Here is a 60948-nt window from a genome sequence, read left to right on the forward strand (position 1 = left end):
GAGTTTTGAGCCCTTGAGCGAACTTTGAGACGGTTTCACAGCTAGATCGTAAATTGCTTCGAAAATAGCCTTAGGATTGCCCATTTGTGATGAAATTTGATATTTGGGACCCTTGGATGATGGGTAAACTTCTTGTCATCTTGGAATTTTGGTTTGCGACAACTTTTTCAGGACATTCTTCTAGGGCATAACCGCCATTGTAGCGAAATGCTGCCGAATTTTCGACTTGAACCCGGAACTAGGCCTTGACTCGGACTCGACTTGACCCAGTTTGTCACATGAGTGATCGGGTTGGCGAGAACATGGCATTGCCCAGAAATGGGGAATTCCCGGGCCTTGGAGGCTCGAAAATTTCTTAACAGAGGCTTGTCGTCACGTGACGCGGCCTGAATTCACTTTAATGTTGCAGGTGATGATGCTTCTACTTCTGGGAGGACCCCCATAGATATAGACGTTGCTGCTGTTGAGGAGGCTTTGGAGCAGGCCTTCACCGCTGCGGTGATGGCTGCTGCAGACGAGGTTCCCGAGGAGAAGACCGCTGATGAGGAGGAGATTCCGAGATGGGCCCACCTCGGACGAGGGGGTCGTCAGCTGAGGGGAGCTCCCGCGTGGGCTGAGACCTGGGAGAGAAGACACCTTGTGTGGGCTGCAGAGGGTCATTTGTCCTACAGGACGGTGAAGAGCTTGGTAAATAGGAATTCGCTAACTCATTACCTACCCCTTTCTACTTTTGTTCAAATTTCCTTTCAAATTTACTCAAAACTAAAGATAGCTTTATTTCGAATCATAATAGGAGGCTGGGAACATCCGGTCGTTTTCGGGGTACACGACGGCGATGGAGCACTATGAGCGGCTATCGGCGGAGGAGAGAGCCATGATCGAGCGTGGAGCGTTCGGTCCTCTGGTTCAGGTCTGGAGGGATATCGTGAAGAGGAAGTTGCGGGCCAACCTTAGCCTGGTTCGCGCTTTCTTGGATCGATTTTGGGATACGACTTCCACGTTTCACCTGCCTTTTGGTGAGGTGGGAGTCACCTTGGAGGACTACGGCATGATTTTCGGGTCCGCCGTGCGGGATCGAGGAGATGGTGTGGCCGGAGGCGGCATGAGGGCGGATTCGGCCGAGGCGAGGAGGTTGATCGGTGGAACGTCGCCGAAGGCTGTTGCGGTGCCGGGTTTGGTACCCAGTACCTATGTTCGAGATTACTTTGCGGGGAAGACCCCGGCATCGGTGGTGATTGATGGGAGGGAGACTGCTCCTCCTCCTTGTACAGCTGAGCAGAGGGCTCGTCTTTGGCTTTGGTGGTTCTTGTCTTCGATTTACCTTGGAGACAAGGGTGAGAGGCTGTCGACGAAGCTTCTCCCCTTTCTTTCCGACTTGAGTTCCCTAGAGCATTGGGATTGGGTCACTGCTGGTTTTGCGGTCCTCATCCGTTTTATGAGGGCCATGGTTCGTCCGGAGTTGATGGAGAAGGGGACTTCTCCTGGTGCCGTCGGACCTGGGCTACTGTTGGAGGTATGAACCTTCCTTTAGACCAAAGTAAATTCTTTTCTTTGTTGAGTCACGAAAGAATTGTCATTGATTATTATGCTTTGCAGGCGTGGGTGTACTCTTACTTTCCGGGCCTCGCGCCCAAGAGGACGGAGCCACTGGAGAGGGCCTACCCCGTGGTGAGGGACTGGGTCATGTCTTGGGACGAAGAGCAAGCGTTCTTCTCACAATGTCTACCGGCGAGATGTGAACGCTCTTCACCGAGAGCAGCGTGAGTATCCTATTTGTATGCACTTATTCTTCTCATACTTTGTTTTAAATTGATCATAGGAATGATCTTTGCCTTCATATCATCGCGGTGGGTGCCGGACCTTGGGCGGAGTACGCTGGAGCGCCTCCTTTTGTCGCCGAGGTCCTTCGACCTAGGAGCTCGAGTCGGCTCTTTGTTGTGGACGTCGATGGGTCCTGTGTGGTATCTGGGCGAGCGGTTAGCTCGTCAGTGCTTTCGGGGCGCGTTGACGGTTCCCGTCGATCCTCCTAGGACGATGTTTAGGGAGCCTTCTGAGGTTGAGAGGGAGGCGGACTTGGCTGGTGCTAGTGGCGACGACCTTCTTCTCCCTGACGAGGATTACTCAGCGTTCCTTTACGGGAGGTTGGCGTATTGGCCGGTAGTGGTGAGTGTCTTTTGTTTCTTGTTGGATTTTGATTTTCGAGAATTGCGACGAAGGATCATCGATTAACGAGAGCCATTTGTCTTCGTAGGAGGTTGAGGCGGCGGGCATCGAGCCCCCAGAGTACCCCGAGACCCTCGAGTACACTGACGCTACTGGGAGGACGACGATCTCCGAGCTGCGTGACTTTGACGTGGCTGTGACGGATGCTGCCCTAGATGACTGGCAGCATCTGATTCGGAGGGTGAGTTCCTATTTTGCGCAGTTTTCGTGTAAGAACACATTTGATTGAACTTGTTCAGTTTACTGAAAATTCTTTTGAAATGCAGGTCGCGCCATCTCGGTTTGTGGCACTATGGAGGGTGGCCAACCGGCTACGAGCTACAGCCATCGAGGCACTCGTCGGCGGTCGAGGTCGTCAGGTATTTGGTTTTTTTCTTGATCTTTGGTTTTTTTTCAATTTGTTTGAGTCGATTGACATGAGCCAATTTCTTGTTGTCCACAGGCCGATCGTGAGCTGGAGCGAGAGTTGACCCAGTCTCGGGAGGAGACGGCTCGTTTGTCGAGGGAGCTCGAGTTTCGGGATGTCGAGATCGCCGCTCTTATGGCGAGGGTTGCCGAGTTGGAGGGTGCCCAGCAGTAGTCCGCGTGGTTTTGATTTTGAACATTTTTGGATTTGTTTGGGGCGCAAGCCCCCAGTTTAGATTTGGACTTGTTTGGGCGAAGCCCCGATTGCACATTTGAACTTGGTTTGGGGCGAAGCCCCCAGTTTGCTTGTATATTTGCTTTTTGTTGTATATACGACGGCCTGAGTGCCTTTTGTTGCTGGGTTGCGTTATTTGTACCTGCAGGTTAGCTTTTGAACAGGTTTGGTAGACAACGGTTTACACCGTCATGCTGCCGAAATTTACATAGACAAATCACATAAAACATACATTTTTATATACACGTAAGGCCTTTAATTAGTGCAAAATGAGACTCGAAAGGATGTGAAAATGCAAAAATTTTGTCGGAAATGACCGGACGGTAGGGAGGGTTACCCCCGAAAAAAAAGAAAAAGAGAAATCTATAAGTTAGAAAATGGAAAAAATAGAAATTAAGAAAATGAAACGACTAGGTAAATGTTGAAATGAAAAAGAATTAAAATGAAAACTAAATATAAAAGTGTGAGAAAAAATGGCGGAAAATGTCGATGTTGCTTCGAAATGCGCGCTTGTGGATTAGGGAAACCTGAAGCATGGTAAATTACTCGGATTTACCAAAATAAAATCCCGTAGGAATAGGAAATTATTCGCATATAGAATTAGGAAAGATCCAAACGCGGAAATCACAGAAATAAGGCTGGGGAAGAGGCGCAAAGACGAGTGCGTCCCTTTGAAGAGGCGCGCAGAGTGCCGCGCCCTGTTCCCAAGCGGTGTCGGTTCTGACGGATTTTTGGAAACAGCAATTAGTATAAATAGAAGCGCCGACGAAGCTTTAAATCATATAATTCTTCCGTCTCTTCTTCGTCGATTCACACATAAAAACTCCCAATAAATTTTCAAGAGAAAATTATCATCATGAATACCTTAGAGATTCGCTTGAAGGAATGGACTAATGAGTTTTCGAACATTGAGAAACATGACATGGGTGCTTATAACCTTGGATCTTTGTTGAGTTTGAAACTCATTAAGGTTGTAAAACCGTTCTTGGACGCTTGCCTTGATTATTGGGACCCAAATTACCATGTTTTTGCGTTCCCAGGAGGTGATATTTGTCCTTTTCCGGAGGAAATTGCTGCTATTGGGGGGTGGGACCCCGAACATTTACCTGCCATCCCTTCTACTGCTCAAGGGTATAAGAGCAAGTTTAGAGATTTGCTTGGACTTACTAGACTTGAGGTGGATCGCCTTGTTACTCCGAAGGGCGTGAGGATGCTAGATTTTATAGACCGATTCATCAACAGGGCCGACCCTACTGTCTCTTATGTTGCTAGGAGGAGAGCATTTGGCTTCTGTTTGCTTCATGTTTATGTCTTTCAGGGACATGTTGATGAAGATTTGAGAGGTGATCCTCGTCTATTGGGTCTTATTGAGCAAATGGAGTCGCGCAGAGCCCACTTGTCTATGTTTGGGGGAGATCATCTTGGGTTTGGACAATAGGAAATCCAACCGCGATCTTCCATTTTTGGGGAGTCCCGTTATCCTACAGGTAAAAGACACCCTTCTTTTTTTCTTTTCTTTTTTTTTCTTTCTTTTTTTTTATTTTTTCGTTTTTTATTTTTTTTTTCTTTTTTTTGTTTGTTTTTTGTTTGTGGGTGTCTAATACCTGTTTTTTGGTAGGTTTGGCTTATGGAACGGCTCCGATTGCTCGAGCCCCCAGTTCATGTACTTTCCTATCATGCCCGTATGATTTCGATGAGGACACGGCTGTACATGGTGGACTTCACCCGGGTCTGCGATTATTGGAAGAACAAGCTGAAGACTGATGATGGCCCGCTGATCAGGTGGGTCGTTCCGTGGTGGCACCTCAAGTCTGTCACTGGAGTGTCTTCTTTGGATCCTACTAGGTCCGCGCGCATTCCTGGATTGGAGTTTATGGTGTGCATCTTTCCTGAGAGATTGATGAGGCAAGTCGGGTTGAAGCAGATGATCCCTAGGCTTGACACCGTTCCGCAGACTGCTATGGCGCTTACTACAGAGAGCCGAAGGGAGTGGGCTATGAAGTGGGCCCAAAGGAACATGTGGTTCTTGAACTTCTCTTCTAATGCCTTGTGGGTGTCGGACTCTTATCTGATGTGGAGGAAGGCCGCAACTTCGGAAGAGCGCGAAAGACTGAGGAAGCGTGAGCCCGTTGACTACAAGGTGCGCGAGGGAGAAAAAGAGAAGGAGAAGCATCTGACTGAAGGAGAAGAAGAAGCCGGGTTCCAAGTCATTCATCCTTCGAAGAAATCGAAGACTACTCCTGTCGCAGAGATGGTGGTTGGCAAGAATGGAAAAGTCAGGCCTCGAGAAAGACCGTTTGTGATTAGGTCTGAAGTGGTGCAAGAGCGCCCGGCTCGAGGTCGTGATAAGAAATATGACAAGAACGACAAGGGCAAGGGAAAGATGGAGGAATAGCCCAAGTCTTATTTATTATTTGATTATTATTATTATTGTTGTAATAAGAAAGGAGGGATTTTTAGAATCCTAGCCTAGTCTATTTTTATTATTTGCCGTATTATTATTATTAGAAATTGAATGAAATAAAAAGGTTAAGTGGTTATGAAACCGTAGTGATTTTCTTTAATTATTCTTGTCGAATTTCAAATGCAATGCAAATGTCCTTCTATTCACATTTTAAATATGATGGTGGGTTGAATCCCGTGAAGGATTGCCTACGTATTCACTTAAAAAGCGAAATCAAACCCTTGCACGTAGTTCGAGTAAATGTAAAAGAATAATTGTTCGAAGCAAGAGCTTGTAATGAACATAGAAAATAGGCATGAGCCTTTGCTTACTCTGGAGGTGCGAATTTAGTTTGTTTGATGATATGAGGATGACAAGTTTGCCAAGATGCACAAGCATAGTGACATTCAAATGGGCGGGGGCCGTTTATTTAGTGCCACAAGAGCGACACGTGAGGTTACGCGAGGCGCGCGTTTTTGTTCTGTTCTAGGCATAGTATCGTTTCAGTTGGTCGAGATTTGTGGGGTTTGAGAACTCATTCCCGTCTAGGTCCGTGATTCTAACCGCACCCTCGGGAGTATTGATTTGACTAGATATGGTCGGCCCGATTAGGTTTGAATTTTCCCCTCGGGTCGACAGGTAAAAGAGCTCTGACCGATTTAAGAACTAAATCTCCTTCTTTGATGTTTCTTGGCCTAACCCTTTTGTTGAAAGCTCGTTTGATACGTGCTTGATATGTTTGGACATTATGTAAGGCACGAAGCCTACGTTCATCCAGGAGGATGAGTTCTTCGTATCTATCCCTCTTCCAATCGGCCTCCGGAATTTGGCTTTCGAGTAGGATGCGCAGGGATGGTATTTCTAGCTCGACTGGTTGTACGGCTTCCATGCCGTAAGTCAAATAGAAAGGAGTAGCCCCAGTGGGCGTCCTGACGGATGTTCGATACCCCCACAAAGCGAAGGGTATTTTGCTTGGCCAATCTCTATAATTGTCAGTCATTTTCTTGAGGATTGTGACGACATTCTTGTTAGCCGCTTCTACCGCGCCGTTAGTTTGTGGTCTATAGGGCGAAGAGTGGTGATGCTTGATTTTGTATTTGGCTAGCAATTGTTCGGTTTCGGCTTGGAAGTGGGACCCATTATCACTAATGATCTCATGCGGGCAACCATATCGACAGATGATGTTATTTTGTATGAATTTGGCTACATTTTTGGCCGTAAGAGCGGTGTAGGAAGCCGCTTCTACCCACTTGGTGAAGTAGTCAATTGCTACTAGGATGAAACAGTGACCTCTGTTCCGGTGGGGTTATTTTCCCAATTATGTCAATTCCCCATGCGGAGAATGGCCAAGGAGATGTCATCGTATAGAGCAACGAAGGAGGGACATGTTGTACATTCCCGAAGATTTGGCAATTGTGGCAATGTCTCACATATTTGATGCAATCGGATTCCATTGTGGTCCAATAGTACCCTAGACGTGTGATTTTCTTTGCCATCATAGGTCCACTCATATGAGGACCGCATTCTCCGTCGTGGACTTCTTCCATCACCTTTCGTGCCTGTGAATGATCAAGGCAACGTAGGATTACACCAAGAGGTGTTCTTTTGTATAATTCTCCTTGCATGAGAACGTATTGTGAAGACAATAGGCGTATAGCTCGTTGTCCCCTCTTGTCCATATCTGGTGGATAGGTACCATTAAGCTTGAAGTTCAGGATTGCTTGGAACCAGGGTTCCTGTGCGATTTCTTCTTCATCGGTAATTTGATGGACATAAGCCGGCTCCGACCGTCGTTCGATACACAAAGGCATTTCCATCATGTAGTCTGGCATGTTTATCAAAGATGCAAGTTTCGCAAGAGCGTCTGCAAATTGATTTTCTTCTTGAGGTAGGTGTAAGTAGGTTACGTGATCAAAGAATTGAGCGACTTGGTCTATCCTAGCCTGATAGGGTGCTAGGCTTTCGCTTCGGATTTTCCAGGATCCCGTAACTTGGTTGATGATTAGTGACGAATCTCCATGCACTCGGAGGTTTTTGATGCCTAAGCTTACTGCCGCTTGTAGTCCAATTAGACAAGCCTCATACTCTGCGGCGTTGTTTGTCACCTCGAAGTCGAGTTTGACAAAGAATCGGTGTATGCTCACCTTCGGGAGAAATGAGCAACACTCCTATCCCAAATCCTCTTAGGTTTGATGCTCCATCAAAGTATAGGTCCCAGGAGTCTACATCTGTTTGAAGTATATCCTCGTCGGGAAATGACCAAGTATCTATGGTTTGTGCGTCGTTGATGGGATTTTCTGCGAAGAATTCGGCGACGGCGCGACCTTTTATTACTTTCAGTGGCACGTATTTGAGGTCAAATTCCGAGAGCATCATGGTCCATCTTGCCAGGCGTCCGTTGAGGACAGGTTTCTCGAAGAGGTATTTGACTGGATCCATTTTGGAGAATATCTTGACGGAGTAGCTAAGCATGTAGTGACGTAGCTTCTTTGTTGCCCACACAAGAGCGAGGCATGTCTTTTCGAGTTGTGAGTATTTGCACTCGTATTCCAAGAACTTCTTACTTAGATAGTAAATAGCTCTTTCTTCACTTCCTGCGGTTTGAGCTAGCATGGCACCCATGGCGGTTTCGGTTACCGTAAGATACAAACCAAGAGGTTGATCTTGTTGTGGTGGCATGAGCACTGGTGGTTTAGCCAATATCTCCTTGATTCGGTCGAACGCCTTTTGACAATCATCATCCCACATGGTGTGGTCTGTTTTCTTGAGTTTCTTGAAGATAGGCTCGCAAATCATCGTAAGTTTCGATATGAATCGACTTATATATTGAACTTTTCCCAGGAATCCTCTGACTTCCTTTTTCTGTTTGAGGTTGTGGCATTTCAATCAGAGCTTTGATTTTGGAAGGATCTATTTCTATACCTCGTTGGCTAACGACGTATCCTAGGAGTTTGCCAGACGTTACCCCAAATGTGCATTTCTGAGGATTGAGTCTCATGTTGTACTTCCGTAGCCTTGCGAAGAACTTGCGAAGGTTCGCAATATGTCCCTCTCTCTCATTGGACTTGACGATCATATCATCTACATATACCTCAACTTCTTTGTGCATCATGTCGTGTAAGAGCGTAGTTGTGGTGCGTTGGTATGTAGCTCCGGCGTTGATCAATCCGAACGGCATTACTGTATAGCAATAGGTTCCCCATTGGGTGACGAACGCGGTCTTATGCATATCTTCCATGGCCATCTTGATTTGGTTATAACCCGCATACCCATCCATGAAGGATAGTAATGCGTGGTCTGCAGTATTGTCCACCAATATGTCGATGTGAGGTAGAGGGAAGTCATCTTTTGGACTCGCTTTGTTCAAATCCCTAAAGTCAACACAAACTCGGATTCTCCCATCCTTTTTGGGTACGGGTACTATGTTAGCTACCCAGTCGGAATACTCGGAAACTTTGATGAACCCGGCTTTGAATTGCTTATCCACTTCTTCTTTAATCTTTAGAGCCCACTCTGTTCTCATTCGTCGGAGCTTCTGTTTCACAGGCTTGAAACCTGGCTTAATCGGAATTCTATGTTCGGCAATATCCCTGTCGATCCCTGGCATGTCTTTGTAGGACCAAGCGAAGACGTCTTTGAATTCATTTAGGAGGTCTATGAGGTCGGCCCGTTCGGTAGAGCTCAAGGTAGTCCCTATCCTAAGTTCTTTGGGTTCTAGTTCAGTTCCTACATTGATGGGTTCGGTGTCCTCAATTACTGGTCCCCCTTCCCTTTCCTGTAATATTTCTTTGGCTACGTAGGGAGGTATTTCGGTCAAGTCTGGGTCTTGGTCATCCTCAGTATCATCATAAACAGAATTGCACTCAAGATAACGCAAAGAGTAAGCAGAACCTGATTTATTCATATTAAGATTTGAGTAAAGTTGAAACAAAGAAGCCAACCGATCCATGGTCGGTGGCGGTAAAGGAACGAGGATTGGGGCATTTCCCGAACTACTGTGACTACTCGATGCTAGGCTAGGAGAAACGAAGGGAGTGGGGATGACAACAGGAGTAGACTCTCTAATGACTTCTCTAGACTCCGACTCTGACTCCGACTCCGACTCGAACTCGTCGTCTTCTGGTTCTCCTTTGAACATCTCTCCTTCTCCAGTAGTGAGCTTGAAGAGTCTTCCTTGATTGTTGGTCCATTTGATGGATTTCCTCCATCCTTTCTGATCTTTTGTGTCGATTTATGTGATCAACGCGGTGGGGTTGAAGCGATCGTCCTGGAGTATCATAGTAATGATCTCATCCTGCGCGGCCCTAATGAATCGGTCCTCTCCAAATAATAGGCTAACGGCTTGTTCGTCAAAGCAAGGTGCTTGACGGGTTTTGACGGTAGGAACCGTTTCGGGAGGAATGAAGTAGCAATCGTGAAAGATCTCGATTCCGGCTAACTTCCTCTCAAGGTAATGCCAAGGTTCGGGAAACCCGTGAAAGAGTTCTGAACTTCCTTCTTGAACGAAGTATCCATTTAAGGTGGGGAGATATGGCCTCATTTGGACTCCTACATACTTGCGATTTTGGACTTGAGCGAGCATTTCGAGAACTTCTTGTTTGTGGATTTGTACCCTAGTCCAAGTGGTATTCTCGATGAGTTGCCTTTCTTGTATGGCGCGAAGGTGTTCTTCCGAATCGGGTTCAAAGGCATTCCAGGGAAGTATCCCTGATTTTTGAGTATGTGGTTGACCACCAAGTTAGAGTAGGGATTATAGTATAAGGGTGCCAACTCACTTTCTATGACATTTACACTTTGGAAGCCCCCAAGTTCGTATATGGGATCCGTAAGGACTTGATTGTTTGATTGCTTCTCAATTATTGCCTTGATAGGCGACGAAGTGATCGTCACAACTTTGCCATTGAGTGGGATCTTGATCTTTTGGTGAAGAGTGGATGTTACCGCTTTGGAAGCGTGAATCCAAGGCCTTCCCGAATATGTTGAATGAAGCTTCGATGTCCACTATTTGGAAGTTGACTTTTCGCTCGATTGGTCCCGTGGCTATGGTTAGGCTAGCAAGTCCAACCACCTTTCGTCGCGTACCGTCGTATGCACGTACACCTTGATTGGTGGGAGTCCAATCCGACTCTTTCATGCCCAATTTGTATGCCGTTTTGAGGGGTATGACGTTGACCGCAGAGCCATCATCTACCAAAGTCATTGGCACATTCTTCTTTAAACAAATGACAGTGATGTATAGAGCAAGGTTGTGACTAGCGCCAAAAGGTGGCAAGTCTTCATCTGAGAAAGTAATAGGATTACTTAACCTCGGTGATTCTTGGAAGACCAAGTTGACTACATCTTCGGGAGTAGAGTTATGCGCTACATTCAGTTTGGCCAAAGCTTGCAGTAAAGCTTGGCGATGCGGGAATGAGCTTGCCACTAGTTGCCAGACTGAAAGATCAGCCTTGGTTTTCTGTAATTGCTTGAGCAAATGATCGGTGGGGTCGTCTTCGTTGTCATTTGGTGTGATGACATTGGTTGGACCGTTTTGAGTAGTGCTTTGGTACGGACGACCCGAGCGAGTTAGGTGATCCACATCTTGGTCTTCGCCATTTTGGACTATTTCTTTGACTAAGGAGTTTTCGATGAGATACTCGTCCTCGTCGTCATCGGCCCAAACCCCATTGATTGCAGCTAGTTCCTTCATCCTCATGATGTCACTTTCTAGTTGTATAATTTGATCGACTAGCTTGTCCACCATGGTGACTACTTCTTGCATAGTGGCATTTTGAGCGAAGGTCAATGGTATGCGTTCTTTAGGCGTTGCCTTGGGATCGCGTAAGGTCGTTACCATGTTTTCTAGTTCCCACACTTGTCTATCTACACTCCTTGCCCATGCGATGAAGTCGGAAATGGTAGGGGAGATGGTAGAGTAGAGTCTTTCTTTCTCAATTGCATGAATTTCATTTTCGGTGGGAGAAATGAGATGTGAGCAATCTAAGGTAGATTCGTCACTTGTAATCACTAGAACTCCAAGAGGATTCTGAGTGTTGTTGGGTTTACCTCCTGGTGGGATTGGAAGTCGACCGTCTTCAATCATATCCTGAAGCACGTGTTTCAACTTGTAGCATTTTTTCGTATCGTTCCCCTTGCCCCTATGGTATTCACGGTAGGAATTTTCATCCCGAATTTGGACTTCCTTTCAGGTTCGGGAGTAGGCCCAATGGGTTGGAGTTTACCTTGCTTCATTAGTCTTTTTAGAGCGTTGGAGTATGTATCCCCAAGGTTTGTGAATTTCCTTGGTGGGCTAGTTTTCTTGGATGGCTCGAGAAGGTTAACTTCGTCGGTCTTGCTAGTAGAGCCGTATGAACGACTTGTGGACCCTTGGTACCCTCGACCTACCGTTTTGGACAAGAGTCCTTTACGGATGTCGTCTTCAATTCGTGTCCCTAGTACAGTTAAGTCTTTGAAGGTCTTGATGTTTTGATATCTCAAATGGTTGGCATATATGGGCTTGAGATTGTCCACAAACTTTTCTACAAGAGTGGCCTCATCCGGGCGTTCAACTAGTTGGGTACTAGTTTTCCTCCACCTACTTAGGAAGTCGGTGAATCCTTCCTTGTCATTTTGGGTAAGAACCTCTAGAGTGCGCATGTTGACTTGTATCTCGGCATTATCAGCGTATTGTTTCGAGAATTCGATGGCGGCGTCCTCCCAAGTAGCGACCTTTTTGTGATCTAAAGTGTAGAACCATTGCTTTGGGATGGTGTCAAGAGATGAGGGAAAGATCCTTAAGAACATCTCGGGTTTGATGCCTTTGATAGACATGTAGTCCTTGAAGGCGCGGATGTGGTTCAAAGGATTCTCATGTCCTTTAAACTTAGGGATATCCGTCATGCTAAAGTTAGTGGGCAATTTGGAATTGACGGCTTCATACTTACGATTGTTCTCCTTGTAAATGTCATCCCCCTTAAGGTACATCAATTGCTCCTCTAGGTATTGGAGTCTTTTCTCTTTGCAGTCGTCCCTTGGAGAGGATTCTCATCTTTAGACTCGTCATCAGAAAATTGTAGTACTTCTTTAACGGGAGGCAACTTTCCCTCTACATCAAAGATGCGGCCTTCGATAAGTTCGAGGCGGTCATAGGTTTGTTCTTGAGTGATTTGCATTTGGGCTATCGCGGCTAGGATTCAATCACTATTTTCTTGAATTTGCTGGAGGTTTGTTTCATCACTTGACCCAGGCATCTTGGAAACTGGATAAGAGATCGACGACGAATCAAAACACGATCGACCATTCTATCACACTTGCTAAAAGAGGAAAAGTTTTGACTCGTGAAGTGGGTGTGTGCCACTTGTGTTGAGTGAGTTTTGAAGAAAGACAAGGTCTTTGAAAATGTGTGTCCTAGCCAACTGTAGTGTAGTTGTAGGAGTGGACTCGAGGTGAGGTTTGAAATGGGCTTATGGCCCGAATTTTGACACGACAAACGGACAGAGTTTTGACCGGATTTTGTGCTAATTAAAGGCCCCTTTTTCGAAATTCTTGATTGAAATTGGGTTTTGATTTTTGAAAATTCGTCATGATTTGTTTTGAAATGGTGATCACGTGAGGTATACACATTTATACAAGCATTATAACGGGATGCTGAGTGCATTTAGAAGGGTTTTGGTTTAAAGGGTGGGTTGCCATACCGAACCATCAAATTCGAAGTCTGTGGAGAGGCTCGTGCCAAACAAGAGTAAGGCCGATTCCTAGTCCATTTCCTCAAGTAGTGAAGGCCCTTGATACAAACAAGAGTAAGCATCATGGTATGGATGACGTCAATCGCTATCCATCCTTAGGCCCAAATAAGAATTAGGACCGTTTAGACGGGACGATTGGTCGAATGGGTTGGGTTGGGCCTAGGAAGGCCGAATTAAACGGTCTAGGAAGACCGAGTTATGAAAACCGACAATTGTCTTGTACAAACTTATTCCCTAACCTTGTTCAAGTTTCACCCTAGCTACACGTAAGTGTATTTCCCAATGAGTCGCCAAACGTGGAGCGGGCGCCCACGGGGCGCTTGGTGAAGGGGCTCGAAAACAAGCGTTTGCATTTTGTAAGGAGTCGCCACCAATTTTTATGGGAAATTGGAACCGTTCGAATACCTCGTGTCATGTCAAGACACAAAGTGGTGACATGAACACTAAGCAATCGTTACCCTTAGCATTCTATGTCTAGAATGACTCTCGTGGATGCCAATGAACACGGGTGCTCACGGAGATCTGGAGTAAGGGGTGAGGGTACGTATTAGGAAGCTCTTTTGATCGAACACCTAATCCCGCCCGCCTCGATAGCGGCCTCTACTAATGACTAGGGAAGTTATTCGTACTCGATATATCGTCGGCTATATGCATGCAATGCAACATCCATTGATTAATCCTAGCATGTGAAGATTTAACTAAGTCGGTTGACACGTAATTAGCATACAATTGGGTCGAAGTTGGATTTAATGCTCATTTACATGTGAAAAATGAAAGAAATACAATAATTATGAGTTACAACAATGAAAATTACATTAATTACAGTGGAATAGGTGATTCATGTCGAAAATACCTTTAAAACGGATTATTTGAGAAAAAGAAATAAAAGAATAAAAACACGACGGATCGAAGGTGATAATACGAATATTAGTGAATTAATACGTAAACTAATTAAACTACGTCAAGGCGTAAAAGGAGTTCGGGGACAGAACTCATCTCGAACAGCGCAGAGACATCGCGCCCTTTGGAAGAGGCGCGGCGATTCTTTGCGTCTGTTCCAAGGGTGAGTTCTGGCTGTGAAGCCGGAACTGCAAACCGTTAATGTTAATTGGTGAATTTATGGATCGATTAAATTATCTACTCGGATGAAAGTAATTAATGGATTATTTACATGCGATTAAAGTCATAAAACAGTAAAACATGGATGAGACGGAAACAAACGGACTAATTATGTGAAGGGCCGATGTTAATGAATAATTAATAAAACTAACTAAACGAACTAATTGCTAACATGATGCATACGACGAATTAATGAATAAACAGATTAGAATGTATCAACAATAAATCCCAGAAACTCAATATAATGAAATTGAATCTCTAAAACTCGAATTGAACATTAATGACGAAAAACCCGCAAATATTGGATTATAAGGGATTTTAAGTCGGATTTGTGACAATTAAAACATGTGAATTATGGATGAATAATATACATATGAATTATTAAACTATCATGATGAACGAAATAACGAACAAAACAAAAGAAATATTTTCGATACGAATTACGGAGAGGACGGAGGAAGAAGAAAAGAAGGAAGCTGCGGCGGCCCTCACGAAGAGGCGCAGTTGTTGCTGCGTCTTTCTCGACGTCCATCTCCGGAAATCCGCAAAAAAAGGTTTTAAAAGACGGTTTTAGAAATCGGTTTTAATGAGATACTTTCGACGTGAATCTTACAATGATGATTACAATAAAATAAATAATAATAAATAAAAGAGAGATATACACCCTCAGACTTACATGTTGACGGAACGAGAAGGACTAAGAAGATCGATTAGTGAATGCTCGACGCGAATGCAAGGAAAGAATGCCCTCGTGAGAGGAAAACGATTTAACAAGTTGATTAATTAGATTGATTGAGTGTAGTGGTCAAATTGGTCGGTCATGCAACGGAGAGGCTGGTACCCGGAAAGATCCGAGCTTACGTGGTCGAAGGTTCAAGCACGTAGGCGCCAATTAGTAAGAACAAAGTCTAGAATGCAAAGGGAGAAGAGAAGGGTGGACACTCGCGTGAGAAATATGAGGAACGAAAGCTCCTATTTATACTAATCACACGGAGGAATTAGGGTTTCGGAGACTCTTTGGAAGTGAATCTCGGAAAGATATAAAAAAGATACGTAAATCATGCAAAGAAGGGCCTGGGAAGAGGCGCAGCAGTCATCTGCGTCTCTTGGAAGAGGCGCAAAGACTGCGTCTATTCCCAGGAGGTTTCCTCCTGTTTAAGAAAGATTTCCGTGTTTAAGTTATGGTAGGACGGAATTGATTAGATTATCTTTAATATCTTATGTAAATATTACGGGATATTATTTGCCAAAAGATAAAATTTGAGAAATATGGAATAGAATTATCCGGAACATTCCAGAACATTCTGACTCGGGATTTAACAGCTATCAGAAAATGGAGACGGTTTTTGACCCGGACTCCGAATGCACTCTAATTACTGCCAAAACGACCGTATCAGGACGTAGATGACAACTAAGAGGTTGACATTAATATTTGAGCAATCACTTGACGATAATCTTACGAATTGTCACAAATCGTTCCGCAGATCAAACATGCGGCCCAATCATCACCGGGTGGTTTGCGAGAGGTGTAGAAACGAGGTGTCTACACGTAGCTGTGACGGATGCTGGCTTAGATGACTGGCAGCATCTGATTCGGAGGGTAAGCCTCCAACTTGTATGACTTTTGTGTAAGAACACGTTTGATTGAGTTCGCTCAATTTGCTGAGAATTTCTTTTGATAATGCAGGTCGCGCCGTCCCGGTTCGTGGCACTATGGAGGGTGGCCAACCGGCTGCGAGCTACTGCCATCGAGGCACTCGTCGGTGGTCGAGGTCGTCAGGTATGAACCTTATTTGACCTTTGATTTTGATTTTTTTTTTTTATTTCCAATTTTGCTTGAATCGATTGACATGAGCCAATGCGTTGCTGTTTACAGGGTGACCGCGAGCTGGAGCGAGAGTTGACCCAGTCTCGGGAGGAGACGGCTCGCTTGTTGAGGGAGCTCGAGGTTCGGGACGCCGAGATCGTCGTTCTGGTGGCGAGAGTTGCCGAGTTGGAGGGCGCCCAGCAGTAGTCTCGTGTAGTTTTGTAGACTTGTACATTTTGGACATTTGATTTTGAAACATTTTTTGACTCTGTTTGGGGCGCAAGCCCCCAGTTTGCTTGGACTTTTGGACTTTGTTCGAGGCGCAAGCCCCAGTTTGCTTGTACATTTGTATATACGATGGCCCGAGTGCCTTTTTTCTTTGGGTTGTGTTGCTTGTACCTGCAGGTTAGTTCTTGAACAGGTTTGGTAGACAACGGTTTATGCCGTCATGCTGCCGAACTTTACATGGAAATTGCGCAAAACATACATTTTATATACATATGGCCTTAATTAGCGCAAAATGAGACTCAAAAGAGCACGAGGAAAAGCAAAAATTTGCCGGAAATGACCGGACGGTAGGTAACCAACACCCTAAAAAAAAAAGAAAAAAGAAATCTGTAAGTTAGAGATGTGGAAATGAAATTAAAAAGAATAGAAATAATGGTAAAAAAAAAGGAGTAAATGAATTATAATGGAAATTATGTCCTACGATGAGGAATTGGAAAAAATGAGAATGAAATGTATTTCCTAAAATGAAAATGTGCACATGTGGTGAAATGGCGAATTGTCGATGTCGTCTCGAAATGCGTGCCCGCGAAAATAGGAAACTTGAAACATGGTAAACTGCTCGTATTTACCAAAATAAAATCCCGTAGGAATAGGAAATTATTCGTTATAGAATTAGGAAAGATCCAAACGCGGAAATCACAGAGGTGAGACTGAGGAAGAGGCGCAGCATGAGCTGCGTCCCTCTGAAGAGGCGCAGCGAGTGTTGCGCCTGTTCCCAAGCAGGTCCGTTCTGGCGGATTTTTTTGGAAACAGCAATTAGTATAAATAGAAGCGTCGACGGGGCGTTAATTCACACAATTCTTCCGTCTCCTCCTCGTCTATTCACATAAAACTCTCAAAATAAATCTTCAAGAGAAAATTGTCATTATGAATACTTTGGAGATCCGCTTGAAGGAATGGACCAATGAGTTTTCGAATATGGAGAAGCACGACATGGGTGCTTATAACCTTGGGTCTTTGTTGAGTTTGAAACTCATTAAGGTAGTAAAACCGTTCTTGGATGTTTGCCTTGAATATTGGGACCCGAATTATCATGTTTTCGCGTTCCCGGGAGGTGATATTTGCCCGTTTCCTGAAGAAATTGCTGCTATTGGTGGGTGGGACCCCGAACATTTACCTGCCATTCCTTCCACTTCACAAGGGTATAAGAGCAAATTCAGAGACTTGCTTGGACTGACTAGACTTGAGGTGGATCGCTTAGTTACCCCGAAAGGCGTGAGAATGTTGGACTTTGTAGACCGATTCATTAACAGGGCCGACCCTACTGTTTCCCATGTTGCCAGGAGGAGGGCATTTGGCTTTTGTTTGCTGCACGTGTATGTCTTCCAAGGACACGTTGATGAAGATTTGAGAGGTGATCCCCGTCTTTTGGGTCTTATTGAGCAAATGGAGCTGCGCAGGAGCCCAGCTTGCTTATGCTTAGGAGAGATCATTTTGGGTTTGGATAATAGGAAATCCAACCGCGATCTGCCGTTCTTGGGGAGTCCCGTCATTTTGCATGTAAAAGACATCATCTTTTTTTTTTTCGTTTTTTTTTCTTTTTTTTTTCTTTTTTTTTCTTTTTTTTTTTTTTTTCGTTTTTCGATGTCTAATACCTGCTCTTGGTAGGTTTGGCTTATGGAACGGCTCCGATTGATCGAGCCCCCAGTTCATGCACTTTCCTATCATTCCCGTTCGATTGCGATGAGGACGCGGTTGTACATGGTGGACTTCACCCGGGTCTGTGACTATTGGAAGAACAAGCTGAAGAATGATGATGGCCCGTTGATTAGGTGGGTCGTACCGTGGTGGCACCTCAAGTCACATCCTTTGGAGTATCTTCTTTGGATCCCACTAGGTCCGTGCGCATTCCGGGATTGGAGTTTATGGTAGGCATCTTTCCGGAAAGATTGATGAGGCAAGTTGGGTTGAAGCAGACGATCCCTAGGCTTGATACCGTCCCGCAGACTGCTATGGCGCTTACTACAGAGAGCCGAAGAGAGTGGGCTATTAAATGGGCCCAAAGAAACATGTGGTTCCTGAGCTTCTCCGCCAATGCTTTGTGGGTGTCGGATTCTTATCTGAGGTGGAGAAAGGCTACAACTCCGGAAGAGCGAGAGGCGAGGAAACGTGAGCCTTTTGATTACAAGGTGCGCGAGGGAGAGAAAGAGAAGGAGAAGCATCGACGAGAGGGAGAAGAAGAAGCCGGGTTTTTGGTCATTCATCCTTCAAAGAAATCAAAGACTACTCCTGTCGCAGAGGTGGTGGTTGGCAAGAACGGAAGAGTCAGGCCTCGAGAAAGACCGTTGGTGATTAGGTCTGAAGTGGTGCAAGAACGCCCAGCTCGAGGTCGTGACGGGAAATATGACAAGAATGACAAGGGCAAGGGGAAGATGGAGGAATAGCCCGAGTCTTTATTTATTATTTGATTATTATTATTATTGTTGTTGTAATAAAAAGGAGGGATTTTTAGAATCCTAGCCTATTCTATTTTTATTATGTAACGTACTACTATTATTAGAAAGTGAATGAAATAAAAAAGGTTAAATGGTTATGAAACCGTTGAGATTTTCCCCTTATTATTCTTGTCGAATTTCAAATGCAATGCAAATGTCCTTCTATTTACATTTTTAGATATAATGGGTTGAATCCCGTGAAGGATTGCCTACGTATTCACTTTAAAAAGCGAAATCAAACCCTTGCGCGTAGTTCGAGTAAATGTAAAAGAATAATTGTTCGAAGCAAGAGCTTGTAATGAACATAGAAAATAAGCATGAGCTTTTGCTTACTCTGGAGGTGCGAATTTAGTTTATTTGATGATATGAGGATGACAAACTTGTCAAAATGCAAGAGCACAGTGACATTTAGCTTATTTCAGCTTGGCCAGGGGCCGTTTATTTAGTGCCACAAGAGCGACACATGGGTTTACGCGAGGCGCGTTTTTGTCCTATCCTAGGCATAGTACCGTTTCAATTGGTCGAGGTTTGTGGGGTTTGAAAATTCATTCCCATCTAGGTCTGTGATTCTAACCGCACCCCCTGGGAGTATGGACTTGACTAGAAATGGTCCGGCCCAATTACGTTTGAATTTTCCCCTTGGGTCGACAGGTAAAAGAGCTCTAACCGATTTGAGTACTAAGTCTCCTTCTTTGATGTTTCTTGGCCTAACCCTTTTGTTGAAAGCTCGTTTGATACGGGCTTGATATGTTTGGACATTATGTAAGGCGCGTAGCCTACGTTCATCCAGGAGGATGAGTTCGTCATACCTATCCCTCTTCCAATCGGCCTCCGGGATTTGACTTTCTAGTAGAATACGCAAGGATGGTATCTCTAGCTCCACTGGTTGTACAGCTTCCATGCCGTAGGTCAAATAGAAAGGAGTAACCCCAGTGGGCGTTCTAACAGATGTACGGTACCCCCATAAGGCGAAAGGTATCTTGCTTGGCCAATCTCTGTAGTTGTCGATCATTTTCTTGAGAATCGTGACAACATTCTTATTTGCCGCCTCTACCGCGCCGTTAGTCTGTGGTCTGTAGGGCGAAGAGTGGTGATGCTTAATCTTGTATTTGGCTAGCAATTGCTCGGTCTCAGCTTGGAAATGTGATCCGTTATCGCTAATGATCTCATGTGGGCAACCATACCGACAGATGATGTTGTTTTGTATGAACTTTGCCACATTTTTAGCTGTAAGACCAGTGTATGAAGCCGCTTCTACCCATTTGGTGAAATAGTCAATCGCCACTAGAATGAAACAGTGACCTCCTGTTCCGGCTGGGGTTATTTTCCCGATTATGTCGATTCCCCATGCAGAGAATGGCCAAGGAGATGTCATCGTGTAGAGCAACGAAGGAGGGACATGTTGTACATTCCCGAAGATTTGACAATTGTGGCAGTGTCTCACGTATTTGATGCAATCAGATTCCATTGTGGTCCAATAATATCCCAAACGTGTGATTTTCTTTGCCATCATGGGCCCACTCATGTGAGGACCGCATTCTCCGTCGTGGACTTCTTCCAACACCTTTCGCGCCTGTGAATGATCAAGGCATCGCAGGACTACACCAAGAGGTGTTCTTTTGTATAATTCTCCTTGCATCAGAATGTATTGGGAAGCTAATAGGCGTATAGCGCGTTGTCCCCTCTTGTCCATATCTGGTGGATAGGTACCATTAAGCTTGAAATTCAGGATTGCTTGGAACCAGGGTTCCTGTGCGATTTCCTCTTCGTCGGTGATTTGATGGACGTAAGCCGGCTCTGACCGTCGTTCGATGCACAAAGGCATTTCTATCATGTGATCTGGCATATTTATCAGAGTTGCAAGTTTCGCAAGAGCGTCTGCAAATTGATTTTCCTCCCGAGGTAGGTGTAGGTAGGTTACGTGATCAAAGAATTGAGCGACATGGTCTATCCTAGCCTGATAGGGTGCGAGGCTTTCACTTCGGATTTTCCAAGATCCTGTGACTTGGTTGATGATCAGTGATGAATCCCCATGTACTCGGAGGTTTTTGATGCCTAAGCTTACTGCCGCTTGTAGTCCAATGAGACAAGCTTCATACTCTGCAGCGTTGTTTGTCACCTCGAAGTCGAGTTTGACAAAGATTGGTGTATGCTCACCTTCAGGAGAAATGAGCAACACTCCTATTCCGAATCCTCTTAAGTTGGATGCTCCATCAAAGTATAGGTCCCAGGAGTCTACATCTGTTTGAAGTATATCCTCGTCGGGAAATGACCAAGTATCTATGGTTTGTGCGTCGTTGATAGGATTTTCTGCGAAGAATTCGGCGACGGCGCGACCTTTAATAACTTTCAGTGGCACATATTTAAGGTCGAATTCTGAGAGCATCAGGGTCCATCTTGCCAGACGTCCGTTGAGGACAGGTTTCTCGAAGAGGTATTTGACTGGATCCATTTTGGAGTATATCTTGACGGAGTAGCTAAGCATGTAGTGACGTAGCTTCTTCGTTGCCCACACAAGAGCGAGGCATGTCTTTTCGAGTTGTGAGCATTTGCATTCATATTCCAAGAACTTCTTACTTAGATAGTAAATAGCTCTTTCTTCGCTTCCTACAGTTTGAGCCAACATGGCACCCATGGCGGTTTCCGTTACTGTGAGATATAACCCAAGAGGTTGATCTCGTTGCGGTGGCATGAGCACTGGTGGTTTAGCCAATATCTCCTTGATTCGGTCAAACGCCTTTTGACAATCATCATCCCACATGGTGTGGTTTGTTTTCTTGAGTTTTTTGAAGATAGGCTCACAAATCATCGTAAGTTTCGATATGAATAGACTTATGTACTGTACTTTTCCCAGGAATCCTCTGACTTCTTTTTCTGTTTGAGGTTGTGGCATTTCGATCAGAGCTTTGATTTTTGAAGGATCTATTTCTATACCGCGTTGGCTAACGACATATCCCAGGAGTTTCCCGGATGTTACCCCAAATGTGCATTTCGTGGGTTGAGTCTCTCATGTTGTACTTTCGTAGTCTCGCGAAGAACTTGCGAAGGTTCGCAATATGTCCCTCTCTTTCCTTGGATTTGACGATCATGTCGTCTACGTATACCTCAACTTCTTTGTGCATCATGTCATGTAGGAGTGTAGTTGCAGTGCGTTGGTATGTAGCTCCAGCGTTGATCAATCCGAATGGCATTACCGTATAGCAATATGTTCCCCATTGGGTGACGAATGCGGTCTTGTGCATATCTTCCATGGCCATCTTGATTTGGTTATAACCCGCATATCCATCCATGAAGGATAGTAATGCGTGGTCTGCAGTATTGTCTACCAATATGTCAATGTGAGGTAGAGGAAAGTCATCTTTTGGACTCGCTTTGTTCAAATCCCTAAAATCAACACAAACACGGATTCTCCCATCCTTTTTGGGCACGGGTACTATGTTAGCTACCCAGTCAGAATACTCGGAAACTTTGATGAACCCGGCTTTGAATTGCTTGTCCACTTCTTCCTTAATCTTTAGAGCCCATTCTGTTCTCATTCGTCGAAGCTTCATTTCACGGAGTTTGAAGCCTGGCTTAATCGGAATCCTATGTTCGGCAATATCCCTGTCGATCCCTGGCATGTCTTTGTAGGACCAAGCGAAAACGTCTTTGAATTCATTTAGGAGGTCTATGAAATCGGCCCTTTCGGTTGAGCTCAAGGTAGTCCTTATCCTAAGTTCTTTGGGTTCTAGTTCGGTTCCTACATTGATGGGTTCGGTGTCCTCTATTACAGGTCCCCCTTCCCCTTCCTGTAGTATTTCTTTGGCTACGTAGGGAGGTATTTCGGTCAAGTCTGGGTCTTGGTCATCCTCAGTATCATCGTAAACAGAATTGCACTCAAGATAACACAAAGAGTAAGCAGAACCTGATTTATTCATATTAAGATTTGAGTAAAGTTGAAACAAAGAAGCCAACTGATCCATGGTCCGTGGCGGCAAAGGGACGATAATTGGGGCATTTCCCGAACTATCGTGACTACTCGAGGCTAAGTTAGGAGAAATGAAGGGAGTGGGGATGACAACAGGAGTAGACTCTCTAATGACTTCTCTAGACTCCGACTCGACTCGACTCCAACTCCGACTCGAACTCGTCGTCTCTCGGTTCTCCTTTGAACATCTCTCCTTCTTGAGTAGTGAGCTTGAAGAGTCTTCCTTGGTTGTTGGTCCATTTGATAGATTTTCTCCATCCTTTCTGCTGCTTTGTGTCGATTTCTGTGATCAACGCGGTGGGGTTGAAGCGATCGTCCTGAAGTATCATAGTAATGATCTCATCCTGCGCGGCCCTAATGAATCGATCCTCTCCAAACAATAGGCTAACAGCTTGTTCGTCGAAGCAAGGTGCTTGACGGGTTTTGACGGTAGGAACCGTTTCTGGAGGAATGAAGTAGCAATCGTGAAAGATCTCGATTCCGGCTAGCTTCCTCTCAAGATAATGCCAAGGTTCGGGAAATCCATGAAAGAGTTCTGAACTTCCTTCTTGAACAAAGTATCCGTTTAAAGTAGGGAGATATGGCCTCATTTGGACTCCTACGCGCTTGCGATTTTGGACTTGGGCAAGCATTTCGAGAACTTCTTCTTTTGTGGGTTTGTACCCTAAACCAAGTGGTATTCTTGTTGAGTTGCTTTCCTTGTATGGTGCGAAGGTATTCTTCCGAATTGGGTTCAAAGGCATTCCAGGGAAGTACCCCTGAGATTTGAGTATGTGGTTGACCACCAAGTTAGAGTAGGGATTATAGTATAAGGGTGCCAACTCACTTTCTATAACGCTTACACTTTGGAAGCCCCCAAGTTCATATACGGGATCCGCAAGGACTTGATTGTTCGATTTCTTCTCGATTATTGCCTTGATGGGTGACGAAGTGATCGTTACTACTTTGCCATTTAGTGGGATCTTGATCTTTTGATGAAGGGTGGATGTTACCGCTTTGGAAGCATGAATCCAAGGCCTTCCCAGAAGTATGTTGAATGAAGCTTCGATGTCCACTATCTGGAAGTTAACCTTCCGTTCGATTGGTCCTGTGGCTATGGTTAGGTTAGCGAGTCCTACCACTTTTCGTCGTGTACCATCATATGCACGAACACCTTGATTTGTAGGAGTCCAATCCGACTCTTTCATGCCTAGTTTGTATGCCGTTTTGAGGGGTATGACGTTGACCGCGGAGCCATCGTCTACCAAGGTCATTGGCACATTTTTCTTTAGACAGATGACAGTGATGTATAGAGCAAGGTTGTGACTAGCGCCAAAAGGTGGCAAGTCTTCATCCGAGAAAGTAATAGGATTACTTAGCTTAGGTGATTCTTGGAAGACCAAGTTGACTACATCTTCAGGAGTAGAGTTATGTGCTACATTCAATTTGGCTAAAGCTTGCAGTAAAGCTTGGCGATGTGGAAATGAGCTTGCCACTAGTTGCCAGACTGAAAGATCAGCCTTGGTCTTCTGTAATTGCTTGAGCAAATGATCAGTGGGGTCATCTTCGTTGTCATTTGGTGTAATGACGTTGGTTGGACCGTTTTGAGTAGTGCTTTGATATGGGCGACCCGAACGAGTTAGGTGATCCACATCTTGGTCTTCACCATTTTGGACTATTTCCTTGACTAGGGAGTTTTCAATGAGATACTCGTCCTCATCATCATTGGCCCAAACCCCATTAACTGCAGCTAGTTCATTCATTCTCATGATATCACTTTCTAGTCGTATGATTTGATCGACTAGTTTATCAACCACGGTGACTACTTCTTGCATAGTGGCGTTTTGAGAGAAGATCAATGGTACACATTCTTTAGGTATTGCGTTGGGATTGCGCAAGGTCGTTACCATGTTTTCTAGTTCCCACACTTGTCTATCTACATTCCTTGCCCATGTGATGAAGTCGGAAATGGTAGGGGAGATAGTAGAGTAGAGCCTTTCTTTCTCAATTGCATGAATTTCATTTTCGGTGGGAGAAATGAGGTGTGAGCAATCTAAGGTAGATTCGTCACTTGTAATCACTAGAACTCCAAGAGGATTCTGAGTGTTGTTGGGCTTACCTCCTGGTGGAATTGGAAGTCGACCATCTTCAATCATATCTTGAAGAACGTGTTTCAACTTGTAGCATTTTTCTGTGTCGTGCCCTTTGCCCCTATGGTATTCACAGTATGAATTTTCATCCCAAAACTTGGACTTCTTTTCGGGTTCGGGAGTAGGTCCAATGGGTTGGAGTTTACCTTGCTTCATTAACCTTTTTAGAGCGTTGGAGTACGTATCCCCAAGGTTTGTGAATTTCCTTGGTGGAGTAGTTTTCTTAGATGGTTCGAGAAGGTTAACTTCGTCGGTCTTGCTAGTAGAGCCGTATGAACGACTTGTGGACCCTTGATATCCTCGACCTACCGTTTTGGACAAGAGTCCTTTACGGATGTCATCTTCAATTCGTGTCCCTAATACGAATAAGTCCTTGAAAGTCTTGATGTTTTGATATCTCAAATGGTTGGCATATATGGGCTTGAGATTATCCACAAACTTTTCCACAAGAGTAGCCTCATCCGGGCGTTCAACTAGTTGAGTACTAGTCTTCTTCCACCTACTTAGGAAGTCGGTGAATCCTTCTTTGTCATTTTGGGTAAGAACCTCTAGAGTACGCATGTTGACTTGGATCTCGGCATTATCCGCATATTGTTTAGAGAACTCGATTGCGGCGTCTTCCCAAGTAGCGACCTTCTTGTGATCTAAAGTGTAGAACCATTGCTTCGGGATGGTGTCAAGAGATGAAGGAAAGATCCTTAAGAACATCTCGGGTTTGATGCCTTTGATAGACATGTAATCCTTGAAGGCACGGATGTGGTTCAAAGGGTTCTCATGCCCTTTGAACTTAGGGATATCCGTCATGCTAAAGTTAGTTGGCAATTTGGAATTGACGGCTTCATACTTGCGATTGTTTTCCCTATAAATGTCATCCCCTTTAAGGTACATCAATTGCTCCTCTAGGTATTGGAGTCTTTTCTCACTGCGATCGTCCCTATGATAGGATTCTCATCCCTAGACTCGTCATCGGAGTAACGTAGTACTTCACTTTTAAGGGGAGGCAACCTTCCCTCTACATCAAAGATACGGCCTTCGATGAGTTCAAGGCGGTCACAGGTTTGGTTTTGGGTAACTTGCATTTGGGCTAGCTCGGCTAGGATTCGATCATTACTATCTTGAATTTGTTGGAGATTCGTTTCATCACTTGATCCGGGCATCTTGGAAACTGGATAAGAGATCGACGAATCAAAACACGCTCGACCATTCTATCACACTTGCTAAAAGAGGAAAAGTTTTGACTCGTGAAGTGGGTGTGTGCCACTTGTGTTGAGTGAGTTTTGAAGAAAGACAAGGTCTTTGAAAATGTGTGTCCTAGTCAACTGTAGTGTAGTTGTAGGAGTGGACTCGAAGTGAGGTTTTGAAATGGGCTTGTGGCCCGAATTTTGACACGACAAACGGACAGAGTTTTGACCGGATTTTGCGCTAATTGAAGGCCTTTTTTTCGAAATTTTTGTTTTGAAATTGGGTTTTGATTTTTGAAAATTCGTCATGATTTGTTTAGAAATGGTGATCACGTAAGGTTTACGCATTTATACAAGCATTATAACGGGATGCTGAGTGCATTTAGAAGGGTTTTGGTTTAAAGGGTGGGTTGCCATACCGAACCATCAAACCCGAAGTCTGTGGAGAGGCTCGTGCCAAACAAGAGTAAGGCCGATTCCTAGTCCATTTCCTCAAGTAGTGAAGGCCCTTGATACAAACAAGAGTAAGCATCATGGTATGGATGACGTCAATCGCTATCCATCCTTAGGCCCAAATAAGAATTAGGACCGTTTAGACGGGACGATTGGTCGAATGGGTTGGGTTGGGCCTAGGAAGGCCGAATAAAACGGTCTAGGAAGACCGAGTTATGAAAACCGACAATTGTCTTGTACAAACTATTCCCTAACCTTGTTCAAGTTTCACCCTAGCTACACGTAAGTGTATTATCCCCAGCGGAGTCGCCAAACTGTGGACAGCGGGCCGCCCACGGGGGCGCTTGGTGAAGGTCGAAAACAAGCATTTGCATTTTTGTATGGAGTCGCCACCAATTTTTATGGGAAATTGGAACCGTTCGAATACCTCGTGTCATGTCAAGACACAAAGTAGTGACATGAACACTAAGCAATCGTTACCCTTAGCATTCTATGTCTAGAATGACTATCGTGGATGCCAATGAACACGGGTGCTCACGGAGATCTGGAGTAAGGGGTGAGGGTACGTATTAGGATGCTCTTTTGATCGAACACCTAATCCCGCCCGCCTCGATAGCGGCCTCTACTAATGATTAGGGAAGTTGTCTATACTCGATATATCGTCGGCTATATGCGTGCAATGCAACATCCAAGTTTTAATCCTAGCATGTGAGAATTAATACTAAGTCGATAGACAATTAATTAGCATACAATTGGGTCGAAGTAGGATTTAATGCCCATTTACATGTGAAAACATACAAATGATAAAAGAAATACAATAACCATAAATTACAATAATGAAAATTACATTAATTACAACGGAATAGGCGATTTATGTCGAAAATACCTTTAAAACGGATAATTTGAGAAAAAGGAATAAAAGAATGAAAGAAATAATCAAATAAACTAACGAACAGGAATTAGCGTGATATTACGAATAATAGTTAATGATACGTAAGCTAAACAAACTAGGTCAAGGCAGAAACGGAGTTCAGGGACAGAACTCGGCCAGGAACGGGCGCAGCAGAGCTGCGTCCTTTGGAATAGGCGCAGCAGACGCTGCGTCTGTTCCTTGACTCAGTTCTGGCTGTGAAGCCGTATTTGCAAGCCATTAATGTTGATTGGTGATTTAAAGGATCAATTGATGATTTTTACTCGGATGAAAGTGATTAACATGTTATTTAACATATGAATGGGTCGTGAAAATAGTAGAACATGAATGAGACGGATGCAAACGGATTAATTACATGATGAAATAATAATAGAAGTGAAAAATATTAATGAGTCCTCTATTGAAATCAATTAACTAAGTTAGATATGATGATATATGACGAATATGCAATGAACATATGAAAACTATATCAAGGACGAATTCCAGAAACCGAATATGGATAAATTGAATCTCTACAACCCGGAATTGAATTTAATGACGAAAACCCGCAAATATGGATTACTCGGGATTTAAGTCGGATTTATGACGAATTAAAACATGCTAATGATGATGAATAATACATGTGAATTATTAACGTGATATTGTGACAAAGAATTAACAAGAAACAAACGAAACAAGTAAAAACACGAACGAATTACAGAGAACAAAGGAAGAAGAAAGGAAGCAGGATCTGCGGCAGCCTCACGAAGAGGCGCAGCAGGTACTGCGCTCCTTCGACGAGGCGCAGCAGTTGCTGCGTCCTTTCTCAACGTCTGTCTACTGGAAATCCGTAAAAAGAGATTTTTAACAAAGGGTTTTAGAAATCGGTTTTAATTAGATGTTTTCGACATAAACCTTACAATTGATACAATAATTAAAATACAATAAATAAAAGAGAGATTTACACCCTCAGACTTACATGTTGACGAAACGAGAAGAACTAAGATATCGATTAGTGATGCTCGACGCGAATGCAAAGAAAGTGCCCTCGTAAGAGGAAAACGATTAAGACAAATTGATTAATTAAGTTGATTGATGTGTAGTTGATCAAATTGGTCGGTCATGCAAACGGGGAGGCTGGTACTCAGAAGGATCCGAGCTTACGTGGTCGAAAGTTCAAGCACGTAGACGCCAAAAAGTAAGAACAAAGTATAGAATGCAAAGGGAGAAGAGAAGGGCGGACACTCGCGTGAGAAATATGAGGAGCGAAGGCTCCTATTTATACTAATCACGTGAAGGAATTAGGGTTTCGGAGACTCTTTGGAAGTGAATCTCGGAAAGATATGAAAAAGATACGTAAAACATGCAGAGAAGGGCCTGGGAAGAGGCGCAGCAGCCACTGCGTCTCTTGGAAGAGGCGCAGCGCCTGCTGCGTCTATTCCCAGGAGGTTTCCTCCTGCTGAAGAAAGATTCCCGCGTTTGAGTTATGGTAGGACGGAAATAATTCGATTATCTTATGAATATTACGGGATATTATTTGAGAAAAGATAAAATTTGTGAAATATGGAATAGAAATATCCGGAACATTCCAGAATATTCTGACTCGGGATTTAACGGTTATCAGAAAATATAGACGGTTTTTTACCCGGACTCCGAATGTACTCTAATTACTGCCAAAACGACCGTATCGGTGCGTAGATGACATCTAAGAGGTAGACATTTAATATTTGAGCAATCACTTGACGATAATCTTACGAACTGTCACAAATCGTTCCGCGTATCAAACATGCGGCCCAATCATCACCGGGTGGTTTGCGGGAGGTGCATAAATGAGGTATCTACAGGTGCCTAATTGATACAGGCGCCTACAAGAACAGCATGTTCAGGGAATGCTTCCTCAATCTCGGTCTGAAGATTGAGGACCTGAGCCCCTGCACTAACCCACTATACAACTTCTCTGGGGCCGGCTTGGTACCCCTGGGGTCAATCAAATTGCCGGTGATGTTTGGCCAAGCAGATGCGGCCAAAAATGTTTGGTCTGAGTTCGTGGTTATTGATGGTTCGTCCGCCTACAATGTCTTAATAGGCCGGGTCACTTTGAGCGAGGCCGATGCTGTAATGTCTATCCGGGCCCTGACTTTGATGTATGTCTCGGACCGGGGGGAGGCACAAAAGCTCGTCTCAAAGGACGAGAGAGACGAAATTGTCAATGTCCAAATATCTGTCAGAGGGTGTAACATGCAATCCCTCAAAGTGGCGAAGAAATCAGAGAAGGGGAAGAGCCCATCCTTACGACAGGAGGGTGATCCGATGAGCACCAACAACGTCAGCATGGTCGAGGGAGCCGAGACCGAAGAAATAGAAATTGACCCAGGGCGCACCGTAACTGTCGGTGTGAGCCGAGAGGTGATCGTTCACAAGCTGCTGAGAAAGAATAAAGACGTCTTCGCGTACTCAATTGCCGAGATGCCAGGCGTGAGCCGAGAGGTGATCGTTCACAAGCTGAACGTACTCTCCAGCGCTCGCCCTGTCAAGCAGAAGATGAGGAACTCCTCGGCCGAGAAAGATGAGGCCATCAAGGCCGAGGTAGACAAACTATTAGAGGCGGGCTTTATCATGCCTTGTACTTACCCTGAATGGCTAGCAAACGTTGTAATGGTAAAGAAGTCATCAGGGGGGTGGAGGATGTGTGTTGATTTTACAAATCTTAATAAAGCATGCCCTAAAGATTGCTATCCCTTGCCTCAAATAGATAGTTTAATTGACGCAACTTGGCAGCTACACTATCGAGCCCGCTAGACGCCTTCTCAGGATACCATCAAGTATTCATGGCCGAAGAAGACATGCCTAAGTGCGCATTCATCACCATACACGGCACATACATGTATAAAATGATGCCGTTCGGTTTGAAAAACGCTGGCGCAACTTACACTAGGCTGGTGGACAAAGTGTTTCAAGATCAAAAAGGGCGAAACATCGAGGCTTACGTCGACGATGCTTTTGTAAAAAGCAAGTCTGACAGTGAGCACTTGGCCGACTTGAGCGAAACATTTTGTTCACTAAGGAAATACAAGATGAAGCTTAACCCAATAAAATGCAACTTCGGTGTCCGGGCAGGTAAGTTCCTCGTCGTGCTTGTCGGCGCCGGGGGAATTGATGCCAATCCGAGAAAGTCCAAGCAACACTTTGGACCTACGGAGCCGAGGAATCGAAAAGAGGTTATGATGTTGACCGAGAGGATGGCGGCTCTCGCCCGTTTCATCTCTCGGTCAGCCGACAAGAGCACCCCATTCTTCAAAGTGTTGAAGGGGAATAAAGACTTGGTGGGGGAGGAACGAGCACGGCTTTCGTGCAATCGAAAGCTCATCTTCTAACTCTCCCAACCCCGTCCTGGCCGATCTTTGGGGAGACGCTATATCTATACATAGCGATTACCTCGGCCACTGGCCGTCGTAATCGTCGAGAAGAAGACAAGCAAGCAACACCCAATCTACTTTGTCACCATACACCGCTGCCCGCCGAAAGAAATTACCCACCGATTGAAAAAGCAGCCTTTTTTGTCGTCATTGCCTCAAGGAAACCGAAACCTTACTTCGACGCGCAAGATCCCGTGACGGTCTTGACCGACCAACCATTGGAGAAAGCATTGGAAAAATTTGAAAAATCCGGCAGAGCTCATCAAATGGGCGAGAGAGCTATCCGGCTTCGGCATTCAATACAAAGCCGAGGCCCTCGATAAAGGGGCGGGCACTTGCGACTTCCCCGGCCGAGTGCACATACCAAGAAGAATCGCAGCCCGGCGTATGAGAAGTATATACCGACGGGTCCTCTACGGCAAAAGCTCAGAGCGGCATCCTTATCATCAGCCCAAACGGGGACGAGTTTGAGTATGCCTTGAAGTTTACCTTCTCGGCCTCAAACAACGAATCGGAATACGAGGCGGTGATAATCGGAGTCGAGCTAGCTAGAGTCGCTAGGGGCGGAAACACATTGTGTTCAAGACAGGACTCACTATTGGTGACTAACCAAATCGAGGAGAGTATGAGGCTCGAGACGATGGGATGGTAAGATACCTGGAAAGAGTAAAAGCTGACACTGCAAAATTGAAATCTTTCCAAATCCAATGCATCCCCAGGTCTGAGAACAACCGAGCCGACGCTCTCTCAAAACTTGCCAGTTCAACCATCAAGAATGTCAGTCGAACCGTGATGGTGGATATCAGGAATGCTAAAAGTATTACTGAGACCGTCGGCATGCTGGGCGACATAGAAGCCGAGACGACGTGGATGACTCCGATAATGAAATACAAACTAACAAAAGAGTTACCGGAGGACCGCAGTCTCTCTCAGAAGATAAAAAGGATCGCCGCAAGGTACTTGGTATTTGAAGGAGAATTGTATAGAAGGTCCATAATAAGACCACTTTTAAAATGTGTCGGCCCAGCCGACGCGGGGCTCATACTGACAGAAATTCACGAAGGCATCTGTGGACATCACATGGGGGCAAGAACGCTAGCCCACAAAGCTCTCCGAGCCGGCTACTTCTGGCCTACCATGCTTGAGGATTCCAGAGTTAAGACCAAGAAGTGCAAGAGCTGTCAGATGCATGCTCCGGTGATACACGCACCTTCCCGAGACTTGCAACCAGTACTTAGCCCCCTACCATTTGCACAGTGGGGGATGGATTTATTAGGGCCATTTCCAACGGCCTCCGGAGGAAGGAAGTATCTCATCGTCGTCGTTGACTACTTCACCAAATGGGTCGAAGCTGTCGCGGTACCTGCCAAGACCACGGCGGCCGTAAGAAAGGTAATATGGGAGAACATCATAACTCGTTTTGGGTTACCCCAAGTCATGGTATTTAACCACGGCCGAGAGTTTTGGAGTGACATGGTGATGAACTGGCTAGAAGAGCTCGGTATCAAGTTTGCATACTCCTCCGTCTGCCACCCTCAGAGCAACGGGCAGGCGGAAGCAGCTAATAAAACAATCCTAAACGGGCTGAAAAAGAATGTTGAAGATCTAAAGGAAAGGTGGGCTGATGAACTACCCGGCGTCCTGTGGTCCCTTAGAACCACGGAGAAAGAAGCAACGGGGTACAGTCCATTCCACCTAGTCTATGGGTCTGAAGCCGTCCTGCCAATTGAAGCAGCGGTGCCGACATTCAGAACGCAAACCTTTAACCCAGTCGAAAATGAGGAAGGCCTGAAAGCCTCCCTAGACCTGGTCGAAGAAAGCCGAGACACGGCACGGCTTAACTTGGCAGTGTATCAAAACCGAATGAGAAGAGCTTACAACCGTAGAATCCACAAAAGAGACTTAAGAGTAGGAGATCTAGTCCTAAGAAAGTCAGCCGCGACCAACAAGGGAAACATCCATGGTAAAATGACGGCCAACTGGGAAGGACCCTACAAAGTGGTTGAAGAAACGAGGCCGGGGACATACCGGCTGACAGACATGGAGGGTGTGCCTCTAATGAGCCACTGGAACACCGACAACCTTAGAAAATACTTCATATAGCGGCGGAGGTGTCCGAGACCATTGTGGGCACCCCAACGCATGATTATATCTAATGAAAAGTGTTCCAAGTTTTCCATCAAAATGAAGAATCCCCCTCCATAGTCCTACCAAAGTAGACGCCGCGGCCAAAGCCGGGCAGTCACTACCCAAGAAGAAGAGCGTATGAGCACTTGTTGAGAAACGCAATCGACCGCCCGCCAATCCGGGAGTGGCAGAGGAAGCGATCAATATGTCTATAGATACGGAAAGCAGTCAAAACGTAAACTCAGTTGCCTCGGCTAAAGCCGGGAGTGACGAGGGAAACGCGATCTGCTAACAGCAGTTGATACTCGCGAAAGCGACCAACATGCTTAGGAACGTATAAGTACGGTTGAGAAACGCAAATCGGACGCCTCGTCCAGACCGAGTGTAACAGCCCAAGGTAACCTGCTAACGTGATATTGTCCGCTCTGGGAGACACAACCCCCTCACGGCTTTAAAACGCGTCACATTAGGAAGAGGTAGCCACATGATTATAAACCATGCTTCGTTCCCCTCTTCTACCGATGTGGGAAGGTCACCTTCCCTCCTCCCCAAAGGAGAAGGCGGCGTCCTCGCGCCCACCGGCACAGCCCCGGCTCGATACCATTTGTAACAGCCCAAGGTAACTGCTAACGTGATATTGTCCGCTCTGGGAGACACAACCCCCTCACGGCTTTAAAACGCGTCACATTAGGAAGAGGTAGCCACATGATTATAAACCATGCTTCGTTCCCCTCTTCTACCGATGTGGGAAGGTCACCTTCCAAACGCGTCACATTAGGAAGAGGTAGCCACATGATTATAAACCGTGTAACAGCCCAAGGTAACCTGCTAACGTGATATTGTCCGCTCTGGGAGACACAACCCCCTCACGGCTTTAAAACGCGTCACATTAGGAAGAGGTAGCCACATGATTATAAACCATGCTTCGTTCCCCTCTTCTACCGATGTGGGAAGGTCACCTTCCCTCCTCCCCAAAGGAGAAGGCAGCGTCCTCGCTGCCCACCGGCACAGGCCCCGGCTCTGATACCATTTTAATGACCCGAGGTAACTGCTAACGTGATATTGTCCGCGGGAGACACAACCCCCTCACGGCTTTAAAACACGTCACATTAGGAAGAGGTAGCCACATGATTATAAACCATGCTTCGTTCCCCTCTTCTACCGATGTGGGAAGGTCACCTTCCGAAGGTGACCTTCCCACATCGGTAGAAGAGGGGAACGAAGCATGGTTTATAATCATGTGGCTACCTCTTCCTAATGTGACGCGTTTTAAAGCCGTGAGGGGGTGTGTCTCCCGAGCGGACAATATCACGTTAGCAGTTACCTGGGTGTAATGCAACTATGAATCTCATGGAGAGTTTGGGCGGCGGGGACAAGCCCCCTCATTAGTGTGGTTCTCTCGCCGAGAGGGGAATCCCCGATTGCGAAGAACTCTTGTCAAGCCAATTTGATTGGGGGCTTTCTTGGGAAACCTCTGAAGATTAGCATATAGATGCTAAGGCAATCGTGCTTATCATGTAAACAACAATATAACGCCACATAGTCCTAGCATGTGAATACTAGACCGACTCATACTACACTATCATGTGAATCACATAATATCCAGGAATCCAAACTTTATCAACCATAGCCGGCTTGCATCTCACCTTCTATGATTCATAGAATCATCAAACAAGAAAGGGCAATATAACAAAGACAGGCATAAGTTCTTAGTCCCGTCAATAGTCACTTTGTAACTCAAGTCTATACCACGAGGTAGGGAAGGTAATCGAACCGGTATCTTGGCTCAGCGGTTACTATTAAGAAAACATGGCCAAGAGACAACACAACCTGACCTAAAATCTCTTGCAGACCTAGACATGCGGATACACACCACCGCACCCAAGACTCACAACTTTTTTTAAAACAAAGTGAAGTGAGTACCCTAAGGACACCACCGAAGGGTCGGCTAGTACTTAAGTCGACCCCATACTATCAAAATTAGTACCGAGGTCATGCCCCAACTTGGATAAACATCCACTAGTCAGAACACAAAGGCTATCAAGCAAAGTGAACATATACTCGTCGGAGACTATAAAGACCTATCTATGATGAAGGCCGAAATACTCACCTAGGACCTAGTCCCGGCTAGTCCCAAACTTGAATACCTTAGCCCACACCACCCAAGACTCACCACACAAGTCAAGTAAGACACCCACTTAACCTTAAGAAGGCAAAAAGTCCTACTTATCAACATAAATTCTAGCATTCTATCATGTGAAAGGCTTATAATGTCTATTTACAGCATACAATCCCAACAGAATCCTCAATAAGTATTCAATACTAATTTCTAATTCTAACAATAGTAACCATATTAAAGGCTTCTTGGGGAAACTAGGGCCATTTCTACAATACAAGTCACTATTAAATTCAATAAGCTATACATGTGAACAAAAGCTTGATAAATGGCCTAAAACAAGAAAAAGGCCGATTATCTAAATCATTCAACCGAATTTTTACCCGCAACCCCAGCCCTGCGACAGGTACGGGTCAAATTGCGGCTGACCAATCACTCAATTAACTGACATCGCATCAGTCAAAGGGACTAAGGCTCAGTTTTCGGCACAATCAACAAAACATTACAATTATAGCTATAAAATTCATTTCCATACTAATATGTGAACTTGTACTTACAAAAGGCATGAATTTGACTCATATTTTCATGTGAAATAAACTACTTAAATAACATTCACAAAATCATACAAGAAAACAAAGAATGTGACATTTATTCGTCGAGTAACTCGGAATAGTTACCTTAAGCTAGCAAAGAGACAAGCAATAAACTTGAGAAAGCTTCTAAAACCCCAAAATTACTCTTCATCTTCAACCACATATGAGTCACCTAAAATAATTATGTGAAAGGACGATATTAACGAATTATCTTTATATAAAATGTGAGACGTAAATTAATTTAATTATATTTTAAATAAACCAAACTAGCGTCAAAACAATCCGTCAAAACAGCCCAACAAAACCCAGTTTTCATGCTTAAAATTTTGGGAAGGTGACCTTCCCACATCGGTAGAAGAGGGGAACGAAGCATGGTTTATAATCATGTGGCTACCTCTTCCTAATGTGACGCGTTTTAAAGCCGTGAGGGGGTTGTGTCTCCCAGAGCGGACAATATCACGTTAGCAGGTTACCTTGGGCTGTAATGCAACTATGAATCTCATGGAGAGTTTGGGCGAGCAGGGACAAGCCCCCTCATTAGTGTGGTTCTCTCGCTGAGAGGGGAATCCCCGATTGCGAAGAACTCTTGCTGAAGCCAATTCAGATTGGGGGGCTTTCTTGGGGAAACCTCTGAAGATTAGCATATAGATGCTAAGGCAATCGTGCTTATCATGTAAACAACAATATAACGCCACATAGTCCTAGCATGTGAATACTAGACCGACTCATACTACACTATCATGTGAATCACATAATATCCAGGAATCCAAACTTTATCAACCATAGCCGGCTTGCATCTCACCTTCTATGATTCATAGAATCATCAAACAAGAAAGGGCAATATAACAAAGACAGGCATAAGTTCTTAGTCCCGTCAATAGTCACTTTGTAACTCAAGTCTATACCACGAGGTAGGGAAGGTAATCGAACCGGTATCTTGGCTCAGCGGTTACTATTAAGAAAACATGGCCAAGAGACAACACAACCCCACCTAAAAATCTTGAGACCTAGACATGCGGATACACACCACCGCACCCAAGACTCACAACTTTTTTTAAAACAAAGTGAAGTGAGTACCCTAAGGACACCACCGAAGGGTCGGCTAGTACTTAAGCTGACCCCATACTATCAAAATTAGTACCTGAGGTCATGCCCCAACTTGGATAAACATCCACTAGTCAGGAACACAAAGGCTATCAAGCAGTGAACATATACTCGTCAGAGACTATAAAGACCTATCTATGATGAAGGCCGAAATACTCACCTAGGACCTAGTCCCAGCTAGTCCCAGCTTGAATACCTTAGCCCACACCACCCAAGACTCACCACACAAGTCAAGTAAGACACCCACTTAACCTTAAGAAGGCAAAAAGTCCTACTTATCAACATAAATTCTAGCATTCTATCATGTGAAAGGCTTATAATGTCTATTTACAGCATACAATCCCAACAGAATCCTCAATAAGTATTCAATACTAATTTCTAATTCTAACAATAGTAACCATATTAAAGGCTTCAGGGGAAACTAGGGCCATTTCTACAATACAAGTCACTATTAAATTCAATAAGCTATACATGTGAACAAAAGCTTGATAAATGGCCTAAAACAAGAAAAAGGCCGATTATCTAAATCATTCAACCGAATTTTTACCCGCAACCCCAGCTCTGCGACAGGTACGGGTCAAATTGCGGCTGACCAATCACTCAATTAACTGACATCGCATCAGTCAAAGGGACTAAGGCTCAGTTTTCGGCACAATCAACAAAACATTACAATTATAGCTATAAAATTCATTTCCATACTAATATGTGAACTTGTACTTACAAAAGGCATGAATTTGACTCATATTTTCATGTGAAATAAACTACTTAAATAACATTCACAAAATCATACAAGAAAACAAAGAATGTGACATTTATTCGTCGAGTAACTCGGAATAGTTACCTTAAGCTAGCAAAGAGACAAGCAATAAACTTGAGAAAGCTTCTAAAACCCCAAAATTACTCTTCATCTTCAACCACATATGAGTCACCTAAAATAATTATGTGAAAGGACGATATTAACGAATTATCTTTATATAAAATGTGAGACGTAAATTAATTTAATTATATTTTAAATAAACCAAACTAGCGTCAAAACAGCCCAACAAAACCCAGTTTTCATGCTTAAAATTTTGGGAAGGTGACCTTCCCACATCGGTAGAAGAGGGGAACGAAGCATGGTTTATAATCATGTGGCTACCTCTTCCTAATGTGACGCGTTTTAAAGCCGTGAGGGGGTTGTGTCTCCCAGAGCGGACAATATCACGTTAGCAGGTTACCTTGGGCTGTTACAAATGGTATCAGAGCCGGGGCCTGTGCCGGTGGGCAGCGAGGACGCTGCCTTCTCCTTTGGGGAGGAGGGAAGGTGACCTTCCCACATCGGTAGAAGAGGGGAACGAAGCATGGTTTATAATCATGTGGCTACCTCTTCCTAATGTGACGCGTTTTAAAGCCGTGAGGGGGTTGTGTCTCCCAGAGCGGACAATATCACGTTAGCAGGTTACCTTGGGCTGTTACACCGAGAGTGAAAGAGGAAGCAATCAACACGTCTACAGATACGAACGCTGTCGAGTCGTAACCTCGATTGCCTCGGCCAGACCGAGAGTGACGGGGACACAACGACCGATACGCTAACATGTTCACAACGGCGGTTGGGAAGCGCAAATCTGACGCCTCGGCCAGACCGAGAGTGAAGGAGGAAGCGACCGACATGCCAACATGTTTAAAAACGTTAAGTACAGTTGAGATACGCATTCTAACTGTCTCGGCCAAGCCGAAGGTAAAAACGAAAAAAAAAGCGCTCAATTAATAACGAAGGAAGACAACTGAATGAAGGATTGTGATCAAAGCCCCGGCCAAGGTCCCAATAAGGATAGCCTAAACTCAATCTACCAAAGTTTTACAAAAAAGAAGAAGGACCAACAAAAAGTATCACATTGAGACAATGAAGCGCCAAAAGGATGGCAGGGAGAGAAGGCTCAAAAGTTGGCCCCCGAACAGCTGAAGCTATCCGAAGGGCTAGGTGAGTCTGGTGACGACCGCCCGTCTCCCTATGCTTGTTGCTGCTCGCCACCACCAGCAGCATCATCATCTTTGGTGGCCGGCCCAGAAGAAGGCTTGGCAGCTTCACGTGCCCTTGCCCTTTCAGCCTCCTCTCTGGCCTCCTTCATCTTTGCAGCATGGGCCGCCTTGGCCTCAGCTTCCTCAGCAGCCTTCGCCGCCTCCGCCTTCTCCGCAGCCGCCTTCTCCGCAGCATCGGCCTTCTCATCCAGAAGCCGGTCAAATTCTTGCCACGGGAAGGAGCCTTCAGGAACGAGCTCTTTGATTGCCTCCCTGGTAGCCTCTTCAGCTTGGTCCCGGTACCGGGCACACATCTCAGGGATAATGGCAGTTTGGAGCGTCTCAATGTCATTCTCCCTCTGAGCAAGGACGGCCCTTGTATTCTTGTGCTCCTTCTCCTCGGCCGAAAGCAGGGACTTCCATCTCACCTTCTGCTCCACCATGGCCTTATAGCCGCCATCAAGCTTGTCCCGCTCTTCCCGCAGCTTAGCGGCATCAGCCAATGCAGCGTCAGCCTTGGCCCTCTCGGCTAAAACCGCCTTTTCAGCGTCCTCCCTAAGCTTTCGCTCAGCAAGGAAGCCTTTCTCAGCGGCCTGGAAGTCCTTCGCCGACTTCTCGGCCTCCTTCTTAGAGGCAGCAAGCTCGAGCCTAAGTCGTGCAAGCACAGGGGCAGCTTCAGCCATGGTCGTTTCTTGCTCTATAATATGAGCGTCGGCTAGTTCGTTCCACTTCGCCAGCTTCTTGCACAACCTTGTGCCTTCCGCCACAAGCTGAGCGGTGGAAGGCTTCAGGAAGGAGGAGTCGACGATGACATTTTGGTTGCCCGTCTGCACTGGCCGCTTCTCCAATTTTCGTTCAGTGAGAGGGACAGCCGGTGGCGGTTGATCTACAAAAAATTCAGACAGAGCATCCATGTCAACATTCATTGACATGTCAGAAAGTCTGTCATCAGGAATGCCTAATGAACCAGCTAAATCTGAGCCATAGGTTAGATCCGTACCGACCTTGGCCTTCTTGGTTGGAGGACCCTTTTCTTTACCGGCCTCGAATAATGTTAGTGGCGGAGACTCGGTCTCTTTTCTCTTATTCAAAGAAAGAGGAGCCTCCGCAATAGTGACCTCCTCCTCAACATCGATGACCACCTGCTGCTTTTGGACCACGGGGATTGAAGACTGAGCCGGAGTTGACGCCGTCGCCGCCATAGACGTTGTCTTTGGTTTGCGGCGCGGCACGTTACTGGCAACCTTCGCCTGAGCCGCCGTCACATCCAGTGCCTTCAACTGCTGGTCCATGAGTTCGTTAGGAGCCGGTCGGCGATCACGTGTCTGGGCCTTAGGATGCGGGTCAACAACTCTCCCGTTCTCGTCAAGTCCCAACCTCTGGAGAGCAGAGAGACGGGCGATCAGGGCCAAATCGGTCGCAAAAGAAACAAAGCGGGGAGTTAAACAAAGGAAATAAACCAAGATTAAAAAAAACAGAAACATAAAAAGCAAAGATGGGCCTCACACCGACCCCACTCACCCCGTTCGAGGGCCGGTATGAGGCCGACGTGGCAGAGCAGCTCATCCTGAAGAACGATCTGCGTCGGGGGCATCCATCCCTTCGGCGTCCCATCCTTCTCGGCCTCAAACAGCTTCATCGCCCGTTTTTCGTCCTCATTAAGATAGACCCTGCTAGCGTCCATCTTAAGCTTACTCCGGGAGACATATTTGTCATGCTCCCCTTGGTTCTCACACCGCAAATTGGCGCGGCTCTGAAAGGACCGGGGCAGCGGATAGTCCTCCGGAACCTCAACGTATACCCACCGCCCCTTCCAGTCCTTGCAAGAAGTCAGCTTAGAGACGGTGATATAGCCCGGCTCAGTCTGAATGCTATACCACCCCGTGCCACCTACGACATTCTGTCGAAGGTGGTGAATCCGGCGAAAGACGTTCACCGTTGGGGTCTCCCCTTTGAAAAGACACAACCATACAAAACCAACAATTGTCCTGATGGCCAACGGATGCAGTTGGGCCACGGCAACATTCATGGCTTTAATAATGGCCGCAACGTGTTCATTCAGAGGAAACCGGAGCCCATACTCCAGGTGTTTGATGTATACGGCGATACAACCCGTGGGAGGGCAACAGACGGCCTGACCCTCCTCAGGAATAACAATTTTATACTCCCTGCCGAAGGAGAAATGGTGTTCAAAAAGTTCAGAGCCGGAGCAGCTAGCGAACTTATTCGTCCAGGCACGATCAGGACCGATCGAGCAGGCATCACCATGACCCGAAACAAGCGGCCTCCCTACGGCAGAAGGGGTCACCTCATCATCATCATCATCATCAATACCCTCCATATATCTCTCATCGATTTCGGGAGAAGGAGACATGGGACCCCCAAACCTTATTGGGGTGACGGCAAGCGGCTCCTGCTCATCAGGATGCGACGGTTCGCCCCGGCCTTGGAAATCGGGTCCAAAGATCGCGAGAAGACATGACAACAAATACTTAACAAATAAAAGTTGAAAAAATTTGTTTGTTTACCTTGGAAAAGTGTTACGCCGAGTAACGCTTTGAAGACTAGAGAGAAGTTTCGTCGAAGAAAGCTAGAGAGAAGAAATTTTTTTGAGAAAGTGAATTTTTGGTGGCCAAAATCAGGGGCTAACTGCTCTATTTATAGAGCAAAGCCCATGAAACGGACCAATCAGGGCAAAGCCCATGAAGCGTCAACCAATCAACACCGAGCCACGTGTCAAGCATGCAGCCATGGAATGTCAATCGACAAACAGTTACAAATCTTCTTCAACACGCTCATTGACAGAATGCCAATCGACGTATCTTCTTCAACACACTCCTTGGTATCTACTTGCCAAACGGCCCGCTGTTCAACCAAGCTTGCGGCAAAGACGGGCCGGGGCAATCAAAAGCACACGGCACTCTCAACCTCGGTCTCAGCCAGCGCCATTTTCTTTTCAATATTTGATGTCCATTACACATCCATGTGGAGGGGGGATATGATACGGCCTTAGCAGAACCAAGCCGAGGAAGAAGAAGCCGGGGAAGAAATTCAACTTGCGCAGAATACGCTCAACACTCATCGAAGGTCCATACCACGACATAGACTACGCTGGGGGCAAATTGATGGGGCATATTCTGCACCCGCTGACCGAGTCAACATATTGAGCAAGGTCAAAGATATCCACAGTAAGTCAACGTATTAGATGACCCCTAACCGACGCAAAGCCGACCCGGTCGGCTGTCACTGGGTCTCGGCTAGGAAACTAACCAGCCGGGAGGCATATCCGCGTACTCACATCCAAGTCCCCTCGGCGTGGAGTCAACCAGGTCAGCCGGCCAGACATGGGTCCCTCGGCCGAGGGTAGATCAGTCTTTCCACCTGCTCTGCCACTTGGCCACTACGTGACAAAAGGTGAAAATCTATAAATACTCCACTTCTCTCATTGAGAAAAGGATCCGAAAATAATCCACAATTCACCCATAAACTCACTATTCATCTGGTATTAACTCCCTTATCTCTCTACAATATACTTTGCCAAGTAACACACAACTTAATCTCTTTAAGTTTACTGACTTGAGCGTCGGAGTGAGTTCGCTCGGTACCAAGCCGAGCCCTCAGTTTGTTCATTGTTTCAGGAGAGGCCGAAAGGAAGAGTCAAGCAAAGTCATCATTCTACAAGCTTACGTGGTAACAAATCCTGCTCCGGAATTACACCCGGAACAGAAGTAATTCCCAAACACAATTAGCCGCTCGAATTGCTCTTGAAACACTTGTTCGTGAACAGGCTGAACAAATGGCGGCAATACAAAAGGCTTGGGCTGAAATGCAAACATCTCAACCCCCAAACACGTGTTCACAATTTCCTCCACATAGGCGGGATGACTTTCCGGATGGTGGACACGGGTTTGGAGATGGTAATTTTAGAGCGCAAAGGTGGAATTTTATCTCCCCATTTGCATTCTCTCTCTTCAAATGGACCTCCTCATTGTTGCACTAAGCTCCCCAAATATTGGGGCTCCTCTACTTTTAGAGGAGGTTCCCAAAACAAAAAGCAAGGCATATTGGTGTGCCTTTTGGGTAGGTTCCCATATTTTATAGGTAAATTTATGTTTTTGGGGAACCTCATTATTGCAAAGATGTAATTATGAAATGAGAAGGGTAGATGAAAAAGTTTGTGGAAAATGAGGTAGACGAATGAGAAAAGAAAAGATAAAATATGGGGCACCTCACCTTTGCGGATGCTCTTATTGAGCCTCTACGTTAGAGCCTTTAGGTTATAGCCTTTAGGTTAGAGCCTTTAGGTTAGATTAGTGCTGTCGTCTAGTATGGACTATGAAAAAACATTGGTGATTTGTGTTTAATTAGTAAGACAATGTGTGAATTTGACCGACTTTTTATGTAAAAAATTTGCGTTGCTCTCTCTTTTGTTGTCTATTGATTCCCACAATAGCGGTCGACGTGAAAATGGATTCCCGCTTGGCGGTCGACGATTTTATGTGTTTTGCAGGTTTTGGTTGTATTTGAAACGATGCAAAAAACGCATTGTGGCTGTATTTGAAACGATGCAAAAAACGCATCGTGGCTGGGCAGCAAGCTGTTGTTTCCAGGCCTGATTTTTAATATAACTGACGGAAATTCCGTCAGTAATACAAAAATACCGACGGAATTTCCGTCACTGCCTTTTCCTCCCCATTCTTCCAGATTTAACCAGAACGTGCCACGTGTCCAAAGAACTGGCGGAATTTCCGTCGGTAATAACAAAAAACTGACGGAATTTCCGTCACTACCAACATTTTTATGTGTTTCAGTTGGGTGTCAAAAAATTGCCACGTGTCTTTTACTGACGGAAAACCCGTCAGTATTATCATTTACTTACGGGATTTCCGTCAATTCCCAGCTACAAATAGGGACGGTTTTCCAGTCAGTGTTCCGTCGGTATTTCAATTTCCTGACGGAACTTCCGTCAGGACACGTTTTTTAGTGACGACTGACTCTGGTTTCTGACGGAATTTCCGTCAGGAGATTGAAATACCGATGGAAAAACCGTCATTATGGTCTAATTTTTTCCGTCGGTTTTCCGCATTTTCGTTGTAGTGGATTGAGTAGAATGATGCGCGGGATTTAGCACGTCCCAATGAGTATCTCTAATTTTTTTTTTTTTTTAAAATTCGTTTGAATTTTTAATAGATGTAATTTTTATCGAAAATTAACTCAAACAAAAACAAATTACGCAGCAAGCTTTTTGAAATGGCTCAGTCTCACACTTTGAGACCTACGTTCATTATTTTGTTATCTATACTTTAGTACTGAACCTAGATTATATGTATTAATAACTTATATCCAACGATTAACTCTAATCGTTCACATGCAGTGGTGGAGTTAAGGGGGGCTAGCAGGGGCGGTCGCCTTCCGGGAGTCGAGTTTTTCGAAATTTTTAGTTAAATTTTTCAAAAAACATTCGAGTGTGCCTTACAATATTACCCATTCGCCCCTCCTAAATTTTTTCGGTTTCCCTAAGCTTGAATCCTAGCTCCGCCACTAATCACATGATTATCAAGTTATTCAGTTTCTAAATTAAGTTAAGACAACTTAATCTAAAACACAATTCTCTTAAGTAATTGTCTTTCATCTTCAAGACAAATACAGAAGTGAAATCTGTACTCTAAACAAGTACTAAAACAATTAAAAAATAATTAAGCACCGAATACAAATGACAACTTTTCAAAGAACCCTTTCCTTAATTTTGTTAAAAGACGTACTTTTAAAACAATTTTACATATCTTTCTAGCAATTTCCTTTATGTTTGTGTACAAAGACGTAAATTATGCAACAATTTTTTAGATATCGAGATGTATGTTTAGGCCGAATTCTCGTATAATATGGGTATATTTGTCTTAAATTTTTACATATCCGAGAAAAATATGTTATTTTGATCCGTTTTAATTTTAACACAAATATATTTTGACCCGTTTTAATTTTAACACAAATATATCAGCTTCTTATTTCATAAATTACTGTAGCTGGTAATCTGGTATTGCTCTACAGTCCCTAATCACACAATCATTAATCACATTAACACGTCATTAGCCATTTAGCCGTCCAGAATTAGGGGCAGAGACCGCAGACACGTTTAAAGAACGAAGGGCAGTGGTCTAAAATAATTTGTGCTAATTATTTTACGGAGCATATCAAGAATGAAAGAGTCAGGTAAAACGTGATCGCACGTAAAGCCAACCTAGACGGAATTTGATCAACAAATTCACGTTAACCAAAACCAGCCTACCAGATTAATATATTTAATTAACGGTACGGTACCACTAGCGAACTAGCCTTTTTTACAATAATTGGTAAAAACAAAAAACTTTGAATTATTGTTCTCATGGAAAAAAAGCTTTTAATTATTGACGTTGATACGCATAATTCACAAAGGACATGAAAAATTTGCTTCTATGTCTCTAAATAACACTATTTTACGAGTTACGATGATAATTCATGAGCAGATCAACTAATAAGAAGTTGTTTTAGTTTAACTAAAAGTCTTGTGTTTGCGTCTTAACTCCTAAAAATGCAGGACCTGTTTAATAATACTCATTTGTAAATTTGTTTAGGATTATTTTACAAGAATATTAATCTAAAGTACTAGTTTCGAACTTGCTACTTTAACTTGTTATAAACTATATTAATAAATGCATATGCAATATTTAAAAATTTCAATAATTATTAAAACGCCTACATAATGATATTATCACATAAAGTTGTCAATTATTAAAGTAGCTGGGGGATCCGGTGTGTATTTAACACACATAAGAGAGGTAAGAATGTAAGATGGTAATTGTAGCAGGTATGTAATCTCTCATTTCTCTCTTGGAAAAGTACTGGACCTCTCCAGTTATTGGAGAGGATCCTATCTCCTTTTATACCGTGCTATAACCCAAGTTCCACTTGGAGGGGTATTGTGGGGGACGAGGGAGGGGCTGATGCTGGGTTCTAGAAGACGGATTGGAGACGGGAAGGGTACCTACATTTAGCGAGATGCGTGGCTTCCTACCAGCAAAATGGTGGAGTGTTGTCTCCATTGTGGGAGGTGCTGAAATGGCGAAGGTGGGAGAGGTCTACTAGTGATGGGCACGGGCGGGATAAGCATAAGCTTGAAGCGCACTTCCTGTCGTTTGAGAGGGATCGAGTGAGGAATGTTAAGTTAGGCAGGACGGTTCGAGGAGATTCTTGGTGTTGGTGTTAGTTTGGAATAGGATGAGAATTATAGTGTTAAGTCGGCTTATAAGCTGTTGAAAGGGGTCGACTTTAGCATGGTAGAGCCGTCGACCTTATTTGCAGTAACAAAATTTTGAAAGAAATGAACTCCTACATAATTCACTGCTTCTGTTCTACCTTCACATTGTTCCTACGACTTCTGTGCATATTACTTGTGACTGTAAATTGCAAGTATTGTCCTGTACTTGGCAGTGGTCAGATTTGGCACTGCTATTCCAGCTGATTATTCGACAAAGTGCGTAAAGCCGCACACAGAAGCTAACCCAGTACTTTCAATTCACGAGATGTCACGACTATTTTAATATTTGAATAAGGTTAAACGTGCATCTAGCATTAAGGTTTTAATTCAATATTATGTAAGGGGACTTTTAATTTCATCGATTGTGGTTATTCATTATTTAATCTGAAGCAAATGGGAGATCTCAAATTATGTCTAAGCCTGTGACGTGAGACAAAATTTTACAAGAAGACATGCAAGTGGGAGATCGCAAATTTGTGACTGTCGTCATAAGTAACACGGACTGTATATCAAATATGATCTCCAAAAATGAAGGCCCTACGTCGTCACTCCTCTCACACATGGTGGTAGATAGACACCCCTAGGCCCTAGTCCACTAACCTTATTACTCTCTCCTATTCACTATATTCTTCCCCTTTTCTTTTTGCACAAGAAATAAAAAAGTGAATTTGAACCACACAAAACACACTACCCTACATGCAATTTAATTTGGACCACAAAAATCAACCCAAAAAAGGAAATAGGGAAGAAAATCCGAATAATCCGAATAAGGAAATAGGGAAGAATATAGTGAATAGGAGGGAGTATTACTTTGCTTGAAACAAATATTCATAGTTTAATTGTGTATGAGTAGTGGCATGTACTATTTAACGACACGTACAATTAATAAAATAAAATTTATTATAAATTTTATAAAAAAAAAAGTGTTGACTGTATCTAGTGACGGGTTTATACCCAAGTTCCAACACATAGTACTGATACTGATACAACATTACAACCAAGGGATGTCAATGGATCGGGTTCGGGTCGGGTAAGCCTCATCCGTCATCCATCCGTCTTTTTAAAATCTCATCCAACCCGTCCGTCATCCGTGAAACATATCATCCGTCATCCATCCATCCATCATCCATGGATGAAACGGGTGGATCGGGTGATAAACGGGTGTTGTGCATTTATAATTTCAAGTTTAAAAAAATGATGTTTTTTTTTTCTCTACAAAAATAAAGTTAGAAAATTAATTTAGTTTAACTTTCTAGTGGGTAGGCTTACAAAATATTTATATTGAGAGTAGAAAAATATGAAAATTTAAATATTTTACTAGCTTCATTCAACTTTTATCATCCCACTTCAATATAATACTCCTCTTATTTATTAGAGAAATGGGGTGATAATTGTTGAATGGAGGGAGTATATCTTAATAATGTGTTATATGTAAAAAAAATTAAATAAAAAATAATAAAATCGGGTGATGGATGGATGGCGGGTGAAATTTCTTCATCCAACCCATCCGTCATCCACATCCGTTTCATCCGTCATCCATCCATCATCCATTTAAATCGGGTTTTCATCCATCTTTTAGGATCGGGTGGATCGGATTTTGATGGATGCGGGTGAAATTGACATCCCTATAATAAATACAACCTCAACACTTTCTATAAATAGAAGAGCTAGAAACCCGCTTGGTTCGCATATTAACTCCAACCATCGGTTCATCAAACACACAATCTCTCAGGGCTCCTAATCTCCTACACCTTTCTTATTCTCAAGGTACATTATATCATACTCGATTACTTGTACTTGCTTTACTCTGTTTCACAATGTACTCTGTAAGAGTTTGAATCATCCTTCTAATCATTTATTTACCTTTAGCTAAAATACAATCAAATGATGAAGAGACGGATGTAGAATTGTAGACTCAAAACTTTTGTTGTATTAGGCACTGTGCGTTATTTGCGCCTCGTCTTCGCATTCTATTGCAAATATATTTTCTTGAAGATAAATAATAATGTTACTAATAAGAATGGTTGGTTATTCTTTCTTGTATCATGACATCATATACAGGGAAACTACATATACACACTACGTACCTGCTGATCATGGTAGCTTGGTTATCAGAATTGGTAATTGTTTTTCACTCATTGTTTCATTTAAATATTAATTCCAACATTCTACTTTTATTGTCCTATTTTTGTTATTTCATATTTCAAATTAATTAGTAAAAATAGTGAACTTTCCATTATACATTTATACTCGCTCCTAGTTAAATAACTTCTTCTTTTTCGTTTTACTTATATTTTGTATTTAAGTTTATTAATCAAGAGGCATTTATGGTATTTCACCAATTTTTTAATTTTGTTTTTGTGAGAGTAATTTTGATTCAAGTGGAGTATCCATCTTAAATCTTAAAATAGATTACATACTATTACGCGGTCTAAATAGAGATAATTTTTGACATTTTCTAGATAACTTGACATATAATTTGATATGTATTGAACCCGTTTTAAAGTTTATCAAGAATTTATGACCAAACAAATATATATAATTGAAATGAGTGTCTTGTAATGTAATAATACTCATATATTTCTATATTTTCAATTTTTTTTAACTTAATAATACAAATCGATCACAAATTATGAAAAAATAGGAAAATAGAACTAAGTTATGAAACGAGAACTGTTACCGACCTTCTCCTTTTACAACCGTTTCAATAAAATACGTGTATGTTGGTGTTTTCCTTGAGATAATGTCAACTAAGATTATGGAAATACTCCGTATATGTTAGTTTAATACGGAGTGTATGAAGTCGCTATATGTATAGCCCGCCATTACTTTACTCTGGGAATTAATTAAGCACAACATTTATTTCATTCTGTACCCTAAACCTGAATGCCTCTACAATCTACATTGAGTATTTATTTGTACTCCGTACGATTAATATATACGAGTAGTATCATTCAGATACTTCATTCACTCTAATTTATTGCCCCTGTCTCGAAAGAAGAAAATATCGAACGTCAAACTTTCATTTAATACAGTTCTGACTAAAGATAAAAAGTTGTCTAGGGGAAAAAAAACCGGAAATCTTTATTCACAAAATCTCATTAAGACGGGCAGGCCAGACGGGCACTATTCGTCATAAGTTGGGCAAGTGACAATATATATGGGTGCTCCATTTTCCCTTCCACATGTCAACCCACTTGCTTTATTGTGAGAGGTCTTCAGCTTGTGACGGATATTGTCCGTCATAAGCAAGAAACTTTAATCTTTATTTAGTTGATCTTTCGTTATAATTGTCTATAATCGCTTTTTAAGCATAAAACGAATCAAATACTCCCTCCTATTCTAAATAACTCTCCCTATTTCCTTTTTCGTCTATTCACAATATTCTCCCTATTTCCTTATTTGACAAACTTTTATACTTATTTTAATCACTCCACCCTACAACAATACCCCACAATACTCATACTTTACCTTATTTTAATCACTTTACCCCACAACAATTCTTATTTTAATCACTTTATCCCACAACAATACTTATTTTAATCACACAATACCTTCCCTCTCTCCAATCTCCTACCCCACTCCAATACTTTATCATATAATACTCCCCTCCCTTAATTCTCGTGCTCTCCATGAAAGGGGAGAGTTATGTAGAATAGGAGGGAGTACTATTTTATATATAAGTCGATATAATAAGAGTTTGTATTTAACATTTTCTATCAGGGGCGTCTTAAAACAAATAGAGGCCCAGTGCGAAACGGAAAAATGAGGCCCCAAAATGAATGCACAAGTATATCATACTTCGAGATTTGTATTGAATTTCATTAATAAAAGCTTATAATACAGTGACCAAAAGCGGAGGCCCGGTTCCCACGTCCGTGGTTGCCCGTGGCCTTAGACACCCCTGTTTTCTATGCATTTTATTATTCCTCTCATCTATCTATTTAAACCATTTTATTGTTTATGACAGATCGTTTCATAAGTTTGAGAAGGGTTGAGTAGTACAAAGACACAATTTGTAACTCCCAGTCTCCCATGTCTTGCATGCATACCCCATTTTCAAAACTCTCTTTGTAAATTCCTAAAAAATTCCCTCTTTTTTTACTTACCCTTTTCTTAATTAATTTTTCCAAAAGGTTACGTTTATGAAAGACTCCGTAGAAGATATTCAAGTAGACATCTGTAAGGCATAAGTTTATATGGCTACCCAACTTTTGTAGTTGGGCATATTTAAGTCACAAAATTTCATTGAAGACTGACGATATTTGTCACAAGCTTGTGACGGATACCGTTTTCTCTCACAAATACCCATTGAGAGGTGGGTGAGAAGCACATGGGAGGTGCCTCACCTTGTCCCCTCTCTCTTTTTGTGAGAGGTCATAGCTTGTGACGGGATTAGTCCGTCACAAGCAAGACTGGCTGTATTCGAGTAGGCATCAGTTTTAATGAATGTAAAGTTTAGAAATTAGGCGATGAGGTACACTTTCACCTTCTCGTACAAATGTATGACAGTATGATGCATGTATTTTTACTTTTTAAGGTTGTTATTTAAGAGTATTTATGGGTTTATTCATTATAAGGGCGTTTAAACTATAAATAATACTGTATGATCATGAGACAAATTTTCATGTCATTTGATCAAATAGTCCACTATATTTTTCCTTAAGGATACAACATAATGTTTTGTTTAATTAACTTCTGCCCGTTTTACCATTCTCACTTAAATTTGTAAGGGTGATTTTGGTAAGTAGAAAGAGTATGAACTATGAACTATGAAAAAATGGACTAAATGTAGAAGATAGCTTCATATAAATAAAATTAATGCAGCAATTCTCTTGCACCGACAATCTTTTGAAAGTTTTTGGCAAATATTGAACACTTTATGATAAATAGTGATCACTTTAAAAAGTTGATACTCCCTCTGTCCCGGTCATTTGTTGTCCTTTTCTATTTTTGGGTGTCTCAGTCATTTGTTGTCCTTTCTATTTTAAGAATGAATTTGATGAGTAATTTGATCATTCTTATTCAATTTGTTCCACTTGTCATTTAGTTATTGGTCCTCTACTCTTTTCTTGGTCTTTGTGCCAAAACCAAAGGACAACAATTGACCGGGACGGAGGGAGTATTTTTTTGTCAAAAAATGGGGCAAAAAGTTTGAAAAGTGTCTAGGTCCATCTCATAAAAATCCTCTTATACAAGAGTTATGTTAGCCATGTTCACACATTCACACCTTCTATAGGAAAAATTCATTAAATGCATAGAGATTTTGAAGATAGATGCCACTTAAGAGATAGTAAAAGACACCGGAAAATCGGAAACTATTGAAAACAAGCAATAATTTCCGGGACACCAGCAAAGATGAACTTCATAAATCAAAGAGTAACTAACTACATTGATTAGTACTGCACAATTAGCATTGTGATGACCTATCTTTTTGTATACACAATTATTATGGTTTATCTCACAGCATGACACGGTCATTTCATTAATAGACCGTCCTACACTATAAAACCATCTCACACATTGATTATTGTTTTTTTTTTGACGTAAATAAATATCCATCTTTGTTATAGGTGTCATATATCCATTCTACAGATTTAACGCACTCACTCATTTCTCGAAAATTGGTTAAAATTTATAATTATATATCTTTCCTTAATAATTTTGTTTTTATTAGGAAATGTCATGGAATGAAGACCCAAATCTAAGCAATAATAACAATGATGGGGACATGGACACACTTAGTGAAGAGCTAGCAGCTGTACTTGGAGACGACTTCTCTTTCACTAATTTTAATTGCACTACACAAAATCCTACCAACTTATTAGGTCAATGTGACAATATTAATTTTCCTAGCTATGATTATTCTCCAACTTCAATTGAACCAATTATGACAAACAATCAACACCCAAATATTAATAATATTGGTACCAAGAATTCTAGTGTTTCTAGTGATGAACATGTAGCTAAAACAAGTGGGAGAAAGAGGAAAAGAGACCCAGAGCAGGTTCAAGGTCATATTCTAGCGGAGAGGAAGCGAAGGGAGTTGCTTTCCCAGCACTTTATCGCTCTTTCTGCCATGGTTCCTGGCTTAAAAAAGGTACATATTTGTGTTCAGCCTTTTTTAATATGCTCTATAGTTAAATAAGGTTAAATACAAATAGAAAAGAGACATTTTATGTAAAAATAAGAAGACCTAAATTTTTTTAAAGTTACCTAGATGCAAATTTACTTCTCAATTCAACTAGTTTTAATTATTTATTTATTTTTAATTAAGATAAAAGTATAATTTATTAGTTAATGAGGTTGAGTTGATGATTTAGTTTATTATTGATGAAAAGTTTCTTATTTTGGGTGGGGATAGGTTCATAGATTACACTACTAAATTTAAGTTAAAGGTAATAATTGATAAATCCCTATTGATCACTTATTTCACGAAAAGACAAATCCCATGATTTAGGTCCTTTGTGTTTATTATTTAGTGCGTCTTGCTTTAGACAGACCTTTTTGGTCTGAAATACTAAGACGGGATTTTGTAACCATTTTATAGTTAAATGTGACCACCATTGAAAAACCAGTTACCATAAGCTGCAACACTGCCTATACCATTGTGGTTACATTTAACTATAAAATGTTCACATATGTCCGTCTGAAAAATAAGACGAAAAGTGTCCGTTTGAAACAAAAATTTACCTTATTAGATAGGTTGAAGAAAATGACAGCCATTACAAAAACAACGTGGAGTAATAGTCTATGAGCAATTGTAATAAATAAATAAATAATAATGCGACTCTTACCAATTATCATGATCAATTGGTCTTCCTTGTGACGGGTCACTATTTGTGAGTTAAAATGGTAACAAAATGGGTTAGTGGAGAAAGGGGACCACATGAATAGTGTTGCAGAGAGAAAAAAAGTGGGTACTTTGTGAGTTAAAATGGTATCCATCATTTAAGAGTGACGGATATGTGCCGTCACAAATGAGAATTTGTGTACCATGATACATTGATACTCGGTAAATGATAAAGTGAATCTATCTGTACCGAGTATTGTATCAAATCGGTTATTAAGTCTCCCTTAAAACAGTACTATCTTACACTCAAAACGGGAAAATATATACCATTTGTGTAGATAAAAATGTATAAAGAAAAACAATATATTTGTCTCATATACAGTTACGCACAAATGGTATGGTATTAACCAATCTGAAGTTTAAGATAAAATGATGGATAGTACCGTCTTAAATGAAGCTTTGTGCAAATCGTCTAACTATAAATTTATGGTGATCAATGATGACGATACTATACAAGCGCTATTATTTTTTAATTTTTTTGATCTAGAGGGAGTCATAAGGACGAATTTATTGCGAAAATGATTTGAACTCAGATCATAGGTACGAATACTCATGACTCGCCAATTATGCTAGTTGACATATGCACTATCAATAATGGGATAATATCACTAGACTTCTAAATATTGTAGGGAAATTTAATTATAAACTTCTAGATATGTAACTTTCATAATTTTTTTTAAAAAAAATGTACGACGATCCATAAATTATCAAATCTAGCTCAAGTAATGACTACCACTTGGAATATTTATACAGATAGACAAAACATCGATTCTGGAAGAGGCGATCAAGCACTTACAACAAATGCAAGATAGAGTAAAGACACTAGAGGAAGCCATATCGAAACAAGTTTTGGGATCAATAATGGTGGTTAACAGAAAGCCATTAGTTATGAACAAAGACGATGAAAGTGTTGTAGAAAATGGTAACGGTTCTGTTATTTCTTCGGGAGGAAGTGACGACGGCGACGATGGTAATCAACAACGGACTGAACTCCCGGAAATAGAAGTTAAGCTGACGCCCAAAACACTTCTCTTGAAAATTTGCTGCGTTAGAAGGAAAGGTATCTTGGGTACAATTTATAGAGAGGTTGAAATTCGTGGCATGATTGTTCTTAATAGTAACGTCATGGTTTTTGAAACCTCAACCTTGGACATTACCATCCTTGCCAAGGTAATTTTTTTTACACAAGTTCTTATTTAAAATGGGCACTATCTATTTAAGTTTAAAACCAATCAAATATATATCAGATCACATATTGTCTAGGAAGTGTTAAAAGATTTGTCTTTATTATCACCATGTGTTAATATTCGGATAATATCTGTGCTAAACAAGGTAATTTTTTGGTTCATGTTAAGACGATATCACCCCGGTCAGCAATTATCATTATTTGAGTTTCTCCTTAAGAAAAACAGTTGATATTTGATAAAACTAATGATCGGGACGAAGGTGTTGCATCTTTGTTACGGAATATTCCAATTTTGTAATCCACGTTTAAATGGCTACAGATTGAAAAAGCAGAGGGGTATGATAAACAAGTGAAGGATCTCTTAAGAACTCTACATTCAACCCTTCGAGTTTAATTAATTTCCGGATAATGCGGTCTTTGAAGCATGTTTACATCATTTATTTTTTCAAATAAAGCATTGCCCTAAGCAAGGATTGCACTTGGATTGAACAAGGATGATCGAAGATTCAAAGGGAAATGTGTTAAATGTTTTTTAGGCTTTTATTTTAGTTCCATGCACTTTTTGAGTACTATTGTAGTCACTGGTGGAGCGAGTGGGTAGCAGGGACGCCCACCTCCGCTGAAATTTATAAAATTCGAAGTTTTTAGTCAAATTTAACTTAAGAAATTTATCGTTCGCCCCTTCTCAAAAAATTTCACCCCCTAATGGAGAATCTTGGATCCGCCAATGATTATTGTTCTCTACATGTACCTTTGCGGGTTTTGGCTAAAACTATCGAAAATAATTAACTATTATAAGTTTTATATTATGATAGTTTTTTGCCATTGTTTTGTCATTATGAATTTTACTCCTTTATGTATAATTTTTTCAATTCTATTCTTCTGATAATTTTCATATTCTTTATTCTTTCACTCAACCCGTTAAAAATATAAAATTCAATCAATAACCAATCATGCACTCATCGACCAACACTTATTGAAATTTAAACACCCAACATCCACCACCTTGACCATCGCCCCCAGGGCCGTCTCGGCTATTTAGGTGGCCCCGTGCGAAATTTAAAAATGGGCCCTTTTAATGTTAAAAAAGTTATTATTACAAAATGCATCATATATTTTTATATATTCAATGCAAAAAAAAATAAACAAAGCAGAAGTACAACCATTAATTGATGTTAAACAATCATACGGCTACGGCATTACGGCATAAGGGCGATAAGGCCACAAGCAAAAGTATCACACTATCACAGCAATTGAATGTGTAAACAACCTAACTACCCTCATGTTTTTTCAATTGATTAAACTTGTTTTAACACATTTACCAAATTGGGTTTGTAAAAACGAGCAAAATTAAAGCATAATAAAAATGTCAAGAGTAAACTGAAAATCGGGATTAGTCGATTAGATCAAAGTATAAACTAAACAAGAAAAATAATTAAAAAATGTCAACCATATGAACACTAAACGTAAAAAAAGAAAGTAGAAGGGGAAATACAAAATTATACAAATAATTAAAAAAAACTATAACAATTTACTAAAGATCGAAAATCGGCCGAATTCCTCCACAAAAATCAAACTATAACAAGAATTGAAAAAAATTGAATCTTTCAAAAGGTTGAAAAGGGAAAAATTTACCTTAAATTCAAATAGTAGATGGGTGTAATTGAGTTTGAGATTAAAATCATTGAGATTATATATACAAGAATTGAACAGTTATAATCAAGATTGAAATATTTGGAATGAGATATTTTAGGAAAACTGTTTGTCATGACTGATTCTAGGGAAAGAGGAAAAAATTAAAAGAGGAAGTTGGAAGGGATTTGGGAATTCTTCCCTAAATCGTGTATACTGATTGATTTAGTCAATTTTTTTTTTTTTTTATTAATGACTTACCCAACTTTTAGACATTCTGGGCTCAAAATTTTGAGACCCTGTGCAGTGGCACGGGCTGCACAGGCCCAAAGACGCCCCCCACCCTGCCGTCCCCACCAAGCCTAGGGCCACCTTCATCATGCACCCATAGCATACCACCCCCTCGACCCTTCACCACCACCACCGGCCATCCCCCTTCCCCCTCACACCACCCTTCCTAAAATTACTCACTTTAATAAAGTTACTCTCTTTTGAATTTTTTTCCTAAAATTATTCACTCGTTGCATTTTGACCTAAAATTGCTTCAAAACTGCAATTTAAGTGACGTATTTCGTCTATTTTTGAACTTATTCCGTTTGTGGCTTAGCTATTTTATACTTTGAAAGGTATAACTATGTAGACAAATGTATGAAAAAAGTTCAAAAACAGATGAAATAAGTCATTAAGTTGTAGTTTTGAAGCAATTTTAGGTCACAACTAGTTTTGTGACACGGTGAAAATCACGGGTTTGATTGTTTTTATTCTTTTATTTTTGCGGTATCGTTCATGAATGCGTTATTCGGCTTGTTTGTCTTCTTGCTTATTATCTTGGAGATATGTTGGTAGGATACCGTACCTAAGCAAGGCAATAAAGAGGGTTTTGCCACAGATCCTGAGGATAAGATATATTATATCTAAGGGGATTTGGAAATTTATTATATTAGAATAGTTGGAATTTGTTGGAAATCACAAAATCTTTATTGAACAATGACATCAATACCCATGAATCCCTCATTTTAAAGAACATACGAATGTCCATTCTCTGATTTCGAAGGTTGGTATTGCATATAGATTAAATGGGAAATTGTATTGTCTTGTGTTTCATCAGATAACTTTAAACAACTTATTCTCAAAGCCTAGAAGCAAAAGTCAACACAAATTATGAAAAAACGTAAAATTGCACTCAAACAGTGGAATATTAAGTTTGGAAACTACTCTTATTTTGCTACGGTCCTCATTGTCTTTGTCTTTTTACTGATTGTTGCCTTGTTGTGTTAATCACTGTCGGCCCCCTTTCTGTTTTGTTCCCTGCTTTTTTTTACGGTGTTTAGATTGTCTCTGGATTTCGAGGGCGCTTGACTTTGTCACGGTGGTTATTCAGTTCACTCAACATTGACGGCTTTTGGTATTCTAATACTTGATATATTGTTTTTTGTGTTGTTTGGGTGCGTTCTAAGAACCTTGGTCCCATTTTTATATTTTTATCCGGCAAAGTAACAAAAGGTTGGACACTTGAACATCTAATTCTATTCCTTATTACCTAACGTATTCTAATGAAAACAGAAATGTAAAATAAAGTAAAGATGTAAAATATATAAATGAAAGGATAATAATGATATTTTATAATTGAATTTTACATATTGTCTTTAGTCAATTTGAGACGATATGAATAATGCGTAGAAAGAGTTCTGTTAAAATACAACTTATGTTTATCTTACTAATTGGGCTAAAATTACAAGTTTATTTTCTTAAATTCAAATGAGTTTGTTAAACTTTTTCAGCAAATAATACATTTATAATTATTGTCGATTTGTCGGTCTTGCAACATCGTCCTTGTAAATTCAATTGATTTCCAACGTATTGGTAAAAATATTATTGAAATGATTTTAATATAACGAAAGACCTAAGTGATATGCTTAAATTATTAGCAAGGAGTTGATGACATGTGACTTATACAAATAAAATTTTAGAATAAATACGCATTCAATATTTTTTAAAATAAATTTTATGCGAACAATTTTTGGGAGGATACACGAGAAAATGTATCTGTTCGACAATGACATCATTCTAATTTCATTTCTATATCTCTTATCAATTAGAGTCATCTCTATATCTCTTGTTGTTGGTGAACTTTTATGTGAGAAACTTTAACGCTTATCCCAATGAATTCCAAAGAAATAAAGATGCACAATTTGTATTATTATACTTCCATTTTTTTTAATTATCGCCTCATTTGATTGTGCGCAATAATTAAGATTAGGAAAAATTTTGCAATTGGTGGAGTAATGTGAGAATTTTACCCTTACACGATGACATTTATTTTGTAATTTTTAAAAAAGTTATAAGAATCATTTGCTAAAAAGCACGTCCCAAAGTAGAAATTGAAGAAAAAAGAGTGATAATATAAAAATGGACAAGAAAGAGAAGTGGGGTGATAGTTAAAATATTCGTAACAATTGATTATGAGAAAAGAAAAATATATACAAATCATTACAAAAAAAATAAAATTCTCGAAGAAATATTGGGAGTGCTAGAAGAAAATATTTGATGGAAAATTAAAAATGATTTAAAGGCTTGAAAGCATTCAAAGTTGAAACAATGGAATGGAGAATGATCATCAGATTCTAATCAAAAACCATGGAAAATATTTACCTTGATCCACATTAAAAGATCAAATTTATATCCTTGGAGCATATAACTCCAACACTTTCATTAAGACATTTGATTTATAATTTGTTTGTTGACTAACATATTTGATTTATAACCTGATTGACAAAATACAAGTTAAAGAGTACACAGAAAACTAATAAAGTGCACGAAAGGGTGTAAGACAATTTAGTACAAATTATTAAATTTGTCAATTAATATTCCAAGAGTTGGAATATATAATGTAACATGTCACCAATAATTGGATATCCATACTAAAATTTGATATTACGTATACACCATAATAATAAAAAAAAAGGAAAACTTAATAAAAATGAAAAATATATTCAAGTCAAAAGATAATTGCAAAGAAGTTTCATAACCATTATTTCCAGATTTCATGCAATGTTTTTGATATGTGAGTATGTCATCATCCTGCAATTTTAATACAAACACAACAATAATAATTAAATATGATTCTAACTCTTAATTAATTCAAAACATAATAAGAATAAAAAAAGTTAAATAATTCAATTGGTTATATAAGCATACTTTACCCATCAACTTTTTGGATGAAAATGAGAAATAGGATTGTTGTAATATTTATATAAGAAATTTTTTGTAATTAATTTCAAAAATTTATTTGAGAGAAGACGAATGTTTTGTGAACTAAGGGGGAGATAAAAAAATTATGGTGAAATAAATACAAAGTATAATAATTGTGAGGAAAAACCAAAAGACCATCTATTAAAAAGAAGAAATAAAAATTAAATGAATAGGTAGATTGATACCAAATTTATGAGTGGAAAATAAAGAGTTTGTATTAATTTGTTTTTTGTATTTACAACTAATATTTGTTATTTTCTTTGTATTTTATAAGTATGTAACACATGATATTTAGATGTTACTTTTAGTTCGATAATCAAGTAATTAATATAATTGAATTATTATTAACTGATAGAAAAATTACACAAAAATGATAATTAAATATGATTCCAATTCTTAATTAATTCAAAACATAATAAGAATAAAAAATTTAAATAATTCAATTGGTTATATATGCATATTTTACCTACCAACTTTTTGGATAAAAATGAATAAGAGGATTGTTGTAATATTTATGTAAGAAAATTTATATAATTCATTATCTAATTAATTTCAAGAATTTATTTGAGAGAAGAAGAAGGTTTTGTGAATTAAGAGGGAGATAAAAAAATTTTTTGGTGAAATAAATACAAAATATAATAATTGTGAGGAAAAACCAAAATACCATTTATTAAATAAAAGAAATAAAAATTAAATGAATAGATAGATTGATACAAATTTATGAGAGGAAAATAAAGAGTTTGTATTAATTTGTTTTTTGTGTTTGCAACTAATATTTTTTATTTTGTTTGTATTTTATAAGTATGTAACGCATAGTATTTAGAGATAACTTTTAGTTAGATAATAAAGTAATTAATATAATTAAATTATTGTTAACCAATAGAAAAATTACACGTGGATTAGAAATTAAATGTTATTATTAACCAATAGAAAAATTACACGTGGATTAAATATTAAATGCTTTATGTAGGCTTTTACTATATTGTATAGATTTTCATTATTAGGAATATAGACATAAATATAAAGTAATGAGAAATGAAATATAAAAGGTCTACTTATTTTTTTTTTATTACAAAGTTCACATTACATGAGAATTGTTTAGGGAGTTATCTTACCAACTAAAAAATGGTAGATATTTTGTCTTCCCTTTTATTTGTAAATCATATTTATAGATTTACATATGTATTCAATTTAATGAAATTGAGCAAGTTTATTGCAATAATATTTAAGAAGGAGTTGCAAATATAAATAATTTAAAATTAGAGTGATGTAAATTTTTATTTTTCGTCCAACCAATTGTAGTTTTAAAAATTAAAATTTTAATGTTTAATGTTAAGTATGTTATTATTTGCCCTTAATATTTACAAATTCTTTATTATTTCATAAGCGGCGTAAAATTAGAATTATGTGATATTTATTTATTACTTAAAATATTCTAAGAATAAACATAGAAATTTAAAATTTAGTATAAATTTTGATTCTTAATTGTTTTTTAATTTATCTAGAAATTAAAAAGGCCAAAATTTAATGTTTGTTATGCGAATTTATTTTTATGTAAATATTTTTTAATTTATGTATCGTTTTAAATGGATCATTATACGAACATGAATTACCCTTCTAACTAAACATATCATACTACATGGAGGATTGGTGACGTGGAATTTTGGTAATGCAAGGTGGCATTTAGTAATATGAGGTGGCATTGTCTACGTGGCATTTAAGGTTTACCCTTTTAATAATATTTATAGATAAAATTTAAGGGAGTAATTTTGGGATTTTTTTTTAAAAGAAGTGATTTTAATTAATAAAATGGATTTTAAAAAGAAGTAAAATCTAATTAACTCTATATATCTCCTCGCTATAGTAAACGCCAATAAATATACCTGTAGGCATGGGGCTAGAACTTTGTGCAGAGATGTTTTTGCCGGGCATCCAAGATCAGAACGAGCATCCCGGTAGAACAGACAAGTAAAATATTAGACATCCAATAGTAATAATGTTGCAGTGAATACTTATTCATTAGATCTAGCAAACAAATCAGGTCGTGTCAATTTTAAA

The 60948-nt window shown here is 41.4% G+C and overlaps 1 protein-coding gene across 1 annotated transcript; it reads left to right on the forward strand.

Moving 5' to 3' along the window:
- The first annotated feature begins 47656 nt into the window (after positions 1-47656).
- LOC141643500 (transcription factor bHLH18-like) lies at positions 47657-54673 on the forward strand. Its single transcript, XM_074452685.1, has 5 exons — positions 47657-47734; positions 48029-48087; positions 51645-52067; positions 53574-53990; positions 54326-54673. Exons 2-5 carry the CDS (start codon positions 48064-48066, stop codon positions 54398-54400), a joined length of 939 nt encoding a protein of 312 aa, XP_074308786.1. The 5' UTR covers positions 47657-47734; positions 48029-48063; the 3' UTR covers positions 54401-54673.
- Positions 54674-60948: the final 6275 nt, after the last annotated feature.

This window comes from Silene latifolia, chromosome 2 (assembly GCF_048544455.1).
Source record: "Silene latifolia isolate original U9 population chromosome 2, ASM4854445v1, whole genome shotgun sequence".
NCBI lineage: Eukaryota > Viridiplantae > Streptophyta > Magnoliopsida > Caryophyllales > Caryophyllaceae > Silene > Silene latifolia.

Excerpts from the sequence above, each read along its gene's own strand:
- LOC141643500 (XM_074452685.1), top strand. The coding sequence starts at position 48,064 with ATGGTAGCTTGGTTATCAGAATTG. Across the intron at positions 52,068-53,573 it reads TGGTTCCTGGCTTAAAAAAG|ATAGACAAAACATCGATTCT; the intron begins GTACATATTTGT and ends ATATTTATACAG. Across the intron at positions 53,991-54,325 it reads ACATTACCATCCTTGCCAAG|ATTGAAAAAGCAGAGGGGTA; the intron begins GTAATTTTTTTT and ends AAATGGCTACAG.